General features: G+C 44.4%; 2 protein-coding genes across 2 annotated transcripts; one reads left to right on the forward strand and one right to left on the reverse strand.

Moving 5' to 3' along the window:
• Positions 1-24,809: 24,809 nt before the first annotated feature.
• Positions 24,810-39,073, forward strand: lamc2 (laminin, gamma 2; the record flags this gene model as incomplete). The annotated part of the gene is made up of 21 exons (XM_083990674.1): positions 24,810-25,070; positions 27,532-27,708; positions 28,229-28,346; positions 28,517-28,638; positions 28,868-28,999; positions 29,386-29,575; positions 30,142-30,254; positions 30,611-31,003; positions 31,592-31,825; positions 32,008-32,144; positions 32,313-32,469; positions 32,634-32,839; positions 32,956-33,038; positions 33,141-33,278; positions 33,647-33,791; positions 33,915-34,064; positions 34,558-34,672; positions 35,437-35,633; positions 36,486-36,644; positions 36,738-36,831; positions 38,820-39,073. Exons 1-21 carry the CDS (start codon positions 24,992-24,994, stop codon positions 39,071-39,073), a joined length of 3,393 nt encoding a protein of 1,130 aa, XP_083846800.1. The 5' UTR covers positions 24,810-24,991.
• A 2,930-nt stretch (positions 39,074-42,003) lies between these two features.
• Positions 42,004-60,205, reverse strand: nmnat2 (nicotinamide nucleotide adenylyltransferase 2; the record flags this gene model as incomplete). The annotated part of the gene is made up of 11 exons (XM_083991679.1): positions 42,004-42,171; positions 42,798-42,865; positions 42,967-43,068; positions 44,812-44,888; positions 45,067-45,111; positions 47,434-47,514; positions 49,272-49,398; positions 50,048-50,126; positions 51,651-51,718; positions 53,439-53,527; positions 60,121-60,205. 11 exons carry the CDS (start codon positions 60,203-60,205, stop codon positions 42,069-42,071), a joined length of 924 nt encoding a protein of 307 aa, XP_083847805.1. The 3' UTR covers positions 42,004-42,068.
• Between the last annotated feature and the right edge of the window lie 4,056 nt (positions 60,206-64,261).

Genomic DNA, 64,261 nt, shown 5'->3' on the forward strand with positions numbered 1-64,261 from the left:
GGTGCAAGACAGACTCATGTTTTCATTCATCAAGAATTAAAGTCAGAGGTTGGAAGACGATCACATACCGTCGTAGTTCCCACCATAAACGGCGATTCAGCTGCGTTATTCTCATGACTCGCCACGAAACCGAAAGTAAAGAAACGCTGGTCGGCTCGCCCAGCATTTCCGCCACCACTAATAATAACAAAATAACCATAGAGACAAAACCATAGATTTATCTAAAATAGGGGTGGGACGATATGGGTAACTCACGGTTCGATACTGTGGCGATATTTGGCCCACGATAATGATAATATCACGATACACGATATCTGCGATATTTGATATATTGCAAGAAATTTCATCAACGATATATCACGATATATGTGACAGAAAGAAAAAAAACATAAAAAGGAAAAAGTCTCATGCATTTATTCCAAAACTTCGTACAATGTACAAATGAAATAACACTGTACAGCTGGAGACATTAAAGTGCATGAACATTAATAACATGTCTTACGTAAACCAGGACTGTGCTTTATGATACTGAAAAGTCAGTAGCAACTTGTTTTATGTAATAAGAGTAACACTTTATTTTAAGGGGTCCTTGTTCCTGTGTATCTACCTAATTAATTACAGTGTAATTACCTATGTAACCGTATGTAATAACATGTACTTACATTGTAATTACATAGTGTATTTTGGTGTACTTACAGGTCCTTGTTACACTTGTAATAAGAAATGCTTGTTACAATACCTGGTCAAAGTGGCCTCTCTCTTTGGGGAAGGGGTACATATGCAAGAAAATGGGTGAAACCACAACCCATGTTGCCTGGGCAACCTTTTCCATCAATCTTCCTCCTGCCTCTTGAGTCTTGTAACATGTATGCTGTTACACAACTTAGTATATGTAACAGTTGTGTAAGTACACCTTTGTTACTCTTTGATACAGTGGAATGAGCACATTAAAATAAAGTGTACCTGCTACATACTTACATGTAACATTATGCAGAAACTTGGTACTCAAGTATTTTTTACATAAACCAATAACTAGAATAGCATTTTTTCAGAAAATGAGACAATGCTGGATAACTCAGTTCATATGGAACTGAAAACATCATCAGCAATCTGTATGCATAAACCACACACTCAAAAAAATGCATTTCAGTGTTCCTTTATCGTCCTTTATTTTTATTATCCCCAAAAAACCACAAGGCTTGATCTTTTCCTGTCCTTTAATGGAGTCCTCTATTTCTCCTCCGTAAAACTGAAATGATCACAGAAACACAATTTACTTACAGTACTTACAGTAGCATTGCATGAATAGGTACACTTCAATTAGCATCCAGATTAACAAAATGAAAAGAGTTAGCATAGACTGAAAGCTAGCAAGGTATATTTACCGAAAACATAACTAATTATGTCTTAATTACAAAAATACACAATCATGTAACACTATTGACATATTCTACTCACAGATAGACATTCCCCAAGGCAAAAGCATCCAACAATATTATTTAGCAGTCTGTTTAGCCGTCTGTGCTTACTTTTACACCCGAGCATGAGAAGTGAGCATGCAACAGAAAAAACACAACATAGCTGGACTTGACGAGCCGAGCGCTCACTTCGATGCGGTTTCTCTGAACCAAAGAGAAGACCACTCACTCGGACATGGTTTCTTTGAACCAAAGCACACACTTTTTTAACCCTCAAAGACAGTACAAAGACACTGGTTATCGCAGTTAATTTATAAGAGTTGAGGTATCCCGACCCAGGTACACTTTATTTTAATGTGCTTATTTCACTGTATCAAAGAGTAACAAGTGTGTAGTAACACAACTGTTACATATACTAAGTTGTGTAACAGCACACGTGGTACACTATCGAAGACACTGGTTATTGCAGTTAATGTTTAAGGACTGAGGTATCCCAGCAGGTACACTTTATTTTAATGTGCTTATTACACTGTATCAAAGAGTAACAACGGTGTACTAACACAACTGTTACATATACTAAGTTGTGAAACAGCATACATGTTCCAAGACTCAAGAGGCAGGAGGAAGATTGATGGAAAAGTTTTCCCAGGCAACATGGGTTGTGGTTTCACCCATTTTTCTTGCAGGTGTACCCCTTCCCCAAAGAGAGAGGCCACTTTGACCAGGTATTGTAACAAGCATTTCTTATTACAAGTGTAACAAGGACCTGTAAGTACACCAAAATACACTATGTATTTACAATGTAAGTACATGCTATTACATGCAGTTACATAGGTAATTACACTGTAATTAATTAGGTAACTACACAGGAACAAGGACCCCTTAAAATAAAGTGTTACCGCTGTTGCTTATGCTTTGCATTCATGGTATTTAAAAAATCAGCTGTCAGAGAGAGAGCAGCCTCTTTGGTGATAAGAAGAACAAGTTCTCTAGTGTAGGACATGAGGAGAAAAACCCCAACCGCCCCCCCCCACCCTGGTCCTCCCTCACCAGGCTGAATGAACTCGCTAGTGGAAGCGGCAGCTCTACGTCGCGCACAACCGCAACAACGGCAACAACAGCAACTACAACTTCCTCCTACAAATGCACGATGGTCGGTGTGACGTGCAGACGCAGTGGGACGACTCATGTCTCAGACCGGATCATGTAAATCAAGCTGCAGAAATGTCCGGGGGACGGGAGCGCCGCGGTAACCGTAGTAACTCACACACACACAGAGAGACACATACGCCTGTCTGTGTGGTTGCTGTATATTTTACCTTCGCAAAACAGTTCTTGCAGATTATATTCTTTATCCAGTGTTCTCCTGTCATCTGTTTCGTAAAAGCCATAGTGGGTCACCATGGATGTATTATCCACACTTTAGAGTGAAACCATGGTGGAAACTTGCGGGTGGGTCTTCTTCTTCTGCCGCTATTCACGCCTACTTTACCCGCATTTACGGGATTAGCGCCCCCACAAAAAGGACAGGAGAGATTAAGTACTGATGGTGAAAAAAAAAAGTACTGACGGTGACAGCGGGGTAAATCCATAATGTGTGTTGTAACAAAATATCGATATTTGCCGTCAGTGTATCGATTATTTATTGCGACAGAGAGCACAACAATATATTGCAATATCGATTTTTTTTCCCACCCCTAATCTAAAATGGGCCCATTAACAAGTGTGGGTAGCGGAGATTCATCCACATTAACGTGAGACTTTTTTATAACCAAATAGCAGTGGCGAACCGTGGACCCAGACCCTGGGCCTTCAATAGGACCATGTAGCAATAAAAAATTAAACATAGCAATATAAATAATAGCCAGAGCCTTGTCACATGGATGGTCGGCATATTACATGTTTCTTTGCCCTAACTGGCTTCACAACACACAAGGTGATTCTGGAAAAACAGTCATTCAAAGCTGGCTATCATGAATCACTTATTTAAAAAAAAAAAGAAACTAGCAAATCACGCATTCACTTATTTGTTTAGCTGGAATGAAAGTAAAATGTCAATCATGAGCTGTTCAACAACTAAAGATGTATTTTTGATAATGTTTTTTGTGTTTGTTTGAGCTTAGACACAGTTGAATTTCACTGTAGATTTAATATTTCTGCCAAAAGTGGCTATAAAACAAACACCTCCTGAGGTGAAATGGGAAAAAGGCACAAGTTCTTTGTAAATGCTCAGCCATTTTTCACTGGCTTTAATGGCTATCAAACTACCGTATGCAAATTGTAGGTTTACAGTACAAATTCAGTTCTGTGCTGCTGCGATGCTGGGTCTGTGGGTCTGTGGGTCTGTGGGGCTTCAACAGCAGAACTGACCCAGTTTAAAGTCAGGCGTTTAATAAGCACCATTTAAACTTTTAATAAATAAATAAATGTGCGCTCCGGCCACAGACTGTAGGCTCCGCTCTTTCCTTCGGTCAGTCGGAGTTCTCAACGGGCTGGACCGAGCAACATGACCGGGTGTGACTGTGTTCAGGCCAAGTGCCGGGTGCTCGTACCGCGGCGAGTCGGAGCTTCACCACCCGCTCAGTCAGTCAGTCTCAGTCAGGGCAGGAGTCCGTTTCACAAAGCAGGTTTAGTGAAAATTTAGTCTGTTAACCCTGAAATGAGGCAAACTCTGGGATTCCTATCTCGGAGTAGGCTAGATCAACTCAGAGTTCAGGATTAGACTCAATTTGTTGAACCTGCTTTGTGAAACGGATGAAGCAGTTAAACTGGAAACTGCTCAAACGGGCGATCGTGGGCTATGAGGTAGGAACAAAAAATAGGAATAAAAATAGACCCACCTTGAGAATTTACGGTAACTATTCTCTTGATCAGCGTGGTGAAAGCCAATCTCGTTGTTGTTGTTGTTGTCACCGTGGCAAAGTGTCGTGTGTGTACGGGGGGAACGGGGGTGACACATCCAGCAGGAGGACAAACTATCCTGCGTTTAAATAACATGTCGAAAATATCTGCTTGACAACTCATGGAGCTGGAAGCAGCCCTAAATAAGTAACTACACTTTAACAACAAGCCCAAAAACCCGCAACCCACGACTACCAATATTTATAAGCGACTTCACAGAAAAACAAGCCCAAAGTCACGTATAATAAGCGGACTTGGCAACCCGCTCCCTCAGTATTTTGGCGGCAATGTTGTTCTGCTGGGTATTCGCGAATACCCGGAAGATGTCGTAGTATGGTCCCGCCCACAACTCAGTGGAATATGATTGGCTAAGACACCTGTCAATCTCAAATTCATGCCCACATTGACTTGCATTACACGGGCCTTCAGTCACAGCCACTGAAGGCCCTGCAGGGGGAGTCGATGATTTACTGCCCAGATACCGTTAGAAGAAAAATTGTGATTGGTCCATTTCCCGTTCCATTATATTAACCCATTGTTTCCCAAGAAATATTAGTCCAACTTTATAACAATGATCTAATATTACTTGTGTGTTGCTCACTGTATAAAATTAATAAATAAAATAAAATTAAAATTAAAAATAAAATAAATATATAGTAGCACAAAAATTATTTCTATATTTTTTTCTTAGACCTTCACTGAATACCTTGAAGGCCCAGAGGGTTAGGGTATAGGGTTATAGTTGTATGTACGAGGAAGTGCTGAGGAAAAAAGCTGTCAACATAGCAAACGATCCCTCTCATCCACTCAATAGGGAGTTTGAACTTCTTCCCTCTGGTAGACGTTACAAAGCACCAAGGGAAAATCGTAGTATTTTTAAAAATTCCTTCATCCCTAATGCCATTGGGGCACTGAACACCATGCCCCATTGATGTGTTGTAATGTAACTGCCACTGCTGTCCTGCTTTTTGCCCTGAAGATGTCTGTGTGTAAGTGTTGTTGTTGTTGTCCTGCTTGTTGTTGTTGTTGTTGTTGTTGTTGTTCTGCTTGTTGTTATTATGAGACAAAAAAAAAAATTCAATAAATGGAACGGACGGACGGACGGACGGCCGGGCGGGTGGGCGGGCAGACCGACTGACCGACCGACCGATCGACCGACCGACTGACTGACTAAACTAACTAAACTAACTAACTAACTAACTAACTAACTAACTAACTAACTAACTAACTAACTAACTAACTAACACAAGAGGCACAGTAGGAAGACAACAAGAGAGTTGCTATTACAATGTACATTTAAATCACAACCTCTGACACAAAGGAGCAAAGGAGCAGCCTTCATCTCACTGAGCTGGTTGGGAAACATGATCTTATCTGTGGCTTCACTAAATGACTAAGACAAACACCAGGATGGCAGCAGTTGTCAAGGCAGATTTCAAACTGATGTCAAGACAGAAAAATGAAAATACACATATGATATTAAAGGAGTTCAGTCTGATACTAGCACTACTGAGGTATTTAACTCCAGAATAACCTGGTTGACCGATGCTCTCATACCGTTGATTGAGTGAATGTCCACACTGTTCCTTTAGTTGCAACACAGTGGGTTTATTGCTGTGTGTGTAAAATGTCCATAAACAAAGAAAACAGCAGCATGATGAGCGTCCCCACGCCACAGCGGTCAAAAACCGTTTGCCCTTCCTAGTCAAACACCTGACAATGAGAGTGAACAATGCTTCCTACTGTATATCACCTGACCCCCCAGGTGACAGCACAGCACCCCCCCACACACACACTCACACACACACTGAGTGGCATGAGTGAATTACACCATTACCTCAGAACACAACACAACACATGTAGCTCCTATATAAGGCATCTTGACAACATGGAGATGTTGGTCATTTGTCTTTAACAATGATTTGCTCCATAAGCGAAAAAAAAATCCCATTCTTGAATTGTTGAACTTCAGCTATTTGCAAAAGTTCATCAACCATGGCCCACAAAATGTATGGGAGTAAATCTCCTCAAGGTTTTACAATCCCCCCCCCCCCATTGACTCTTGTTTGCAGCTGAGAAAATCTGGCCTGGACTGGACCATGTGCAAAGTTTTAATGCATGGGAAGTAGGATCTCCTCAGAAGAGGAAGGATCAGCAACTAGGGGTCTAAACCTTGATGTGCTGATGGAGCGAACCCTTCGACCTGCTGGAGATGTCACCAAAGTAAATTGAGCTTCATTAGTGGTTGTTCCTCTCCCATGAGCAGCAAACAGAGCAGACTCAGCTGATCTGGAGGCTCAGTAAGTTGGTTGAGATGATCCTACTCTCCTATTCACTCTATATCAGGACGGTCAGTAACCCTTGTAAACTATCCTTATCCATCTACTTCTTTACTTTTTCACTCTAGGAACTCATTTTAAATGTAAAGGAGATGGTCTGTGACCAGGAAGGTGAAGGACCATCAGCTGGTGATCAGTGTTGACAGTGAAATCATTTCACCACACTCATCCATCCACCAGCACCTTCATGTGTCATCATCCTCTCTGTTTACCTGTGGAGTTGTGTTTTCCTTCAGCCCAGAGTCCTGAGGAGAAAACCAGAAAGGAGACATCAGTGAGGTCTGTGAAGACAGTGACGTCACTAAGAAGCAGAAACAGTTGCACCATCACTTTTTCTTTGTATATTTTAGTGACTGTCACCTGCCCTCCCTGGAACATAGCTTCCGATACTTATACTTCTGTAGGTCATGTTATTGTCCGTGTTGGGAAGTTGATTTACAGGAGGAACAGCAGCAATGTTTACAACAGCAACGTCACAATAAACTCAACATCTGGAAACTAATTCAAATAGTCAGTGAAATCAAGCTGAGTGAGTGATTCCTCCTGTTGCTGCTGCTGTTCACTACATGCAGGTGATAGGGTTAGACAGAGGAGGGGGGGCTTAACTCTTATTAACCCTTGAGGCCTCCTCGTGAAAAGTTACCCTTGTATCCCTCGGGACCCAAGCGGGTCCCTCTCATAAAAGTGCCATAAAAATGTCATATATTAATTTTTTTTTGCTTTCTTCACATGAAATCTGTTCAGCTACTTCAGACCTATTCATAAACATAAAGTTTTTTTTTTATTATTTTTTGTTATTTTTTATGTTTTTATGCCCTTTTTGTCAGACGAACCCCTGAGGAAAAAAACAAAATATGCAATATTTCCCAAAAATGAGATCCAAAGTGGATCACTCCATATGAAGTTATTAGGCCGCGTTCAGACTGCCAGCCAAAATCCGATTTTTAGCCCATCCAGATTGGAACTGGATGGCTCTTTTTAAGTCTGAACAGTCCCAAATCACATGAAATCCGATTTTTGCAAAACGGATGGAAACCACCTCCAGGAGGTAGTTTCAGATCGCATTTCGACAGATGCGTCTCAGTCTGAACAGCTCCAAACACTCAGATCGGTTTTGACTGTCCGTGACGTCACTCTCCGCGGCGCTGTCACTGTGTTACAGGTCCCGTATGGTCCCGTGAGCTCCAGTTAAACATTAATTTCCTCCTTGTTACTTTTCTTTTATGCAAACTACCGTGTTGTCGGCGACAGGAGTGACGGCAACGGCGCGCTCCCAGCTCTGGGGTGCTGGAGTTTCCCGTCTCTGTGGCTACACACACACACACGCGCGCGCGCGCGCGCACACACCAGTCTCTCTGGTACACGTACACGTACACACACAGCAGGCGGGCTGAGGTTGAAACTAGCCGCCGCGTCCGGGAGGCATCGCCTGTCACATACGGCGTAGCCTCCGCTCCGACGTCGTTGACGTTGCTACAGCAACCTGTCAGATGGGTCAATAATGTGGCCCAGTCTGAACAGAGCCAAATGCGATTTGGACACTTGCTAAAAACAGTGTGGACAGTCAGCCCTAAAAATATGAGGATATGAGAAGGAATCAGATTTGAATCAGATTTGCCTGCAGTCTGAACGCGGCCTTAGAGGCTTGAATATGTCAACAATTGATAACAACATTGATTTGAATGCATTTTTTTTTTGGAGTTGTTACATAGGTATCCCTCGGGACCCAAACGGGTCCCTCTCATAAAAGTGCCATAAAAATGTCATATATGAATTTTTTTTTTGCTTTCTTCACATGAAATCTGTTCAGCTACTCCAGACCTATTCATAAACATAAAGTTTTTATTATTTTTTGTCATTTTTTATGTTTTTATGCCCTTTTTGTCAGGCGACCCCCTGATTTTTTAATGAGGAAAAAAAACAAAATATGCAATATTTCCCAAAAATGAGATCCAAAGTGGATCACTCCATATGAAGTTATTAGAGACTTGAATATGTCAACAATTGATAACAACATTGATTTGAATGCATTATTATTTTTGGAGCTATAACAAAAACATATACTTTTATACTAACGGCCCTTGTCATATAAATGCCATAAAAAGGTAATATACATTCTTTTTTTTTTTTTTACTGCATCAAATCTTTTCACAAACGTCAGACCTAACTGTAGATATGAAGTTTTATATTATTTTTTCTATATTTTGTATGTTTTTGTAGAGATTTGTATGGAGATACCACACAAATGGGAGATATGGACTCTGTTTATAAACACCAACATAAACAAAGCCTGTATGGCCTTTGATGAGGATGCAAATTCAGTTTCAGTTTCATGATGCACCCACGATGCACCCGCTTTATTCACACACACAACAAAAATCATAGTTGGCTTGATAGTCACAAGGTGTGTGAACTGGTCTCCTGGGGAAGCTAACTAAAGCTTGTGGTAGGAGCCATTTACATACATTAGACATACAGTAGACACACATTGTAAACACATTTACATGCACATGACACTTACATACATTTAACATACTACATACAACACAACATACACTTAACATACAGTTTGTGATCCCGGGATGTACATTATATATATGAGTTTAGCAATTGTTCCTTTAGATGACGTTTAAACAAGGAGATAGATCGTGATGTTTTGAGGCTGTCACTCAGTTCATTCCATATCTGCGGTCCCCGACACACCACACTCATGCTGGTTCCTACTAGTTCACGTTTTTTCCCTACAATGAGATGTTTATATCTGGTATTGTGGGTGTGTTGGGGGACGAAGACTGGCATGAGTTGTTCTAGTCTGAGGTTCAAACCTGAGATCACCTGATATATTGCACAAGCGTTATGGAAGTAATTGAATTCATTGAGTCGAAGGATGCCATACTGGGCAAACAGATGACGAGTAGGTGAATTTGCTTTTGTCCAGGAGATGGCACGGATTATCTTTTTTTGTAAAATTTCAAGTTTCTTTAGATGGCTGGGATAGGTGTTGCACCAGATAATATTACAATAGTTTAGATGTGGTTCGAATAGGGTTTTGTACAGGGTGAGGAGGGCAGAGCGTGGAAGCAGGTGTCTCAGTTTGAAGAACAGGCCTACGTATTTGGATAGTTTTTGAACAAGGTGATCTATGTGGTTCTTAAAATTTAAACGGTCATCTATGAGGACCCCAAGGAACTTGGTTGAGTGGACTCTTTTTATCTCTTCACCATCTATTTTGATTTGAATGGCTGAATTTTCCATTTTTTTTAGTTTTTTGTTTGAATTAAATAACATATAATTTGTTTTCCCAATATTAAGGGAGAGTTTGTTTATTTTAAACCAATTATCCACACTCAAGAGCTCATTGTTAAGGAGGTCCTGGAGTTCATTTATATTGTTGTGTGATGTAAACAGGTTAGTATCGTCGGCAAAAATAATTTTCTGGAGAACTTTGGAGGAATTGACCAGATCATTTATGTAGACAATGAAGAGAACAGGCCCGAGAATAGAGCCCTGAGGGACCCCATGTTTGATGTATTTGTGTAATGATTTACTATTGTTTATGTTCACATATTGCTGTCTCTGAGAGAGGTAACTTGTAAACCATTTAAGAGCTAGACCTCTGATCCCATAATGGGTCAATTTATCCAACAATATACTTAGATTAATGGTGTCGAAGGCCTTAGATAGGTCCAAGAATACACCGATACTATAGTTGCCGTGTTCTAATGCGTCATTTGCTTTTTCAAGGAGATCAAGGAGAGCCATACAAGTAGTATTTTTCTTCCTGAAACCGTATTGGGATGACGTAAGTATATTTAGTTTATCGAGATAGCCGCTCAATCTGTTGTAAACAACTCTCTCCATTATTTTGGAGAGTGTAGGTAAAATAGATATAGGGCGATAATTAATCATATCATTTTTATCTCCAGATTTATATATGGGGATGATTTTTGCAATTTTTGTCTTTTCAGGAACAATGCCTGTGGACAAGGAGAGATTGATACAACAGACGAGTGGCCCTACAATTACATTAGCAATGGATTTTAAGATTCTGCTGTTTATTTCATCCTCACCTGCTGGTGGAGTTTTTCATGGAATTTATAATGTTGAGGACTTCATTTTTATCTGTCGGTTTCAGGAAGAAAGAACTTGGATAGTTTCCTGTCAGGTATTGCTGATATGAAATTCCTTGTGGTTGGGTGATCTTCCTTGAGAGATTTTCCCCTATAGACACAAAGTAATTATTGAATTCATTTGCAAGCACAGTATTATTGTCATTAATGGAATCGGGAAGCACAGTATGTTTCAGGGCTCTATTTAGGACATTGTTTAGTATCTGCCAAGATTTTTTTGTATCACCCTGGGCAGCTTGTAGGATTTTACAATAATAATTAGCTTTACTTTTCCTCAATATTTGTGTGAGTTTATTTCTGTAGATGGCATACTTATTTTTATTTTCCATGGTTGTTTTTTTTTAAGTATATTTTGTATAGTTTATTTTTGTGCTTAATAGAATTGAGGATCCCTTTAGTTACCCAGGGTTTATTGTCCATCTTCCTGTGTGTGACAGTCTTAACAGGGATGGTATTGTGCATGGAATCCCTTATTGCATGGATCAGGCTGTCATACGCAGTATTTGGGTCGCTGCAGAGGTAAACAATGTCCCAATTTTTGGCCTGAAGGCTATTATTTAGTTGCTGTAGTGTTTTCTCGTTTACTACTCTAGTTTTCACTGGGTGACATGAGGGAGGACACTTGAGTGCAAGGCTGGAGAACAGTACAATCGGGAGGTGATCGGAGATGTCAGAAAAGAGCACACCTGAGTCAAGTTTGGTGTTTCGAATGTTTGTGATGATGTTGTCAATGATTGTCCTGGAGGAGTGAGTTACTCGTGTAGGTAAGTTGATGGTGGGGTAGAAAGCAGATGAATGTAAGGTATTAATGAAATCATTTTTAATTGAGTCTTCCCTGGAAATATCAATATTGTAATCTCCTAGGAGAATACAGTCATTGTTTGTTCTATTAATGAGCATCAAGAGCTCATCCAGATTTGAGTTAAAGACAGATAGGTTAGTATCAGGGGGGCGGTAAATCACTCCTACTATAAGATTCCTGCTTTTATTTATATTAACCTCAACGAAGAGGGAGTCAGTGCAGTTATCATTAATGACAAGATCATCACGAACTTTAACATGCATGCTAGAATGAACATACAAACATACACCTCCGCCTATTCTATCTGATCTGTTCTTATGGTGCAATACATAGCCCTCAAGATTTAAAGCATCAATGTATGACTTATCATTTAGCCAGGTCTCACTACAGCCAATTATGCTGAAGCGACAGCCTGTATTTGAGATTAGTGATGCTAATTCATCATGATGTTTATTCAAGCTTCTTATATTTAAATGTAAAGTTGAAAATGTATTATTATCAGTTAGGCATTTTAGTTGCTCAGGTGTATAGTACATACAGGTTATGTTCTCACTGATTTCGATACATTGATGCACATTATCTCCTTCGAGATGTAAATCATCAAAACTCATGCAGTAGTAGGGTTAAACTGTAGGTTATTGGGATCACACACATACACAAACAGACAGACACATGTGAACATACATTCCTTAATAAAGTCAGACAGGTCCACACAGACACACACACACACACACACACACACACACCAACGCCAACAAAGATGCCCGTGCACACAGTGTGCACATATTGGTAATTTAGTACCATTGTAGCAGATCTCGATCCCACCGCCTATTGTGTTTTGTAAATAAGTAAATAAACAAACAAACGACTAAAGTGGTAATCACAGGATATTCCCCTTTCCATGTTTAATAAATTCCATAATACAAGTTTAATAAAACAAAGTAGGGAGGGAGGGAATCCCTTGGTCAAGGTGCGAGGTAAAGTAAAGTTCAGTCCAAGTCAGTTAAAGTTCAGTTTGCACACTTGAGGAACAAAAGAAAAAAGAAAAAAAAACGGACACTATCCAAAGCACTTCAGATCAGCTGGCAGCAGCTAGTTAATGTCAATGCTAGCAGGTTAGCCATGCTAATTTTGTTATCTCAGTTGTGAGAGGTGGCATAACATTACATTGTCAATCTTTAGCGACTGTTTTTATGTATTTCTCCGCCTCATCGACTGAGGTTAGGTGTAGCCTACCTCCCTCCTTGGTCTTGATGGTGAGTCTCGCCGGGAAGAGCAGGGCTGGCTTCAGGCCAAGTTTATATAGCGCCGACATCACGTTGCTATAAACTTTGCGTTCATCCAGTATTTCTTTCGGGTAATCCTCGTAGATGACAATGGGATGGTGTTGGTACCGGAGCTTCCCTCTTTTGATCCGTGCGACCCTGATTATCTTCTCCTTCGTCTGGAAGTTATGTAGTCGGATCAGGACCGGTCTGGGCTGCTCACCTGGCGGAGGTTTGGCTCTCTGGACTCGGTGGCATCTGTCACACTCCGGGGGGGCATCCAGGATCTCACCGAAGAGCTCTTTCAGCATCTTGGGGAAGAAGAGTGGGTCGGAATTCTCCACCGATTCTGGCAAGCCCACGATTTTAATGTTGTTACGTCTGCTGTAAGCCTCCATGGATATGGATTTTGCAACCAGCTTGGTGTTCGTCTCAGTTAGCTTAGCACACGTCTCTGTTAGCTTTGCACAGGTAGCTTCCAGTGACTGTATACGGGTATCCTGCACGTTTGCATTCTCCTCGAGATCTTTAATCATTATCGAGTGGTCGTCTGCCGTAGCTTGAAGGCGATCAAGTTTGTTTTCGATCTTTTTCATGGATGCCCGAAACTCAGCGGTGATTGCTAGCCTGTTTTCCTCCAGAAGGCTTGCTATTGATGCTATCGTTAAGGTACCACTGGGTTCGCCAGGTAACTGTAACTCTTCAAGTTTGTTTTTCGCTGTCTTTGGAGGCATATTAGAGTTCAGTCACCCGGCAGGGTGTCAGTACAACCACTTGGTAACTTACACTGTTTGGATGTGCTCTGGTAGCATTTGTTTGTTGTTGAAGAGTAAGTTAGCGGGAGCGAGACAACAGCGTGCGCTTCCTACATGCTCACGTCACGATTAAAGACTCTCTCATTTCACACACACAGACACACACAGACAAAATATTTTTCTTACCCACATTCACACCACTCTTCTGCATTGGTCCAAACACACCCAGACCAGTTTTAGGGTTTTCATAGTTTTTTACTGCCCTATATGTTGCATAGAAAGAGAAATATGCCTAAACAGCGGTTTCAGTGAAGGCCTAGTTCTCTGGTGGTTTAGGGAGACCTCTAGTGGTGGAAGGGGGCCTAAAACCTATTTTCCCTTTAATTTGAAGGGAGAGGTTTAGATTAATTCGGTATTTATGGGAAAATATTTTAACATGCCAGGATTACAGTGTATCAAAAAATATAAACAAAGCCCATTTAGCTATTTTATTATGATTCAAACTTTGCACACACACCGACACACACATCGACAAGATATTTTCTCATCCACTTTCACACCAGTCTTTACCATCAGTCTCCACACACCAAAACCATTTTTATGGTTTTCAGCTTTTTTATTGCAGTGTAATCTGCAAGGTAAGAAACCAGGAATCAAGGTCTCAATGGAGGCCTGGTTCTATGGGGGTTTAGGGGGGTCACCTGACCCACAACCTATTTTTCCTTTATTTTGAGGCCAAAAGTTTAGATTTATTAGGTTTTCATGGAAAAAGCATTATAATATGTCAGGATTACAGTGTATCGAAAATGAGTGGTTTTAATGGGAGTCAATGGGACCCGTTTGGGCACGAGGGATACCTACGTAACTAAAATGTGTATCTCCTATTCTATAGACTTTACAAAGGTGGGGATCTGGAATATTAAAAATCATCATAAAATAAACATTCTTGGGAAATTTCATTAAATTTGCTTGAAAACTGACTGAGATACTGAGGATAAAAAAAATACGAATTTCATTGCTTGGGTCCCTAGAGGCCTCAGGGGTTAACAAGCTGCTAAACAAACACAAATGGGAGCTTTTCTGAAATGCGACACGTATTTAAGCTTGTTGAATGAGTGGAAGGCGACTTGTCAGCCCCACAAGGAAGTTATGTTGATGGATTTAATAATAATAATGATAATAATTTTATTTATAGAGCACTTTCTATCAAAGTGCTGTACAGTTACATTTAAAAACATTTTAAAACATACACAGCAATAAAACAAACAATTCAAACAAGAATGAAAGAAAAGGAAAAACACCTTTGGGACACTCAGACAACCGCTCGCCTGGGAGTGCAAAGGCCGTACAGGTACATAGGTGTTAACAAGTAGTCAGGGGGCAAACCCTAAGATTGCTAACTATGCTCACGCTTCTGGGTAAAGTTTGCCAACCTTATTTTTTTGTTAGAAGGAACCCCTAGGAGGAATAATAGGGGTGTTGTCATCTTGGATTTTTTTTGCTGGTGACCACTAGAGGCACTATAACATTCAAATACTCAATTCATGCATATCGTCACAATAATGGTCAAAATGTACAGTTTATATGCATAATTTTCAATATTCAAGATTTTATATTTAGGGAAATGGATAAAAAACCAATTGAAAAAGCAAATTTAATTGTATTGCTATATTTTGGCAAATATTGGTTAAAAATATGACTTTTTTGTAGGCGTTTTTGACATACACATAAGCATCTTTTTTTTGTTTTGCAATTATAATATTCAGGATTCTAACTTGTAATGGGATGTTATGCTAATTTAAGATGAGGGTCTTCCAAAATTTAGCAGCAGCCCCCCCTTCTGGAGCTAGAGCTCTGCACCATGCTTTTACTATCAGTTTGGTAACACTTTATTTTAAGGGGTCCTTGTTCCTGTGTATCTACCTAATTAATTACAGTGTAATTACCTATGTAACCGTATGTAATAACATGTACTTACATTGTAAATACATAGTGTATTTTGGTGTACTTACAGGTCCTTGTTACACTTGTAATAAGAAATGCTTGTTACAATACCTGGTCAAAGTGGCCTCTCTCTTTGGGGAAGGGGTACATATGCAAGAAAATGGGTGAAACCACAACCCATGTTGCCTGGGCAACCTTTTCCATCAATCTTCCTCCTGCCTCTTGAGTCTTGGAACATGTATGCTGTTACACAACTTAGTATATGTAACAGTTGTGTTAATACACCGTTGTTACTCTTTGATACAGTGTAATAAGCACATTAAAATAAAGTGTACCTGCTGGGATACCGCAGTTCTTACACATTAACTGCAATAACCAGTGTCTTTGATAGTGTACCACATGTGCTGTTACACAACGTAGTCTATGTAACAGTTGTGTTAGTACACACTTGTTACTCTTTGATACAGTGAAATAAGCACATTAAAATAAAGTGTACCTGGGTCGGGATATATAATTTCGCGATCAGAGAAAAAACCGCTCTGGCCGTTTGGAATTATTTTAACCAGTCACAATTGTTGTGGTCGGCGCCGTAGCAACGGTGCGTTTGCAAAACAGTGCCGGTTGGAAACTGGATTTGGGTCCGTGGCGTAACGACGGTCGGCAACCGCTGACGGATATTTCTTCTTCTGTTCAGTTCTAGACACGGATGTATAATAGATCCATGGTTCGGTTCCTGTTGTTGTTTGTTGATGTTTCCCGTTGCCGGGCTGACTGGGAAAGCTGCTCGTTCCGACCAATCAGAGGCTAATCGCAGCAATGCACTTCCGTCAGGCCAGACAAGTCCAGAGCAGACACTGCCCTTACCCAGACCCTCCCTGACCCTGCACTGAGTTTGTGTCTGTATTAGTCTAGACGGATTTCAGAAAAAAGGCCTTCTATAAGAAGTTAGGAGCATTTATGGGAACAAGTCGGGAACCGGCCTACTTTACATATTTCAAGGGTGCTGAGTCAAAAAAAAAACAAGCGAAATTTTGAGTTTTTGACCTTCTAATTTGCATATCAAAATGGCCACCAAATTGCCTATCTTGCACAGTCATTGGACCATTTCCCCCTAGTTTTTTTTGTAAGTAGGCAATCAAGATGAGGAAATTAAGTTTCAAGATAGATAGCCAACGGTCAGAGCAAGGATATAGTGGAGGCTCACTGCCTTTTTTATGCATATACGTACATGCAAATGTACAACTTCTAAGGTGGAATTAAGCATAAAGGTCTGACAAATACACTGGAGCAAGACCATTTAAAATGTTGTAGGTCAACAACAGCACCTTGAAGTCGGCTCTGACCCGAACAGGGAGCCAATGAAGAGAGGCCAACACAGGGCTGATATGTTCATATCGGGACAGTCCAGTCAGCGTACGGACTGCTGCAGTTTGGACCAACTGCAGACCACAAAGGCTCTTTTTGGGCAGCCCTGATAAAAGCACATTACAATAGTCTAACCTGAAAGTCACAAAGGCATGAATCATTTATTTTTAATAATGTGAGAGTCTCTGCATCTTTCAATGAGAGGATAGACCTGATCTCAGCGATTTTTCTGAGGTGAAAAAAGGCCACTGTTGTTGTCACCTCCTTTACATGAGACTCAAATGAAAGCGTCTGATTAAAGAGAACACCAAGATTTTTTACCTCATCATTTATAACACACAGAGATTTAAAGTTGGACTGTCTCAAATTCCAATACTTTATTCGGCCACTAGATGGGGCCGGTGGTGCAGCGTATCAGATATAAACATCCTCGTCCTCTTTACACAGCGAGCCGTTCAGGAGGCGGAGCTAAGCGCTGGGCCGGCTTGTCTCAGAACAAAAAGGATTCTGCATTTGCTCCACAGACACCACACCGTTGGCTATATGTTGTGTACAGACAGTTAATGCTCCCCTGGACTTATTTATTGCATATTTCAGTTTTTTTTATTGCTATTACTGCTGTATTTGTGATAGTGCTACTTTAAGTCGCTCCACTGTCACGTCTCAGCTAGTATGTGCAGTGAGTTCTCTCTCTCTCTCTCTCTCTCTCTCTCTCTCTCTCAATTTCAATAAGCTTTATGACTGTATATACAATATTGCCAAAACGTTACAACACTAGAACAAGAATACATGAATAAATTAATAATAATAATCATAAACAGAAGAAAACAGAACAAGTATCAGTTAGTTGACAGTGTAAATATCAGTTTGCAGGTAAAACCCAATCAGGAGCAGCTGCTCAGCTCTCTCTCTCAGCCCCTCCCTCAGTGAAAGACAGAGCGGAGCAGCAGCGGCTTTAGGCTCAACACACACACACACAACACACTGATACGGTAGATAACCGTGGCATTTTTACACCACTGCTTTTTACATCCCCATGCACAACAGGAATTCATTTATTTATTAAAAACACATAAAAAGGACACTTTTCAATATGAGACTTTGGGCCCTATGTGTTTTATGATTACTGTACCTGCCATACATTTCTTACATAGCTTATAGCTTCTTTAAGTGGCTGACAACAAATGGCTGACAACAAAGACTGTCAGCCATTCGCAAAATATATACGTTGCACCTCACCTCCTGTTGTTACTCTATCAAAGCACCATTCAACCCGTCCTTCTGTACTGTTCCACATGTTTCTTCACTTTGCTTTCCGTCACCAACCGGGACAAACTCACACGCATCACAAACACAGCTGCTAAAACCATTGGTCTCCCCACACCCAACCTCACAGAACTAAACAGAAAGCCCATCACCCGCTTAGCAAACACCGTAGTACAAGACACCACTCACCCACTGCCCCAACACATCACCCCACTACCCTCAGGACGAAGGTACACAACCCTCATGTTCCCTCAGGACAAAGGTACACAACCCTCAAGTTCAGGAGGACTCGCCTGGGACAAGTCTGGTCCCTGCAGCTGTAGCGGCCCTGAACAGCAGGCCGCGCTGTCTGTCTGTCCACTGTTTCACTGTCGTCACGTATGTTGTCACTGTTGTTGTGTATATAATTACTGTTGTTGTCTGTCTTGTGATGTACAATGTGGTCCTCATTGTAACGTACAGTCAGTGAAGACGAATTTCCCCATGGGGACCAATAAATCAAAAGAAAAAACAGCCCGCACAACCTCGTTATGCTCCAATACCAATACCAATCAATCAATCAATCAATCAATCAATCAATCAATCAATCAATCAATCAATCAATCACATGTAACGTGTTAGAACACTATAAATGTTGTGTTTGCAGAATATGATCAGTTTGTACGTCTTAACATGAAGATATAATGTTGTGATGGTAAGTGAAATGAAGAGGTGAAGACTCCCTCAGTGTTTTCCTCTGTGGTTCTGAATCTGTCTCATGTCCCTCAGTCCTACCTGAGCTCCGCAGCAGCAGCAGCAGCAGCAGCAGCAGCAGGTGATCCATGTCCATGTAGACGTCTGTCTTCATCTCTGTCTCCTCTCTGACTGCTGGACTCGTCCTCTGCTGCTCTGTTAACCTCAGCTTTTATCTCCTCATCATCTCATGTCACTACATCTTATTTAACATGGCATGACTTGTTATTTCCTGAAAGACGGTTTCACAGAAACACATCGGCTGCTTTATCAAGACATCAACTCAGCTCAATGCACGCATATAGTTCACCTGCTGCATATTGAGTCACAGATCAGACCCTTTAATGAGGATTTAAACTCAGAGAAATCCAAATGTAAATGGAAGTAAAACCCCAGAGAGACTTCTGCTGGTTTGTTGGGAGTGAAACATGGGGCTGCTGCTGTTGGAGTTTCTTTGTGGAAGAGTATTAGCACCACTGTGAAAAAAAGTGAGTTCTGACTCTAAACCAAGAACTCTGAGTTTAAAATCAGACCGAGCTCATCTTACCCATGCCCCCCCCCCCCCCACCACCTCCAGAGCTGCGGCGAGCTCTGGACGGCCACGTCACTGCCGGTACCGGGAACTGTGACGTGATGTTACCGGTACCGTCACCACTGTCACCACTGTCACTGCTGCAAAAAGGGGGGCCACAGGGTGAGTTCCAACTACCGGGGGATCACACTCCTCAGCCTCCCGGGGAAAGTCTATTCCAGGGTGCTGGAGAGGAGAATTCAGCCGATAGTCGAACCTCGGATTCAGGAGGAACAATGCGGTTTTCATCCTGGCCGTGGAACACTGGACCAGCTCTACACCCTCCGCAGGGTGCTGAGGGCTCATGGGAGTTTGGCCCAGGATCGCCTTGGGGTCCCCCCGGAAGAGCTGCAGGAAGTGTCCGGGGAGAGGGAAGTCTGGGGATCCCTGCTCCCACTGCTTCCCCGCGACCCAGACCCGGATGAAGCAGAAGAGAATGGATGGATGATGGTATTTGCACTCCCACTCTGTTAATTAAAGAGTTAGTGTGAGCGTAGTAGGGATGAAAAGGCACAGTGACAGTCTTCTCTTTCTCTCTCTCTCCCTTAAGTAGCTGATGCACTTCACCAGGATAGTTTTTAAATGCTCAGAAGACATCCAAACTAACATCAACTTGCTGTGGCCGGCCATGTTTTCTGAGGTTGTGCAATGAAACGCATTTAACTCAGAAGTCGGGATGTCCAACTTGGATCTTTCCGAGTTCTTAGTGCAATGGAACGCAGCATAAAGGTCCATGTTGGTGACCAGTTGGTGAATCACCAGTCCAGTTTTAGCCCTATTTTAACTCCACATTAATAATAGTGACACTGAAACAACAGTAATATAAAACACATACATGCCCCCCCCCCCACTCCTCTCAGAGGTTGAGCTGCTGCCTGTTGCTGAGCAACCGACATCAGATCCCTGTGGTTTCTGTCACCGCGACGACCTGATAACATCTGCTGTGTTTCTTTTCTTTTATCAGTTGGACTTGATGTCGCAACGTTGCAGCTCCTCAAACGATACGATCAGTGTCACACACACACACACAGCCCCATGTCACTCACTTGAATCCCTCTAATGGATGAAGGAATTTTTAAAAAATATTAGGATTTGTCCTTGGTGCTTTGTAACGTCAACCAGAGGGAAGAAGTTCAAACTCCCTATTGAGTGGATGAGACGGATCGTTTGCTATTTTGACAGCTTTTTTCCTCAGCACTTCCTCATACTCACATGGGACAGACAACAGTTTATCCATCATGAATATAAAAAACATATGGAAAATAAGTTAAGTCATTTTGAATTTAGTGAACTAAAAACAGAAACAGTTGAGAAATGAATCAAACTAACATGTAATGACAAACAACCAGGAATTGATAATATAGATGATAAATTGGGTAGAATAGCGGGTAACTATATAGCAAACCCTATTTGTCACATAATGAATATCAGTCTGAAACAATCTATCTTTCCACAGGCCTGGAAAGAGGCAAAAGTAATTCCTTTGCCTAAAAATAAGAAAACATCATTTAGTGGCCCTTACAGTCGTCCCATAAGCCTATTACCAGCAATAGGTAAGATATTTGAGAGGGCAATATTTGACCAAATACAAGAATACTTCTCTGTAAATAATTTGATGACAGATTTCCAGCATGCTTATAGAAAGGGACACTCTACGTGCACTGCATTAGCTCAGATGACAGATGACTGGTACAAAGATTTGGACAATAAAATGATATGTGGTGCGGTCCTGTTAGATTTTACAGCAGCATTTGATGTAATTGACTACAAGCTGAAAAGTTGGAGACCTATGGATTTACAAAATCTGCAGTTGCTTGGATGGAAAGTTATTTGAAGCATAGATCACAGAAAGTCTTCTTTAACGGAGATGATTCTGATAGCATGTCCTTAGAAGGTGGAATTTCTCAAGGAAGCTGCCTGGGTCCGCTTATGTACTCCATCTATACAAATGATTTACCTCTAGTACTGAAAGATGCAAAATTAACAATGTTTGCTGATGACACTACAGTGTATGCATCAGCAATAACAGCTGATGATCTAAATGTCATCTTGAATAGAGAGCTGGATACAGTTGAGAAATGGATTTGTCAAAACAAATTGATACTTAATACAGCTAAAACAAAATGCATTATATTTGGATCAAACCACTCTCTCAGGAGACAGCCAGAACTAAACCTTACTATGAATAAAACAGCAAGTTGAGGAAACTAAGCTCCTGGGCATCTTCCTTGATAACAAGCTCTCTTGGTCAAAACACATTGACACTGTTGTACATAAAACGGGTAAGTCACTGGCAGTGGTGAGGCGATGTAGGAAATACCTCACAGCAAATACGGCAAAGATTGTTTTAAATAACATTGTACTCTCACATCTGGACTATTGTCAGATAGTATGGGCAAAAGCTACACAAAAAGATTTGAATAAGTTACAGCTGGTGCAGAACAAGGCAGCACGCCTTGCTCTGCAATGCCCATACAGTAACAGTATCAACAACATGCATTCCTGTCTACAACGGTTAGAAGTAGAGGACAGAGTCGATGCTGCATTACTCTTCTCAATATGGAAAACATTACAGTTTAAAACACCTATCTATCAATACAATCAGTTAAAACACAATCATGATTCATATACATATGCCACCAGACCTAAACCAACCCCACTCCAACTCCAACATGGCGGCCTGAACAGCGCCATGTTGGATTTACTGGCCGAGAACCCGCCCACTGGCCTCGAAGCAGCTGTCCACGGAGCTGCTCGGACCTGTCACTCAACGTTTCAACGCCCTGATTGGCCAGAGTTTTAACCTAATAACAGTCAAACGGTAGAATTAAACCCCCTCAGAGTTTTAACCTAATAACAGTCAAACGATAGAGTTAAACCCCTCAGAGTTTTAACCTAATAACAGTCAAACGGTAGAGTTAAACCCCTCAGAGTTTTAACCTAATAACAGTCAAACGGTAGAGTTAAACCCCTCAGAGTTTTAACCTAATAACAGTCAAACGGTAGAGTTAAACCCCTCAGAGTTTTAACCTAATAACGGTCAAACAGTAGAGTTAAACCCCTCAGAGTTTTAACCTAATAACAGTCAAACGGTAGAGTTAAACCCCCTCAGAGTTTTAACCTAATAACAGTCAAACGGTAGAGTTAAACTCCTCAGAGTTTTAACCTAATAACGGTCAAACGGTAGAGTTAAACTCCTCAGAGTTTTAACCTAATAACGGTCAAACGGTAGAGTTAAACCCCTCAGAGTGTGTGCGGGGGTAGAAACTATCGGTTGAGACCAAAAAACATTCTGACACCAGACTTTGATCATGTTTATTGAGGATGTAAAGTGGGTGATTTTAACATGGGGGTCTATGGAGAATGCTGCTTTCTGACACCAGCCCCCAGAGGAAGAAGAGGGGATTGCAGCTTCACTTCTCAGACCCACAACTGTCCCCCTGTTCAGACCCACAACAGCCCCCCCTGTTTAGATCCAGATTAAACCTTCTGAACAACTGGACTCTGGAAGTCTGTGCAGCTCTGAGGAGGAAGCAGTGGAATCTGAGTGTGTGTGTGTGTGTGTTGAGGTGTGTGTTCAGGGTGTGGTGTGTCGACAAGGTAACAGGAACAGACCGGGCGTGGCTCTGTGTGTGTGTGTGTGTGTGTGTGTGTGTGTGTTGCAGCCTGCAGCAGTGTTTTTGTACAGATTGGAGGTGGGGAAAGTGTGTGAGTGTGTAACCAGGTAGAGTCAGGGTGTGTGTGATGGATCATCATGTGTGTGTGTATGTGAGTAACTGTGTGTGTAAGTGTGTGTGTGTCTGAGGTTCAAGGTGCGTCACAGCTGCAGCCTCAGGTTACAGATTATACACACACACACACACACACACACACACACACCCTACCTGCAGGCTGTGAACTATCTATCTATCTATCTTTCTATCTTTCTATCTATCTATCTATCTATCTATCTATCTATCTATCTATCTATCTATCTATCTATCTATCTATCTATCTTTGTTATTCTATTGTTCTCTTTGTCTTTTATTTTAGATAGATAGATAGATGGATAGATAGATAGATAGATAGATAGATAGATAGATAGATAGATAGATAGATAGATAGATAGATAGATAGATAGATAGATAGATAGATAGATAGATGTGAGGGTCTAAGGACAGAGGATGTTGTTATTATGGGATGTAAAGCCCTTTGAGACAAACTGGTGGTAAGAACGGGCTATACTACTGTAATAAAACTGCCTTGTCTTGCTCCATAGTTACATAAAACAGAAGGTCGTGGCGCAGTGGTTAAGACGTCCGTCCCATGTAGAGGCTACAGTCCTCAACGCAGACGGCCCCAGTTCGAATCCCGCGTCGGGCAGACCTTTCCTGCATGTCATTCCCCCTCTCTCTCCTGTCTATCTCACTGTGCTATCAAATACAGGAAACACCCAAAAACACCCCAAAAAAATACTAAAAAACAGAAGGTTGTGATATGAAACACAATAAAGCCACGAGGCTGATCAGTTCAGTTCAGTTTTACTTTATTAGTACCCGTAGGTGGATTCGTTGTGCAGTAGGAGAGACATTCATGACAGGACAACGCAGAAGACACACATCATGAAACAGACATGAGTAGACTACAGACACACATCATGAAACAGACATGAGTAGACTACAGGATTAACAGCAGATAGGATCAGATATGACAGAGTGGTGGTGCAGGGGACCATTAAGAGGTTTAAAAAACATTTTCAAACCTCTTTATGGTCCCTGTATTTATTTCCATTGTCCCTAATGAAACGTCATAAATCCTGAAGGTCACAGGAGAAGTAAAGTAGATACATGAATGTAATGTACTCTGATTGGTGTCTGAGCCATTGTTTCAGTTCCTTTTTAACCCTTTCTACCTTTCCTAACAGACTGAGGAGTTCTAACCCTAACGACTCCACAAGATGGTTTCAGATACACACTGATCACTGTTATACAGTAGGTAATGGATGGCTGTGTGTGTCAGTCACTACATAAAACACACACACACACACACACACACACACACACTGGTGATAACAGCTGTGTGTGTTTTATGTTCACTCTGATATTTTCCATGAGGAAGAAACTGAGCTGCGTTCACAATCGTCTAACTGTGGTGGAAGAGTCCAGAACAACGCCCTGCACTGTCCCACACACACACACACACACACACACACACACACACACACACACACACACACACACACACACACACACACACACACACACACACACACACACACACACACAGCCGTCATATCCTCTGACTGACTGGCTGAGTGTGAGTGAGTGTGTGTGAATCACCTGTGAGTGTGTGAGCGAGTCTGGACTTGCAGCAGACGAGGAGTTAAAAGCGTCGCCGCGCGCGCAGCTGCAGCACTCGAACCTGCGACTCCTGACGATCGGACACGGAGCTTTACGGTTTACTGATCGATTTGATTTCTACGGTTTACTGATCGATTTTCTATTGGTTGATTGATTATCTGAGGATGAGGAGCAGCTGGATCTCACTGTTCACACTCCTGGCTGCTGCCTGTTGCCAGGCGACACACCACTACCGCTACTACTGTAAGTCTGACTGACTCAATACTAAACTATATCAAATATTATTATTATTATTATTATTATATAACAATGTCATTTCATTAAAACACAGTTAAATACTTTGTTAAATAGATGAAGACGCAGTTAAAACACAGTAAAACAAACTGCACTGTTTGAATTAAGACTTGTTAGTTGAGACTTGTTAGTTAAGACTTAAGATCTTAGTTAGATGTCGTATTTATTTATTTATTTATTGTTTGAGCTCCTCTCCATCTGTTGTTGTTGTTGTTGTTGTTGTTGTTGTTGTTGTTGTTTCAGACTGAACCTTCGCGTGTTTTCAGCTCTGAGTCGGGGGTTTTGGGTTTTTTTTTTTTTTTTTTGGTTTTATCTGAAATGATTTGGGTTGATTATTTTGTATCTGTTGTACCTCGAGTTACAACCTCCTGGAAATGATTTGGTGACAAACAAATCCAGAATAATGAAAACAAACAGTTGCTGTTGTAATAAATGAGGAGTTGTGTTAGACTGGAGGAGAATCAGCAGCAGGTTCATCTGCTCTAACATCTTCTTATAAAACTAAACCGACTAAACTGAACCACTAACACTTCGCTGTCTGAACTGTCTAAACTTAACTAGTTCAAACTTCTTCACTTCTGCTTAAATAACAATGTTTTCTTTGCATGTTTTCATGGTTAAATAAAAGTTGATGACAAAGATGATGAAGTAAACTAAACTAAGTTATCTGGGCTTAACTAAACTAAACTAAATTACTGATTGGACAGTGAAGAGAGACAGAAAAACAAGGACAGAGACTGGGCGATAAACAGTGTCTCAGTTTGGGAATTGAACCAGCGATCACTGCTTCAGACTATGACGACATGGGACATGTTCAATCTAAACTATCTGAACTAAACTAATTAAACCAACTCTCTCTTATGAAACTTTCTACTGTTTCTTTACTTATGAGAATTAAATGATCTTAGACTGTTTTATTACCCTCACCTGTGGATGAGGTCATGTTGTGGTAATTACAAAGTCGTGAAAAAAAAAGCCCAGCACCTTAACTCACGGTTGCCGTGGCGACGCCCAGGTGAATGTTATCAGTGAGTCACAGTGAATCCACCATGACTGAGCCGTCTGCACCGGCTCTGAGTCAGCTGTGGCGTGTTTCACCTTGACTTATCTTTGACTTAATGAACTCACTTAAGACCAAAGTTCACTGTGGTGTGAACAGCAAATCAACAGTCTGAACTTCACCGCTGTAAAAGTCTCTTTCACTGCTGGACTGAGTCTGTCGGCTGAGGGGGAATCGAACCTCCAGACTCGGCGGTAGGTCGAGACGTTAAGGTGCTCAGTGGGAGTGGCCCCGGGCCCCGAGGGCGTTGTGTCAGCTGGGTGTGTGTGTGTTTGCTGCTCAGCTGACCCAGGATCAGTCGGTGTGTTTCCATTTCCCCTTAGAAATGCACAAAACCTAAATATCGCAATTAAAAACTGGTAAATGGAAACTTTTACTACATTTCGTACGTATCAATAGAAAAGTGCATTGCAAAAGTGTTATGGAAACACTTCTTTCAGCTGGAGAACATCACACAGCTGATTGGACGTATCCGTCTCCATAGTTTGTCTGTGAAATCACCATAGAAACGCAACATGCTTACATCCATCTTCCTCAAAGTTTAAAAGAATTATGGGATATAGATGAGATTAGACTTCACCAGAGTTATGGCTCATTCACTAAACACCTTTCAATGGAAACACCTGGCTGCAAATAGCAATTGTACTTTTTAGAAATTTCAGAAATGTTTCTTTTATTCAGTGAGAAGCTGTGATCTGTGATGGAAACGCAGCTGGTTATGTAACGTTGCCACTCAGCTGCAGGAACAAGCAGCAGCCTGTTGCTGGTTGGTCAGCGAACGTCCCTCAGCTCGCTGCAGTCGACGCCTCAGCTCCTCAACGGGGCGTTGGCTGGTTTGGTTTGGGTGGGGCCGATGTCTGCAGGGCTTCAGGCTGGGAGGGGCCGCCCGCTCTCACTGGGATTTCTGAACAAACCACAGAAAGAATGAGACACCTCCACCTCTGTAAACATCTGTAACGCGCCGTCTGAACATGTTAAATCTCAGTGGAAAGAAACTGTGGCTGCGTTTTTGTCTCTCAGGTTCATAGAACAGATCTAAGGTGGATGTTTGATGTCAAAGGAAACACACCTTTGCCTTTACTGCATCATCAGCTATAGATCTGCAAAGAGTTCATGTTCAAAATCGTTTAAAATGACAATTATGGAGACAAACCATGACTTAGCAGAGAGGTACTTAATGATTGTGATAGATTTAATCACTAAAACAACATGTAGAACCTTAGGGCTCAGAAATAACGAACAGACACCAAACATCAACAACCAGAGGAGCACATTTTGAAAGATCATAGAAATCGAATCTATAATCAATCAGATGAAATGATTTCCACTTTCCGTCTTCTCCTCCTGCAGCTACAGTTCGCTGCGACTGCAACGGACGGTCTCGGTACTGCCTTCGAGACGCCTTCGGCCTGCACTGCGTGGACTGCCAGGGAAACAGCGAAGGACGGCGCTGCGAGCGCTGCAAGGCCGGCTTCTACCAGGAGGGGGCGGGGCAGAGCTGCACGCCGTGCCGCTGCAACGCCACAGGTGAGAAACCACAGCACGGATGTCCATGATGTTGGCAGCAGGAGAAACTGTTGCTGCAGTTTAAAGGGATAGTATCATTTTTTTTAAGTGGGGTTGTATGATCTCCAAATAGCCCCTAAGTACTTTAATTGCAGTAGAAGACTCCCTGCACTCCTCCCGTTAGCAACGCCAGCCCATAATAGCCCTGCCCAGAGATTTACAACATACAGTGTTGTGAACAGACCCAAAGAAACGGCCTATTTTCACGGCCTAAAAGAGGTTTTACCTGAAAGAAAATACACAGTTCCATTGTTCACTATAATATAATTTTTTCCAGCCTTTCAAAGTGCAGGAAAAACACAGTTTTTATTTGGACCTAACCAACCATAAAAACTGTGTTTTTCCTGCACTTTGAAGGGCTGGAAAAAATTATATTATAGCGAACAATGGAACTGTGTATTTTTTTTCAGATTTTGTGGATCATACAACCTCACTTTAAAAAAATGCTACTATCCCTTTAACCCAACTGCTTCTCCTCCAGGTTCTGTCGGCGCTACATGTGACAGCAGCGGCCGATGCAGCTGCAAAGACGGAGTCACGGGGAAGAAATGCAACCGCTGCCCTGACGGACCGATCGGACCCAACGGATGTTCACAAAGGTACGAGCTCAGACAATCGAACGCTTCAGCTGACACTGTAACTGCTTTTGGTGCTTGGATTTTTTAAAATAGCACTAAACATTCCTTCTGTTTGCTTTTCAAATGACGCAGTTTCAACTTCCTTCAGTTCTTCCATTGTAACCATTGCTCCAACACATTATATTTTCCAGCCGTCAGACCAGAGAGGATTCTGGGAGTCACACCGCACCTTGTTTCTGTTACGGCCACAGCAGCCAGTGTTCTGCACAGTCTGGTTATTCTGTCCACGACATCGCCTCCACCTTCACGACCGGTAACTACTGACCTCTTCAACATTATGTAAAGCCCAGAGACTGTTCCAGCAGGCACGATCTGATATCACCAAGTAAACAACAGCCCAGGACTAACCTTAACCCTAAACCTAACCGGTTGGTTACAACAGCGCTCCTGGGGTGATATCAGATCATGCGTTCCAGCAGTTAGGAGAGGAGTTGTGACAGAGTGTGTGTTGTGACAGAGTGTGTGTTGTGTTGTGTTTTCAGGTGCTGATGGTTGGACGGTGGCGACCGCTCAGGGCGTCAAACCCAGTGACGTTCACTTCAGATGGTCACCAACACACAGAGACCTGGAGGTGATCTCCAAACACAGCCTGCCGGTTTACCTGTACGCTCCAGGTGAGAACAGCCCCCCCCCCCCCCCCCACCAGAAGAAGCTTCCTCCTTCAGCTGTTGTTAACATTTCCATGTTTCTCACATTCTGTGTCATAAACTGTAAACTGTTTTCTTGTCTGTAACAACATCTCCGTCCTGGGTGAGGGATCCCTCCTCTGTTGCTCACCCTGAGCTTTCTCCTGGTTTTCCCTGTTAAAAGGGTTTTCCATGGAGTTTTTCCTCAGTGGATGTGAGGGTCTAAGGACAGAGGATGTTGTTACGATGGGATGTAAAAGCCCTTTGAGACAAACTGGTGGTAAAAACGGGCTATACAGATAAAACTGCCTTGCCTCTTCCCTTGGTTCCTCCTCTCTTCCTCTGACCTGGTGTCTCATCTGCTCTCCTTACAGGCCCGTACTTGGGGAACCAGTTGATGAGTTACGGTCAGAACTTCTCCTTCTCCTTGCGCCTGGACCGGGGTGTCAGACACCCGTCCACCAGCGACGTGGTCCTAGAGGGGGCCGGCCTCAGAGTCTCAGGGTCTCTGGGTGAGCTGCGGTCCATCGTCCCCTGTGGGCAGAAGATCAAGTACAGCTTCAGGTCAGAGAGATGATCCATCATCATCAACACCCCCTTCATTTCTGTGTCTACGTTTGTGTCGCAAAACTGATAAACTGTGATAGGCTCCACGGAGCTGAAATTAGCTGCCTCCTGGAGATCCACAGTTTGACCTCGTCCTTGTTGCTACTTAAAGATTTTTATTTCTAGGAATGTGTGAACATTCCTGTCAGAGTGGAGAAACCTTGCTGCGGTAACCAGAGCAAGTAGAAACAGGTCTGCAGCCACTGAGGCTCATGGGATTGACCCCCAGCCGTGTCACAGAGGAAGCTGCAGACTGTTTCCCAGCAGACATCCAAAAACAAAGTCTGGGCTAAAAGATGAGCTCAATTTAACACACCTGTGTGATGATAGTGGTTGATGGAGAACCAGCAGATCTGGAAAACATGTGTATCTGTTTGATGAGAGCACCTCCATCTCCACATCTGTTATCTGTTCTGGTTTTAGCTCAGGAACAGTCATTCAAATGTCTTGATGGAGCTTGTTCAGTGCAGGCTGGTGAGTGTCTCAGTGTTGTAACGTGTGAAACTCTTCTGTCTGATGAACAGACTGGACGAGCAGCCCGGCAGCAGGTGGAGGCCTCGGCTTTCATCCTTCCAGTTCCAGAAGCTTCTTCAGAATCTCACCGCTATCAAGATCCGAGCAACGTTCGGCGAAAAAGGTGAGTTTTTTCCTCCACCAGCTGGAAACAGGAGGAGCAGATCTGATGTTGGTAATCCTAGTGTTTAGCAGTCAGTAGCACATGTAAACTGTCTTGTCTGTAACAACATCTATTGCACGTCCGTCCTGGGTGAGGGATCCCTCCTCTGTTGCTCACCCTGAGCTTTTTCCTGGTTTTCCCTGTTAAAAGGGTTTTCCATGGAGTTTTTCCTCAGTTGATGTGAGGGTCTAAGGACAGAGGATGTTGTTATGATGGGATGTAAAGCCCTTTGAGACAAACTGGTGGTAAAAACGGGCTATACTAATAAAATTGCCTTGCCTTGCCTTGCCATGACACATGATGTTGTGTCTTCTCAGGACGTGGTTACCTTGACGACGTGCAGCTGGTGTCAGCGCAGCGTGGGGATGGCGTCCCCGCCCGCTGGGTTCAGACCTGCAGTTGCCCAACCGGATACGAGGGCGAGTTCTGCCAACGCTGCACGGATGGTTACAAGCGTAGGACGGCTGCAGACGGAGCCTTCAGCCCCTGTGAAGCCTGCAGCTGCAGAGGAGGCAGCTGTGACCCTCAGACCGGTGACTGTTACTCTGCTGACGAGACGCCCGGAGAGCAGCGCTGCCCGGACGGCTCCTACAGAGACCCCCGGCAGCCCGAGTCCTGCATGAAGTGCCCCTGTCCAGAGGGAGTGTCCTGCTCGCTGACTGCCGGTTCTCTGGGGCCGCGGTGCAACCACTGCCCAACTGGAACCACCGGTAAGTTCCTTAGAGATCAATGTAACAAAAACACAGGAACTTGTTTTTCATGAAAAGGACCCTGTGCAGCCCCTTATAATTAGGGGACAAATTGTAGAGGTAGTAGACAAGTTCAAATATCTAGGTACATATATTAAGTTGTATGTACGAGGAAGTGCTGAGGAAAAAAGCTGTCAACATAGCAAACGATCCGTCTCATCCACTCAATAGGGAGTTTGAACTTCTTCCCTCTGGTAGACGTTACAAAGTGCCAAGGGCAAATCCTAATATTTTTAAAAATTCCTTTATTCCTAACACCATTGGTGCACTGAACACCATGTTGATGTGTTGTAATGTAACTGCCACTGCTGTCCTGCTTCTTGCCCTGAAGATGTCTGTGTGTTAGTGTTGTTGTTGTTGTTGTTGTTGTCCTGCTTGTTGTTTTTATGAAACCAAAAACAAATTTCCACACCGTGGACAATAAATGAAACTAACTAACTAACTAAGTCCCAGAGCAAACTCAACTGATATGACGGCATGATAATAATACTTGTCATCGTAGAAAAGTAGAGTTGGGAACAGAAATAAGTTGATTTCATTGGCCCTCAGGTCCTCGCTGTGACGTCTGCCAGGAAGGGTTTTTTGGAGACACTGCAGGAGTCTCTGGCCCACGTCGCTCCTGCAAACCCTGCGAGTGTAACGGCCACGTGGACGTCAGCGTGGCGGGAAGCTGCGACCGCAACACCGGCGAATGTCTGAAATGTCACAACAACACGAAAGGCTGGAACTGTGAGACCTGTCTGAGAGGTTTCTACCACAGCAGAGCCACCGACGCCTGCAAACGTAAGAATCTCACTGTCATACTCCTACGGTATGGCAGCTGCATGTGGACAAAAAGGTTCAATGTCAGTAGATGAGAGAGTTTCGTCATAAGTACCCTTTAAAAACTGAATGTAAGAAATAGTGCAGAAATCAAGAATACTGGATCTCTTACTGTTGTTTCCTCTCGTTGTTTCGTGGACCAGCGTGCGACTGCGACATCCTCGGTTCTGAGTCCAGACAGTGTGATGACTCCGGTCACTGTCGGTGCCAACCGGGATTCGAAGGTCTGAAGTGCCAACGATCCAACTGCCCCGCCTGCTTCAGCCCCATCAAGGCAAAGGTACAGCTGCTTGTCCATGGTTCTGTAATAACAGAACCAATCAAAGCTCATATTTTAATCTGCAGGTATTGATAGTTTGACCACATGGGCGCAGCAGAGCGCCACAGTTCGCTAAACACAGCATCTAACATGTTGCACCTTGTCAAAACCTATTTCTTGTCACGTCAGATGGAGGCGTACGCTGCCAGACTGAAGGATCTGGAGACCAAGTTCTCAGACATGGACGGGGGTTTGACTCCAGCCAACAGCGCTGAGATGGAGGCGACTCTGAGAGCCACCGAGCGGCTGGTCAGCGCTCTGCAGGACGACACCGAGGAGCTGGAAGGTAAGATGATGCTTCAATCCCTTTATCCTTTACTTGGGGTGGAGAATATGAGTTTGAGTTGGGACACTGAGTTCAGCACCAGTGGACATTAGTGGAACTGGATCTTTTGTGACTGATGAGAGGATGTTATGTACTGATGACGTCACTTCCCCTTTGTCTAATAGATTTGGAGAAGAGTCTGCAGCGTCGTCTGTCGTCCATCAGCAGTAGTCAGCTGAAAGAGGGACAGGACATCCAGAACCTCGCTGACACGGCCGACGACATCAAACACAAACAGAAAACCTACGAAACAGAGGTGAAGCAGGTCCAGACTCTGATGGATGAGATGAAACGCAAACTGGAGGAGGCCAAGGAGAACCTCAGAGCAGCTGTAAGTCGCTGGAGGGAAGCTTTAAAAAATGAGTGAGCAGAGTATTCTGTGGTGGTAATGTTAACAGCACCAAGGAGAGTCAGAAAATGATGGTATTTCCTCTCCCCCTCCCTCAGGACCTTCCTCTTGGAGATGCTCCTTCGCTGGGTCCAAACTTCCTGTCCTCCCTGGTGCAGACAGCCACCAGCCTGGCAGATAAGTAAGTCCATTATACTGAGCTCATGATGTCACTGACACACACTGGACCTTCTGTGTCTTCACCGTTGCCAGCTGTGATAACTCCTCTCTGTCCATCTCCCAGGCACCAGACGAAGGCCGACACTGTGGAAATAACCGCCAACAACGCTCTGAGTGACTCTGAGAAGAGTTTGGCTCTGGTCCGCAATCTCATGAACAGAGAGAACAAGGTCAAAGGGCTGATTGGAGATCTGAAGACCATGTGAGTAGAATAATGTGTAACCTGTCTTGTCTGTAACAACATCTCTGTCACGTCTGTCCGTCCTGGGTGAGGGATCCCTCCTCTGTTGCTCACCCTGAGCTTTCTCCTGCTTTTCCCTGTTAAAAGGGTTTTCCATGGAGTTCTAAGGGTCTAAGGACAGAGGATGTTGTTATGATGGGATGTAAAGCCCTTTGAGACAAACTGTTTGTAAAAACGTGCTATACTAATAAAATTGCCTTGCCTTGCCTAGAATCTGTTTGTAGGATTGTCCACACATTGTTAGATACAAGACTCGGGTTAGGACAGACATCAGCACACCCGGGGACACTGTCCTAGTACGTGTTGTTGAACTGTCCATGTGCATTCAGGTACGACCAGACCTCTGCCAAGGTGAAGGGCATGGAGAACCAGGCGATCCGTTTGAGCAGCGAGGCCAAAGACGAGAGCAAAATGGCAGAGGGCATGTTGAAAAGCATTGCCAACATGGAGCAAAACCTCCCAGCGTCCCTGAAGGTAACAGCTGCTGTTCGATGGAGAAACCTGTCGCTCAGTTTCAGAAAACACATCTTGGAAAATAAGCTTTTACTTCCTGAGCGTAAGATCATAATGTTTGTGTGTTTTTCCCATGATGCTCAGGGGGAGGTGGATGCCATGGTCTCCAGGTTGGACGGTATGAAGGGTTTGGTGGACAAGAACATTGGGGACTTTGAGGCCCTTCAGGGCAGCGTACAGCAAGACATGGCCGCCACCGGCGACCTTCTGGCTACGGGCCGGGCTGCCCAGCAGGTACACAACCTGCTACTAACATCTACACACAACCTACACCACAACATCTACAGTATCTGTGAGCCCAGCTGTAGAGGTATTACTGGGTGTCAAGGCACTTAGGCCACATGTGTGTGTTTCTTGGTGTCCAGTATTTACCCAGTCCCATTCTCAACATAACTGTTCCTTCCACATTTGGTTCTGGCAAAGAAACACAACAAGAGCCAGAATTGGCCCAGATAAGGAAGTGCATCAGGTGGCTCAGATCGAGGACCCAAACACACATTTGTCCATAAGTGTCATATTGTAAATGTGTATATGTGCATATATGTAAACCAGAGGAGAGTTCACCATGAGTTCACCATGAGCCCTTAGATGAAGGATAAACAGCAGTTTGACTGAGCTACGTAGCTTCTGTTGATGAGCTATCTGTTTGATTGATAGTTCACATGTCTTAGTTTTGTTGAGTCACATTGAGATTTTGGATCCAGCTGAGACGTTTCTGTGTTTGCAGGACGCCAACAAACTGCTGGACAGAGTCTACGTTGCCAAGGCCGACGCGGACGGCGCCCTGCAGCGCATCAGCAGCAACACCAAGGAGCTGGACGACGCACTGAGCACGCTGAGAGGTACACGACGCTCTGACTGACACATTGGGTGAATTCCCATTCCCCCCTTAGCCCCTAGCCCTTCGTTTTGTGCATTCACGTGAAGTTGTGGTGTCCCAATTCTGGTCCAGACGAGGGTTAGGGGGAAGTGGTCTGGCTATCTGGACCTTCAAACGGAGATTTTTCAGAGGCACACTACAAACTGAGGTGTATGACAAGTTTCCCAGAATGCATCTTGCGGCAACCCGGCAGCTGTTTTATTTCTCACTGTAGCGCTGTTATTACGTCATTTTGTTAAGTTTTAATATTTTTTTCATGCGAGAAAGTAGCTGTTTAGGTCCCCAATGTGAGGTCGGTTTATCCAAATGAGGCTGTTTAGACGTTTGCTCCGATGCTTTTCGGAGAACGTTATGTACATAAATCACCACATTTACATCAATAAATACATGTTTTACAATAAACCGGTCAGTCTGCATTACATTCTATTTTATTTTATTAAGTTAATGTGGTTTTGAATACAGGATTTGTGGCAAAAGCTTGTCACGTCTGCTTATGTGAAAGCCAGCAGAGACGACTGATGACGTATGTGATTGTTGAAGGGGTGTCCCAATTCATAGGGGTTGACTTTCAACCTCTACGAATTGTAGCTCCGTTTCAGGGGGCAAGGGTTAAGGGCTAGGGGTGAAAACTAGAATTGGAATTGGGCAATTGACTGATTTAACTTTGTTCATAACTCTGGACTAATCGTTCCTCCTCCTCCTCCTCCTCCTCCTCCTCCTCCTCAGGGTTCGACCAGCAGATCGACGGCGGCAGAGCTCTGGCGGACGCTGCCATCGGGCGTCTACCGGGCATCAACGCCACCATCCAACAGGCCGTCAGCAACAACAATGAGACACTGACCGTCCTGGGAGACGTGTCCCAACATTACGACAAAGCTCTGGGAGGCATCAACGTGCTGGAGGGCCTGGTCAGCAGTCTGGAGGTGTGTTAGCCTAGCTTAGCACTTTTACTTTACTTTATTGGTTTATTTGGGTGGGACAGTGCACATCAATGAACATATAAAAACATGTAAATGAGCCGGATTATAGCAGCAGTGCTAATTTCCATCCGGAGTCCCAAAACATAAAAACAGTACAGTGACAGAAAAACACAGTATTATAAACGACATAACAATGCAGACAACAAGGTCATAACAAAACAACTATAACATTTTTACCACACTTCCATGGGTAGTGGGACCTAAAGAGTTTCTGAGAGATAAAGTGCAAAAGTGCAAAAGTGCTGGGCCAAAGTGACCAGTGCTAGAGTGCAGGAGTGCATGGTACCAAGTTGTATTGCACGGTGCCCTAAAGTGCACATCAGTTTAAAGTGCCAGGTGTATTGCATCAGATGGTCATGGTATATTATCAACATATTATAACAACTAAATATTCTATCCATATTCACATTTTGTTGCCGATCTCATTCAAACACTGCAGGTATTACATGATTGCACCCTGACTGATTATTGCACACGAACCGGTCATAAACATTCTCACATAGTAACTAAACCCCATTATTTCAGACATACCGGCCATAAACATTCTCACATAGTAACTATACCTCCATTATTTCAGACATACCGGTCATAAACATTCTCACATAATATCTACATATGCTAGACCATTGAAGTCAATTGCCAAAGTCACGACACCCAGAACCCGTGGGCTCTGGACTCAGTCAGTCAGTTGGTGTGAATAGAAGAGGAAACAGCTGCTTACTCACCCCTCAGTCCTGTTCATGTGAACCGGTTTGACCTTTGCCCTGTGACTGACCGTGTGCTTCTGTTGTTCAGGGAACATTTGGATCGTTGCCGCCTCACAGCGGTCTGCTGAAGGAAGCCACCACGCTCCACAAGGAGGCCACGGATCTGAAGACAAAGGCGGACGAAGTAGCCGGAGACCTGGAGTTTGAACTGGACGATGCCAAGAGGCGCGAGGGCGACGCCAAGCAGGTAAAGTGTCCACAGAGAGACGCTCTGTCAGGGACAAGACTCACACGGTGTCGGACGTAAAGTATAAATGTTTGTGTGTGTGTGCAGGCGGCCGTCGGAGCAGCTGCAGCTTTCAACAACGCCAAACAGGCCAGAGACGCGGTGGGAAAGACCCTGAGAGACATCAACAACATGCTGGCCAACATGAGTGAGTGCAAGGCGTCATATCTGACACAACAACACTATATGTAACACAACACTGACGCACATTATCTGGACCCAGACAACCCACAACAGCTTCAGTGAGTGAGGGAAGTCTGAGTTTGGAGTTCTTCTACTGAAGGTTTCCTTAAAACATCCACTGAAGTCCTCAGGGCTCCAGACTCTAAATGGGAACATTTTGCCACTAAAATTTGAGACAGTGCAAGTAAATTTTTCACCTGTGCAACCAGGAAATTAACGTTGGCTAAGATAACAACGGATGCATACTTTCTCTCCCTGCTAAAACTAGTTTACCAGAGCTATATATCCTGGTTTAGAGGATCATGAGGATCTTCATCAAAGTTTTCATCAGTAACAATGTGAAATGTGAATATTTGCTTTGCAAGTTGAGTTACAGTGTGCAACCCAAATGTATTTTTCTTGCGCTCCTAAAAGCTCCTAATTTTGGGGTAAAAAAAAGTTGGTCTGGACCCCTGGTACTTAAAGGGACAGTATGTGAGATTTACCCCCATCTAGCGGTGCGGTTGCATGTCGGCACGTATTCTTGCTGTTGCGTTTACGTAAACTCGGGCAGAAGTCAGAAAAACAACACACGCTGCATGTATCAGGATAAACAAGCCTCTATGTAAACAAACGGTCCGCCAGCACGAGGCAAAACAATACAGGCGTGACAATATGTTGTCATGGTGATGTCGTATTGTTTACCTGACCCACGTTTTACCGGCTTTCTCTCGTCGAGTAAAATAACATCCAGTCGGTTTGCCGACGGCGTCACTCACGGCGTCATTCAGGTGTCTGACTGCACCTGAAGGCAACACCAGTGCCTCCGTCCTTCCTCACACTAGCTACACGGTGGTGACAGTTTTAACAGGCGCTGTCTGGAAAACTTTCTCCCCGAGCCGAGAAGCTCCGGCGGCCCGAGTTTGAGGTTACTTACAGCCACGGTGACACTGAACGTAAAACATGGCGATTCAACATGGCAGAGAAGGTTCGGTGAACCCCCCCCTGTATGTTTGTAACGACTTGTAACATCTCATTCTAAGGTACGAGAAAGCGCTCGTTTGTATGCGGGCGCGATTCCACTTCAGTGAAATACGTATTTAAGAAAGCGATATTTGATTTTTGTCAATAAAAAGCCAATAAAGTCCCATACTGTCCCTTTAAGGTTTGTTCCTCATTTAGTCTGAAGGAATCCCTTAGAGTCAGTCCAACTGGGACCAAAGTGAGGGAGGAACACAACGAGTTTAAACTTTACAGTGCTACATAAAGAGCGTTGACGCTCTGAGCGGCCATAGCCATTCGGCTGCAGACTGCAGCACTGTGTTCTGAGCCTCTTCTCCTCCTAGACCCTAACCTATTTCGCACATTCTGTGACATAAACTGTAAACTGTTGTCTTGTCTGTAACAACATCTCTGTCCCGTCTGTCCGTCCTGGGTGATGATCCCTTCTCTGTTGCTCACCCTGAGCTTTCTCCTGGTTTTCCCTGTTAAAAGGCAAGGCAAGGCAAGGCAAGGCAATTTTATTTGTATAGCCCGTTTTTACAAACAGTTTGTCTCAAAGGGCTTTACATGGCATCGTAACAACATCCTCTGTCCTTAGACCCTCACATCGACTGAGGAAAAACTCCATGGAAACCCTTTTAACAGGGAAAAACAGGAGAAACCTCAGGGTGAGCAACAGAGGAGGGATCCCTCACCCAGGACGGACAGACGTGCAATAGATGTTGTTACAGACAAGAAAACAGTTTACAGTTTGTCACAGAATGTGCGGAATATGGAAATGTTAGCAGGGGTTTCCATGGAGTTTTTCCTCAGTGGATGTGAGGGTCTAAGGACAGAGGATGTTGTTATGATGGGATGTAAAGCCCTTTGAGACAAACTGGTGGTAAAAACGGGCTATACAAATAAAATTGCCTTGCCTTGCCTACCCTGCTCTACCCTAACCCTCCTCCTCCTCCTCCTCTTCCTCCTCAGACCAGCCCGGTGTTGTGGATGAAGAGCGGCTGAAGCAGCTGGAGGACTCGCTGGCCGGCGCCCACAGGGAGGTGGAGGGTCGGCTGCGGCCGCGGCTCAGCGACATGGAGCGGCACGAGGCCGCCATGCGCCGCCGGGTGACCGCCATCAACCTGGACATCGACTCCGTCCTCGGTGACATCGCCAACCTGGAGGACATCCTGAGGTCCGTCCCCGTCGGCTGCTTCAACACGGCGCCCATCGAGGAGGCCTGAGCTCCGTCCGGTTCAACTCTGACTAACGGTGCCTTCATGTGCTATGGTAATTATGGTAAATACCAAAAGACGAGGTGAAAAGTGCACATGAACACCCTCTCATGTGGTATTTTCCACTGGGCAACACGTAGAATGTTTTGATGCCCGAGCTGCCGGGATGAGAATAACCTTTGACCTTTGACCTTTTCAACATGGCGGCAAGCAACGCAAGATTCGTTAATAGTAAGCAAGGCAAGCCTTTAGAAAACAGTTAGCAGCTATTCACTTTATGTATGCGTGCATGTACAGTAAAAAAAAAAAAAGCCAAATAGCCAGTGCTAAATCACCATGAATATTAATATTTATCGTTTGAGTTTTGATAATTCATCTTCGTGCTGTAAGAGATGAATAGGCAATCCAAGATTGTTTTACCCCATAGATATATACACATAGATGCCACACGTGTCATATATCTATGGTTTTACCCAAGTAACAAGTCTGAATCTGTGTGTCCACCATCTTTATTTTCTCTGTACAACAACAAAAGCACATGAACACAACGCACTGGTAAATACCAGGTCACAAGTGGAAAATACCATCTGTCCCATTGCACATGAAGGCAGCATAACGACGAGGATGTTGTTGCAGTGAACAGCTCAGTGCCGCCCCCTGCTGCTCCTTTAGTATGAACATGAACTTAATCCATCTGACGATCCTGAGTGTGAGTGTGTGTGTGTGTGTGTGTGTGTGTGACTGTAAGAGAACTCTATTTATAACTGTACAGTTTCAGTTTTTTACCTTTTCATTAATCCAGTGTTTTTATTTGTTGTTAATGTGTCAGAAATATTTATATGTATCTTTACTCTTTCACATAAAAATCACTTTGTCTCATAAAAGAAAAAGAGTTTGTCTTTATTTCTACACGAGCACACGTTTGGATGTACGGAAGCTTCAACTAAGTCGTTGTTTCAACAAACCATACCTGAATTGATAAAAGTTGTAGTTTTGCACCAGTTTTCCTGGGTTTTACTTCAGTTACTTCACATCGATATATATTTTTTACTTCAGGAGAACAGAATGTAAAATAAAACACTGTGTTGTCTCAGGTTTATTATCACAAAACATGAAACACTTCCACACAAAGTCGTCCACACTGTATTTACCTGAACGTAAGGGCCTGTCCGGAGTTGACCAATCAGTTGGCAGCTCCTGAACAACCAATCAGATGGCAGCTCCTGAACAACCAATCAGATGGCAGCTCCTGTACAACCAATGAGATGGCAGCTCCTGTAGACACTGTACTAACCCTAACTCTGCTGAAAGATGCAGCTGCTTCAGTTCCAGAGGTTGAATAATAACCGTGAACCAGTCGACACTCTCGTCTTTATAAAACTATCAACTTATAATGTCGACATGTACGGACGTCTAATGCATTCACTAAAGAAAGAGAAACTGCTCTGACTGAAGAGTTGTCTTAAAGTATTAAGTATTGTTGATCATATTTAATAATATATAATGATTATTATAATAATAATTATCTCTCACACATTAAAAATGACACATGGTTTTAAGAGTGCAACACAGTTTACAATCAAAACAAGTCGAAGCAACAGAAAGCAGATTAATACAGAAAACAGGATTCATCTTCAGCTACGAGCTACAACTGACACACACACACACACACACACACACACACACACACACACACACACACACACTCTCTCTTTCACACACACACACACACATGCTCTCTCTTTCACACACACACACTCTCTCTTTCACACACACACACTCGCTGCAGACAGATGAGGCGTTGATGCACATTTACAGTGTGAATAGAAAATGGCGACGTGGGCGCTGACGATCCCACTGGATGTGGATGTTTATATTTATATTTATATTTATCATCAGAATAAATCCACCGTTTGTTTGTTTGTTTTTTGGTTGACGTTGTTTTGTTTTTGTTTTTTTTTCTTGTTTTTTCTTGCAAACACGATCACAACAGATCATTAATTTATTTTCTACCAAGTTGAGTAACATTCATGCCAGAACCGAACTGTCGAAGCATGCAGCGTAACCAGGAGCAACAAGAGGAAACACACACACACACACACACCCTTTCCCTCCCCTCCACCATCATCATCATCATCATCATCATCATCATCATCATCATCATCATCATCTTCATCATCGCTCCATCTGTCCACACAACAATGCAAGCCCAGAGGTTTCAAAATAAAAGACACGTTTTCAAAATAAAACAATCCCAGTCAGAGTTTTCAACGTAAAAAATAACCCCTGCAAGTTTTCAAAATAAAACATACGACACAAGTTTTTCAAAATAAAACATAACCTCAGGGTTTTCAAAATAAAACATCCCCAATGTTTGCAAAGTAAAACAACCCCCCCCCCCCCCCGTGCAAGACGTCAAACTGAAACACGTCGAGCATCGAGCGCTTTCTGACAGTCGCAGAGTGGGCGGAGCCTAAACCTCACCTTCGTTTTCTACCTGCGTGAAGAACCAATCAGGTGCAGTCTGAGCAGCTCCTGCATGAAGCCCATTGGACGGATCGAGCACGACCCCCCCAACCCCCCCATCCCATCCCAACCCCCCCAGTACATTTACAAAGACAGAAACAGAGAAACAGTGAAACAGTGACAACTCTGCAGCCCTTATCCCCCCCCCTTAGCCCCTGCCCCCCCCCCCTACACCCCCTCCCTCACCTCCAGACCCCCCCTCCCTCAGCCCCCCCTCTTGCCCCCCCCCCCCCTCCCTGATGGTAGAGTCACATGACACAGACAGAAGGGTTAGGGTTAACCCTATGAAGGGACATGAAGCTCCTGTTGACAAGCGACAGTTCAAAGAGTAAATGACACAGACGAGGAGAAGCTGTTGTAGTTGTTGTTGTTTTCTTTTAGGGGGGGGGGGGGGGGGGTAAATATTTATATCAACGATGGTTGTTGTTGTTGTTGTAGGTAGCTGGGCTGGTTTCATGCGGCTCGGCCCTGCAGCTCTCTACCCCGAGGCGTTGATGTACAGCTGACTCTGCAGGATGTAGTCGATGACCGGCTGACTCAGGTAGTCGACAACGTGGCCGTCGCCGTGCTGCAGCGCCAGTCTGAGGGGGGGGGGGGGGTTGGGGGGGGGGGGGGGGAGTCATCAGTGAGTCATCAGTGAGTCATCAATGAGTCATCTACTGTAACTAGAGCAGTGGTAAAGAGAGTAGTGACAGCATTGGTCCAATGGCAGCGCCTCCTGGTGGAGGAATATGTGGTGGAGTTTTGCAAAAGAACTGACATCTCTGCATTGTTGGTGAATGAGCAGTGTGGTGTTTTCAATAATTTAAGGACATTTATAGATCACCTACGTTAATAGCATCATTGAGGATCCTTTACAGATAAACATTAACACATAGGCCAGTAAAAAAAAAACACAAACAGTTTTCTACATGAATGTTTCAATCTACATTTTGTAATAAACAAATTCTAAGTATAATCTGATATGACCAAGACACCTAAAAACAAAAACACGGCCGTTTTCATCAATTTACCAGCCAGTGGGCAACACACATACATTGGAGTGAATGGGTTTTCTGGGCACTTTTGCAATACCCATATCCTGCCACTAGGGGGCATGAGGCTTACCACGGGGGTCAATGGTGGTGTCCTTACTCTCTTTTACAGAGCTCTAACTGTAACAACGAGCTGTGGTAACGATGAGTAACAACGATGTTTTCATCCTCACCTGCTCTTAGTGGAGCTGACGATGGCCAGAGGATGATTCATCGCATCGTTGACCACGGTGATGTTGTCCTGCAACACACACACACAGACACACACACACACACACACAGACAGGTGAGTGTGTGAAGGGGGCGTGGTCTCGACCCCCCCTCAGTGACTCTGGTTCTGACCTTGTACTTGCGGAGGATGGACGAGTGGTTCATGATCCGCTCCGTGTCGGCGCCGTCACGAGGAACGACCACGATCCCAAAGTCCCCGACGATCACCTCCATCTGGAACGGACGGACAGAGCTGATCAATAGTTTACAGACTGATCGATAGTTTACAGAGCTGATCAATAGTTTACAGACTGATCGATAGTTTACAGAGCTGATCAATAGTTTACAGACTGATCGATAGTTTACAGAGCTGATCGATAGTTTACAGACTGATCGATAGTTTACAGACTGATCGATAGTTTACAGACTGATCGATAGTTTACAGACTGATCGATAGTTTACTGATCAATAGTTTACAACTGTTTTATCGATCAGTTATTAGACATCGATCAGAACAGATGTCGCCTCATCTGGACCAGACTCTACACGCTGGTTATTGACGATCACAGCAGGAGGCTCAACAAATTATTGATTATTAACTTGAGTCTAAGTTCATCCTTAAAGGGATAGTTCAACATTTAGTCAAATTGGCCCATCACCATAATCCCTATAGTCATAGCAGTAGGTTCGTTACCTTTAATTGTCTGTGCAAGCTGTTTTTAGAACGGTGGAGCAGAGCCGTGAGCTGCTCAGAGCTACGCTACGGAGGCTCATTATGGGATGTCTTGGTTTCCCTCATCAAACACAATCCAACAACTCCACAACGCTCTGGTGGACAAGTTGTGAGCTGCACATGTCTATGTTTTATCTAGCTGCATAAACCACCAACACACTGACAGACTGGATATATATTCATGTAACATATATCTGTAATACATAAACATACATATTTGTATGGGCTAAACATATATGTCAATATATGAAGTTGTTCCAGTTACTAATAGATTTCATATATAATATTCACATATATGTTTTTACTTTATATGTACATATATTTCATACATGTACATGCAGTAGTTTTCTACACTGAGGTTTAACTTCACTAACTGACGTTTCCTCTGCTCACGTTGTGTTTTAGAGTTATTTTTACTGTTTATCTCCTTTGCTTTCCTTCAACAACATCGGAATGACCTGTCGATCATTGCGACTAGAGCTCTGTAAAAGAGAGTAAGGACAGCATCGGTCCAATGGAAGCGCCTCCTGATGGAGGAATATGGGTTTTGCAAAAGAACTGACATCTCTGCATTGTTGGTGAATGAGCAGTGTGGTGTTTTCAATAATTTAAGGACATTTATAGATCACCCACGTTAATAGCATCATTGAGGATCCTTTACAGATAAACATTAACACATAGGCCAGTAAAAAAAAAACAGTTTTCTACATGAATGTTTCAATCTACATTTTGTAATAAACAAATTATAAGTGTAATTTGATATGACCAAGACACCTAAAAACAAAAACACGGCCATTTTCATCAAGTGGGCAACACACATACATTGGAGTGAATGGGTTTTCTGGGCGCTTTTGCAATACCCATATCCTGCCACTAGGGGGCATGAAGCTTTAACCACGGGAGTCAATGGAGGTGTCCTTACTCTCTTTTACAGTGCTCTAATGGGCTCTATGCACAGCTCCGACACTTCCTGAATTTAAGGCAGGTCCTCCATTTCCTGTCTTACATTATTGGACAAACTGATTAATCCAGGTGTGTCTGAGTAGTCACAATGGTCACACACACCTGGATTAATCAGTTTGTCCAATAATGTAAGACAGGAAATGAAGGACCTGCCTTAAATTCAGGAAGTGGTGGAGCTGTGCATAGAGCCCATTGCGACGAGGTAAGCGCCGAGGGGGTGGGGCTACAGGACATAGGGGGCGGGGCTACAGGACGGAGGGGGCGGGGCTACAGGTGCTTACATCACTGTCCTTCCACAGGCCAGGGATGCAGAAGGACTCCAGGAGATCACTGCCACACAGGAGCAAGATGCGCAACTCTACAGACGACAAACAAACAGGCAGGAGGAGAGAGACACGCACTCAGTAAACCACCGCACGTTTACTGGATACAGACACACAAACACACACACACACACACACAAACCAACCAGCCATCCAACCAATCAGAAGGAGTTCAGAAACAACAGGAAGGAAACCAGACGTTGAGTCACTCACCGATCTCCTCGTACCTCATGGCGGTGCCCAGGTTGGCGTTCTCATCTGAGGGTCAAACACAGCAACACAACACACCAATCAGTTCACCAACTCTCACATGTTTCACCGTCTTAACGCCCACAACATGTTTTATCAGGAGACTCCCCTCCTTGAACCGCCACCTCACCGTGGTGGAGGAGTTTGAGCACCTGAATGACCCTAGGAGCCTTAATGCCCCTGGTAGCGTCTCCCAGGGCAACCAGGTCCTAGGTGACGGGTCAGACTAAGAGCGGTTCCAAAGCCCCTCATGAGAAAAGTAATACCGAGGAAGTTCACGTTGCCCGGATCGGCCCTGGAGCCAGGCCGGGGCTCGGGGCTCGCAGGCGAGCGTCTGGTGGCCGGTTTCTGCCCGAAGGAGCGACGTGGGCCCCCAACCCTAACCCAGCCGGCCTTCCAGTCGGCTCACCACCCGCAGGAAGGACCATGAGGGGTCGATGCCGTGTGCTCTGGGTGGCAGCCGTGGGCGGGGGCCCCGGCGACCCGATCCCCGGACAACGACTCTGGCTTTAGGGACATGGGATGTCACCTCGCTGGGGGGGAAAGAGCCTGAGCTCCTGAGCTGTCAACTGATCACCACCTGGTGGTGAGTTGGATCCGCTGGCAGGGGAGGAAGCTGGTCAGACCTGGAAGACCCAAGCGTATCGTGAGGGTCTGCTGGGAACGTCTGGCAGAATCCCCTGTCAGGGAGGTCTTCAACTCCCACCTCCGGGAGAGCTTTGACCGGATTCCGAGGGAGGCCGGAGACATTGAGTCCGAATGGACCATGTTCTCCACTTCCATCGTTGATGCGGCCGTCCGGAGCTGTGGCCGTAAGGTCTCCGGTGCCTGTCGCGGCGGCAATCCCCGAACCTGGTGGTGGACACGGGAAGTAAGGGATGCCGTCAAGCTGAAGAAGGAGTCCTACCGAGCCTGGCTAGCTCGGGGGACTCCCGAGGCAGCTGACGGGTACCGGCAGGCCAAGCGGACGGCAGCCCGGGCGGTCACGGAAGCAAAAACTCGGGTCTGGGAAAAGTTCGGGGAGGCCATGGAGGAGGACTACCGGTCGGCCTCGAGGAAATTCTGGCAAACCATCCGACGCCTCAGGAGGGGGAAGCAGTGCTCCGCCAACACTGTTTACAGTGGAGGAGGGGAGCTGTTGACCTCGACTGATGACATCGTCGGGCGGTGGAAGGAATACTTCGAGGATCTCCTCAATCCCACTGACACGTCTTCCATAGAGGAAGCTGTTACAGGCTCAGCCTGTTGCTGTGATTCTGTCATGTGGGAGGGGCTAGGGTTTCACGCGATACGTGAGCAGGGCATTCTGGGAAGGGGGGTGTTGTTGTTTTTCCGGGGGTTCAGCAGTGCAGCCGTGTGTGTGACCTAGTTGCCAGTGTTGTATGTTTTTTTTATAATACTGGAAATAAATGCACAATTCTTCCAACGTGTTCCCGATCATTTTTGAAGTTACCACAACGAGCTAAACAGAGCTATCGTCAGGGGAGGTCCACCTACTACGGTCCGAGGGTCTGCCAGCTCGAGTTTGGTAACAAAGCAGAGGCTGAGGACTCAGAGGTTGATTCATTCATCACCCAAGCTGAAGTCACTGAGGTAGTCCAGAAGCTCCTCAGTGGCAAGGCACCGGGGGTGGATGAGATCCGCCCTGAGTACCTCAAGTCTCTGGATGTTGCGGGGCTGTCGTAGCTGACACACCTCTGCAGCATCGCGTGGCGGTCGGGGACAGAGTCTCTGGACTGGCAGACCGGGGTGGTGGTCCCTCTCTTCAAAAAGGGGGACCGGAGGGTGTGTTCCAACCCTAACCCTGCTGGTGATTGTTGAGTTGAGTTGAGCTGAGTTGAGATTACTTTATTTATCCCATAGGGCAATTCTGTTTCTACAGCTGACCACCGCAACAAAATCACATACACAAGCATAATTGAGGAGGAAAGTGCAAGGACAGTGCAAATTTGAGATCAAGTAAGATAAAAGTACAAAAATGGCTGTCTGCTGTGAGGTCAGAGTGCAGGCTGGTGATTGGCTGCTGTGAGGTCAGAATGCAGGCTGGTGATTGGCTGCTGTGAGGTCAGAATGCAGGCTGGTGATTGGCTGCTGTGAGGTCAGAGTGCAGGCTGGTGATTGGCTGCTGTGAGGTCAGAATGCAGGCTGGTGATTGGCTGCTGTGAGGTCAGAATGCAGGCTGGTGATTGGCTGCTGTGAGGTCAGAATGCAGGCTGGTGATTGGCTGCTGTGAGGTCAGAATGCAGGCTGGTGATTGGCTGCTGTGAGGTCAGAGTGCAGGCTGGTGATTGGCTGTGAAGAGAAGAACCAGTCGGAACCAGATTGACTCACCGACGAAGGTGAAGCGGTCGACGTGAGGACGGACGCAGCAGATCTTCCCCAGACTCTCACTGACCTTCCCCCACAGTTTGACTAGAGAGAGGAGGAGGAAGAGCAGCGTCATCATCATCCTCATCGTCATGTCACTAGGTGTGGATGTGTGTGGGGCCTCATTCATCATTGTGGATTCACCTTTTTTTACACCCTTTTCCCCTCGTTTTGTGTGTACGCACTTTTCTCCGCCAAATTTGGGATCTATCAAGCCAAAACCTGACGGGGAAAAGTGCGGACATTTACACCCATTTTGACCCTGGCGTACCGTGATTTACGCCTGTTTTGATGAAAAGGAGGAATTGGCGACACCGTTGCTGAGTCAGAGAACTGCAGTGTGAGAGGGAGAGAGGAGCACGGAGTACATTTAGCTTAAATATTAGCTTAAATACTGTTTAATCTGATGTCTGTTCCCGGGGCATATGGGATATTGTTCTTATGCGGGTTAAATAGTCTGTTCTTATTTTGTTTGTCTGCGTCTGTATTGCCTTGATATTGTCTGTCTGTGCTCTGTCATGTAGTTGTCCACTGTATGACTCGTCATCACAAGGTTTTAAAGTCTTCTGTGTTTATGTCTTTTAGAAACCTGCCTTGGGACTGCGGCTGAAATTTAGCAGTTGTGTGAAGTCCGGCACATTTACACTGATGCTTAATGCGTCCGTGTTGATGAATGTGCACTGTCCCAATTCAATAAATAAAGAAATGAAATGAAATGAAATTTAGAAGAGCACAGTAGGATCTTTTGAAGTAAGTAGGCTAGTGGCAGTGGTGGACCGTTGATGCTGGCAATCCAACCCGCTCTATAATAACACGAGGCTTTATGTTAATTGATAAACAGAGCGGATTGAGGATTTTGCTTTTTTGCTTTTACACACTCTAGTGTGACGTCTGACAAGGATCAAACCCGCCCAGTTTAAAAACACACCGGCAGCAGCGCACACTGATCTGCAGCTACTGAGACTGTTATTATTCTGTCACCTGAGTTAACGAGGTGCACGTGTGTTTGGAGCTGACGAGAGAATAAAGAGTGAGACAACGCGGCTCTGAGGAGGAACTGTGAAGGACTCAGCTGTAATGGAAAATGACCCAAACCGAGTCCAGTAGAGCTGTAACTGTGTAGTGGGAAGGCGTGCAAAGTAATAGTAACTATCGTCCTGCTTCCTACATTGTTTTAACATCTAGGTAAAAAGAAAGAAAAGATTTTCTGGGATAAAGGGGCAGATTACATAAGATTCTTCTTCTTTCTGCTCCCTTTTGTTGAGATTTGGGAGGTTTTTGTTTTTATTGTAGCTTATTAAAATGCAAGATCATTTTTCTGACTGAGTTATTGCCCGATGCCATGTATCTCGCTTTCTTTCCCGTTGTCTTTGTTGTCACTTTGTTGCTGCTCCACAGAGCCACATGGCTAATTAAATATGCACGTGCTGACCATATATAGTTGTATATAGGCGTTCCGGGGGCGGGGGAGGTGTGTTCACGTGTGCACCATTCTTGGGTCCGGTGTGATTTATCAAAGAGAAATTGCGTAGTTGTGCGTACGCACAGTTTGACTGATCTGAAAAAGGTGTAAATATTTTGGGTTTGCGCCATTTTCATCTTTTCGCCGTACGCAAAAACTTAGTAGCAGTTTTACACCCTCTTTGATAAATGAAGCTCCAGCTGTTTGTGTTGTTGTTGACTCACCGGCCGTGTTGTTGTGGTTCATGTTGTTGTGTGTTGTTGTGTGTTGTTGTTGACTCACCGGCCGTGGGCTTGTGGTTCATGTTGTTGTGTGTTGTTGTGTGTTGTTGTTGACTCACCGGCCGTGGGCTTGTGGTTCATGTTGTTGTGGTTCTGGTAGATGGGAGGAGTCTGGTTCTGTGGCTGACCAATCACAGGAGTCGTAGACGGCGTGTTGACGTTGGACAGGATGCAGCCGGTGACTCTCTGAGGAGGAAGAGCAGCAGCATCATAATCATCATCATCATCTTCATCATCATCATCAGGGCTGACCCAAACGATTATTTTCCTCCCGATTAATCTATCGACTATTTTTTCGATTAGTCGATTAGTCTAACGATTAATCTTTTGACTAATCTAACGATTATTTTTTGGTTGACGATTAGTCATTTACAAAAAAAAAACACTTCTGAACACTTCTCTTATTTAAATTCTTCAGATACTCTCTCTGGTGTGCATTCCTCTAAATAATCTTTGTTTTGTTTTTTTGGAGGGGAAAAACTGTTTCACATCAGTTTGCTTTAACCTGTAAAACAGACAGATAAAGCAGAGTGCACACTGAAATATTAGCACAATGATTTTGAATAGGCACATTTATTTAGTATAGTCATGGAGCAGACCAGTGTTTCCTGCAGGACATCACCCTCACATACGATCTGCTGCTGTGGTCCGGGTGCACAGAGAGCAGCAGCGGAGTGGATTTTAAAAATCTATCGTTCTATCGTTCTATCTATCTATCTATCTATCTATCTATCTATCTATCTATCTATCTGACTCTGGGTCAGCGTGAACGTCAGCGCGGCGTCCGGTGAGGAAGAGGAAGAGGAAGAGGAAGAGGAAGAGCGCGGCGTCTCACCTTCATCAGGTCGCGGTGATGCTCCAGGACGCTGCAGGTCGTCTGCCAGGTGTCCTGGTAACACTCCCACGGGTCCACTCTACACACACACACACACACACACACACACACACACACACACACACACACACACACACACACACACACTGTAACTCACTCATCTATCAGAAAACTACCACTTCCTGTTGCCCTTTCATAATAAAAGCCTAGTGGGAAGAATATTAGTTGTTGAAATATTCATGAAAAGGGAGGAAAATAAACATGTTGAACAGTGAATCGTTGTTGTTGACAGGAAGTCCAACACCAGTCAGCTGTCACGTGTTGCTAGAAGCTGATTGGTGCAGAGAAGGATGTGACATCATCCCTTAAGCTGGTCTGTCCTCTCTTCCTATGAACCAGTCTGCCATCCAGTCCTCCCATTAAGCTGGTCTGCCCTCCCTTCCTATGAACCAGTCTGCCATCCAGTCCTCCCATTAAGCTGGTCTGTCCTCTCTTCCTATGAACCAGTCTGCCATCCAGTCCTCCCATTAAGCTGGTCTGTCCTCTCTTCCCATGAACCAGTCTGCCATCCAGTCCTCCCATTAAGCTGGTCTGTCCTCTCTTCCTATGAACCAGTCTGCCATCCAGTCCTCCCATTAAGCTGGTCTGTCCTCTCTTCCCATGAACCAGTCTGCCATCCAGTCCTCCCATTAAGCTGGTCTGTCCTCTCTTCCTATGAACCAGTCTGCCATCCAGTCCTCCCATTAAGCTGGTCTGTCCTCTCTTCCCATGAACCAGTCTGCCATCCAGTCCTCCCATTAAGCTGGTCTGCCCTCTCTTCCTATGAACCAGTCTGCCATCCAGTCCTCCCATTAAGCTGGTCTGCCCTCTCTTCCTATGAACCAGTCTGCCATCCAGTCCTCCCATTAAGCTGGTCTGTCCTCTCTTCCTATGAACCAGTCTGCCATCCAGTCCTCCCATTAAGCTGGTCTGCCCTCTCTTCCTATGAACCAGTCTGCCATCCAGTCCTCCCATTAAGCTGGTCTGTCCTCTCTTCCTATGAACCAGTCTGCCATCCAGTCCTCCCATTAAGCTGGTCTGCCCTCCCTTCCTATGAACCAGTCTGCCATCCAGTCCTCCCATTAAGCTGGTCTGCTCTCCCTTCCTATGAACCAGTCTGCCATCCAGTCCTCCCATTAAGCTGGTCTGCCCTCTCTTCCTATGAACCAGTCTGCCATCCAGTCCTCCCATTAAGCTGGTCTGTCCTCTCTTCCTATGAACCAGTCCTCCCATTAAGCTGGTCTGTCCTCTCTTCCTATGAACCAGTCTGCCATCCAGTCCTCCCATTAAGCTGGTCTGTCCTCTCTTCCTATGAACCAGTCTGCCATCCAGTCCTCCCATTAAGCTGGTCTGCCCTCTCTTCCTATGAACCAGTCTGCCATCCAGTCCTCCCATTAAGCTGGTCTGTCCTAAAGGGTTTTCCATGGAGTTTTTCCTCAGTGGATGTGAGGGTCCAAGGACAGAGGATGTTGTTATGATGGGATGTAAAGCCCTTTGAGAGAAACTGGTGGTAGAAACAGGCTATACAAATAAAATTGCCTTGCCTTGTCTTGTCTTTACTCACCTGATCCAATCAGAGGACTGGACGGCCATCTGGCACATGGTGAGGCGATGTCTGCTGGACACCAAGCCCTGCACACACACACACACACACACACACACACACACACACACACACACACACACACACACACACACACACACACACACACACACACAGTCAGTCCACATGTTAATGGTGGATGACCATCACATTCCTTAATGCTGCTTGAGGCTGAAGTTTGTGCAATCATTTTTATAGCGCTACTATTATGTATTATGTAGCATCTATCTATCTATCTATCTATCTATCTATCTATCTATCTATCTATCTATCTATCTATCTATCTATCTATCGTTCTATCTATCTATCTATCTATCTATCTATCTATCTATCTATCTATCTATCTATCTATCTATCTATCTATCTATCTATCTATCTATCTATCTATCGTTCTATAACACTGTTTCAGTCTGAACAAGTCTGAACCTTGTTTCAGGTGAGAGTTAGACTCCACTACAGCTGGAGTTGTGTTGTGTTATGGCAGTTACTGTAGTAACCAGCAGCAGCAGCAGTTACTGTAGTAACCAGCAGCAGCAGCAGTTACTGTAGTAACCAGCAGCAGCAGCAGTTACTGTAGTAACCAGCGGTTACCGTAGTAACCAGCAGCAGCAGTGTGTCTTCATGCAGCATCACTGACTTCACTGTGATTAAACAACACAACAGAGACCCAGTTTACAATCCACCGCTCCACGGCGCCTCTAGTGGACGTGTGTGTGTGTGTGTGTGTGTGTGTGTGTGTGTGTGTGTGTGTGTGTGTGTGTGTGTGTGTGTGTGTGTGTGTGTGTGTGAGGACAGGAGGAGTCAGGTGTGTCTCAGGTAGTGATGATGTCATTAACGAGGTCATGACTGATGTGTGTGTGTGAGCCTCAGCATCAGGGAGCAGCAGAGGCCTGATGCTGCTGCTGCTGCTGCTGCTGCTTCATCTATAATTCATGTTTCTGTAGAAGCAGCCGCCGCAAAACTAGGACAAGACCTTCATTAATTCCTGTAGAAGCAGAGAGGAAAACACACAGCAGCATTAACACCAGCAGCAGAGAGGCAGAGAGGCTGCAGCTGCATGTTCAGACAGATACACACTCTCTAAACAAGAAGCAGAGAGGAAAACACACAGCAGCAGAGAGGCAGAGAGGCTGCAGCTCTGTGTTCAGACAGATACACACTCTCTAAACACCAGCAGCAGAGAGGCAGAGAGGCTGCAGCTCCGTGTTCAGAGGGTGTATCTGTCTGAACATGGAGCTGCTGCAGCATTACAGTAACACCAGCAGCAGCAGCAGAGAGGCTGCAGCTCTGTGTTCAGACAGCTACACACACTCTAAACAGCAGCAGCTGCATGTTCAGAGTGTGTATCTGTCTGAACACGGAGCTGCATTATAATACCTGACCTTATAAGTCATAATAAAATGCTTTATAGTGTGTTGTGATTATTGTTATAAAACATTATGATCATTTATGAGTGTTTATAACTATAGTTAGCTGCTGCTGCTGCTGTTGATGCTGCTGCAGCTCCATGTTCAGACAGATACACACTCTGAACATGGAGCTGCTGCCTCTCTACCTCTCTGCTGCTGCTGCTGCTGCTGCTGCTGCTGCTGCTGTTCAGAGTGTGTATCTGTCTGTTCAGGCTCAGCAGGATTCACTCTGCTCACACAAACACTCTGACATCTGGGGAAATCCCTGGTGATGAGCTTCATCAGCTTCATCAGCTTCCTGTCTCAGTGTCTCAGTGTTTCTGTGATGTCTTCTACTCACCGGTTTCCCGTAGGAGTCGTGCACCGGTGAGATGATGCCTCCGATCACGATGAATCGCCCCGTTTTGTGCAGATATTCTCTGGCTTTCTCTGCAAACACACACATAGACAGACACACACAGGTTACAGGCAACCGGTACCAGTATGCAACAGCAGCTGTTTTCTGTAGTTTTTTGTGTCTTTGTTTGGAAATTAAAGTTATTTTATTCATAAAGAATGTGTTAATAAGTCAAATGTTTCATATTTATTGTCCTGGTTGGTGTAGATAGATAGATAGTGTTCATGATGAGGAGTCGTCCTCTGTTTAAACGTCAGAGGGAACAGGAGGAGGAACTCTTCACAGACAGAAGAGTTCTCGTTACAACCCAAACCCTCCGACGCCGTTAACTCCCTGAACCGGGCTAGAAGAGGAAGAACCCGTCCGTTAACTCCCTGAACCTGCTAGAAGAGGAAGAAACCGTCCGTTAACTCCCTGAACCTGCTAGAAGAGGAAGAACCCGTCCGTTAACTCCCTGAACCTGCTAGAAGAGGAAGAAACCGTCCGTTAACTCCCTGAACCTGCTAGAAGAGGAAGAACCCGTCCGTTAACTCCCTGAACCGGGCTAGAAGAGGAAGAAACCGTCCGTTAACTCCCTGAACCTGCTAGAAGAGGAAGAAACCGTCCGTTAACTCCCTGAACGCGGCTAGAAGAGGAAGAAACCGTCCGTTAACTCCCTGAACGCGGCTAGAAGAGGAAGAAACCGTCCGTTAACTCCCTGAACCGGGCTAGAAGAGGAAGAAACCGTCCGTTAACTCCCTGAACCTGCTAGAAGAGGAAGAAACCGTCCGTTAACTCCCTGAACGCGGCTAGAAGAGGAAGAAACCGTCCGTTAACTCCCTGAACCTGCTAGAAGAGGAAGAAACCGTCCCTTAACTCCCTGAACCGGGCTAGAAGAGGAAGAACCCGTCCGTTAACTCCCTGAACCGGGCTAGAAGAGGAAGAAACCGTCCGTTAACTCCCTGAACCTGCTAGAAGAGGAAGAAACCGTCCGTTAACTCCCTGAACCGGGCTAGAAGAGGAAGAACCCGTCCGTTAACTCCCTGAACCTGCTAGAAGAGGAAGAAACCGTCCGTTAACTCCCTGAACCGGGCTAGAAGAGGAAGAAACCGTCCGTTAACTCCCTGAACCTGCTAGAAGAGGAAGAAACCGTCCGTTAACTCCCTGAACCGGGCTAGAAGAGGAAGAAACCGTCCGTTAACTCCCTGAACGCGGCTAGAAGAGGAAGAAACCGTCCGTTAACTCCCTGAACCTGCTAGAAGAGGAAGAAACCGTCCGTTAACTCCCTGAACCGGGCTAGAAGAGGAAGAAACCGTCCGTTAACTCCCTGAACCTGCTAGAAGAGGAAGAAACCGTCCGTTAACTCCCTGAACCGGGCTAGAAGAGGAAGAAACCGTCCGTTAACTCCCTGAACGCGGCTAGAAGAGGAAGAAACCGTCCGTTAACTCCCTGAACGCGGCTAGAAGAGGAAGAAACCGTCCGTTAACTCCCTGAACGCGGCTAGAAGAGGAAGAAACCGTCCGTTAACTCCCTGAACCGGGCTAGAAGAGGAAGAAACCGTCCGTTAACTCCCTGAACCTGCTAGAAGAGGAAGAAACCGTCCGTTAACTCCCTGAACCCGGCTAGAAGAGGAAGAACCCGTCCGTTAACTCCCTGAACCTGCTAGAAGAGGAAGAAACCGTCCGTTAACTCCCTGAACCTGCTAGAAGAGGAAGAAACCGTCCGTTAACTCCCTGAACCTGCTAGAAGAGGAAGAACCCGTCCGTTAACTCCCTGAACCCGGCTAGAAGAGGAAGAAACCGTCCGTTAACTCCCTGAACCTGCTAGAAGAGGAAGAAACCGTCCGTTAACTCCCTGAACGCGGCTAGAAGAGGAAGAAACCGTCCGTTAACTCCCTGAACCTGCTAGAAGAGGAAGAAACCGTCCGTTAACTCCCTGAACGCGGCTAGAAGAGGAAGAAACCGTCCGTTAACTCCCTGAACGCGGCTAGAAGAGGAAGAAACCGTCCGTTAACTCCCTGAACCTGCTAGAAGAGGAAGAAACCGTCCGTTAACTCCCTGAACGCGGCTAGAAGAGGAAGAAACCGTCCGTTAACTCCCTGAACCTGCTAGAAGAGGAAGAAACCGTCCGTTAACTCCCTGAACCTGCTAGAAGAGGAAGAAACCGTCCGTTAACTCCCTGAACCTGCTAGAAGAGGAAGAAACCGTCCGTTAACTCCCTGAACCTGCTAGAAGAGGAAGAAACCGTCCGTTAACTCCCTGAACCTGCTAGAAGAGGAAGAAACCGTCCGTTAACTCCCTGAACCTGCTAGAAGAGGAAGAAACCGTTTGATTTCAGGTGAGTCAGTCCTCAGCATCACCGTGGGAACTGAGTCGGTACCAACTGAAGTCCCAGATTCAGATTCAGATTCAGATTCAGATTCAGATTCAGAACTCGTCGCTGCACAAACTCCTAAAGGTGCAGCACGGCGTCGACCGGTGTGTTTATGGCTTTAAACATCCTCCCCACTGTTCAACCATATTTGATATTAATATCTTTCAAACCTGTATCTTCATGTACAAATCAATAAGCAAAGCACCAAAGTCACGTTTCACCAAATCACTTTCAACTATGTTTACGCATAAATTCAAGTTTCCACTCGCGGCAGCAGGTGGACTAATCCCTGGGTTTGGTCTGCAGGCGACTCCCCATCAACTGGTCCTTTATTGGCTGCTTGGTCACCATGGCGACAGCGACAGTGACGGTGACGGCTCTAAGAGAGTTTTTGTTTTAAAGTTTCAGTCAGTGACACAGACCAGCCCACAGGCCGTTACTATGGCAACACCTAGTATAGTGGTGGTAGCGGTTCGATTGTAACCATGACAACAAAGACCATCTGATGATGAACAGCTCGACGGTGACGACGACTCACTGCTGCTTCACAAACAACTTCATCAATAAAGAGAGGTTAGTATCCCATAATGCAATGCTCCCCTGACGTCTCACCGTAACCAACGACGGTAGTGAAGTATCTTTGCCGTGTAGCGTAACTATGTTGTATAGTTTAATAAAATAAAACTTACTGCAGACTGATGTGTTGATAGTAAAACATGTATTTCTTGATGTAAATGTGGTGGTTTGTGTCCGTAGGCTCCAGAGCCCCGAGGCAGCGCTGCTCTTCTGTCCAATACACACAGGAAGCTTCACTTTACATTCACACTAACTAATGCTACTGATACAGCTGTTAGATTTCATCACTGAGACCAACATTTATCTCCTAAAAATACTTTAACCAGCCGGTGGTAAACCTCTAAAAACCTGCAGGTAAGTTAATTAGCGATGGTTTTCTCCCCCGGGATGAGGACGGAGGTTGGCCGGCCGAGCAGCTCTGCAGACCAGCTGCTGTCTCAAACTTCTAAACAGCCGTCGTTTGGATCAACTGGCCGTATATTTGGGATCTAAACAGTTACTTTCTCTCATGAAAACATATTAAAACTTAATAAAGTTACGTAATAACAGCGCTAGAGCGGAAAATAAAACAGCTGTTCACCTGTTTTACAGCTACCGCTACCGGCTGCTGTGAAATGCATTCTGGGAAACTCGTATACTGTTACTGTGGTGTGAACGGTGTCGGTCTGCTGAAGTAGCAGACTCCCACATTCAGTATGCAGTATACAGTACATACTAACGCAGTATGCAGTAGGCAGTACGGTAGTATGCGCTCTGAAAACAGCCGTAGTCGCACAGAGCTAGGGATGGGAATCGAAAACCCATTCTTGTTGAGAATCGGTTCCCAGTGTTTCAATTCCTTGGAATCGTTTGCCAATTTTGCAAACGATTCCCTTATCAATTCCAGTCCTTTGTTTTCTTTTCTTTCTGAGTCTCCAAACCAGACACGTAAGTTGCTCAAAACGATAAGCGATATCGCAGCCGCAGGGGCCTGCCGTGTAGAGAAAAAAAAAAAACTGACAGCGAGTATGTGGCCCTTCAAATTAAAAGCCCTTCAACCTTTCACATGGTTCAGTCATATTGATTTAGACTTAATTTTGACAAGCCACGCCTCCAAATGTTGAAATTTATTTAGGTCGACTAATGACTTTTTGGTCGGTAATGCTTGGTCGACTATTTGGGGGCAGCCCTGGTACAAACGTGAATAAAGTTTTTTTTTCCAAATGAGAATCGATAAGAGAATCGATAAAGAACCGAATCGTTAAGCAGAATCGAAAATGGAATTGGAATCGTTCCCATCCCTACTCAGAGCAGTGGCCGATTTAAAACATGGCGTCGAGTCTTGTGTTTATTTACAGTCTATGGTCGGTTCCCGTGACGACAGTCGTTGGCCAATCGGTGGACGGCAGTCGGCTGACGATGTTTTAGTATCGGTAGTACCCGGTTAGTACCCGGCTAGTACCCGGTTAGTACCCGGTACTAGGTACTAGCTGCTGGTGGTGGTAGAGTGGCGGCCATCTTGGCAGCATCTGACCCCGCCCCCTAACTCCTGACTCCGCCCCCTAACTCCTGACTCCGCCCCCTAACTCCTGACTCCGCCCCCTAACTGCTGGTTGATGACAGCGACGCTCTAAGGGGCGGAGCTTAGCCGTCCCGGTAACGAACACTCTGATTGGTCGGGATGAGTCAGCACGACGTCAGGTGATTGACAGCCAGCTCCTCCGCTCTGATTGGACGATGACAGACTGTTGCCATGGTGATGTGTCGTGTTCTCCTTTCCGTGTCAGATTTTAAAGGGTCACATCATCTATTTCCATATTGAAATCAATATAAAACCAATAAAAACGATTTGATGTTAATTTTTAAATGATATTTTAGTTTATTTTTCTAAACATCAGCTGTAGAAGGTTTCACTTTTATTCACAGACCTGTAGGCTACGTTGTTGAAGTTTCATTATGAGTTTGATCTTGTTAAATAAAGGTTATAATAACAATCAGATGGAACAATATGATGATATTTTATTTTATCCACTATTCTTTGTCCGTAATTATCAGCTTTGTATTTATTTAATTCATCCCCATCATTGAACCAACAGGTGCAGGTGCCGGTGGCCCCTGGCATAAACCCTCTATGTGGTTGTTTAGGGCCACAGCCGTTAGGTGGGGGGCCACATGATCAGAAAGGTACCGGGGTTCATCAAGTCGTTTAAACATCCTGAGTTCTGCACGTGCAGCTATGAGCTTTATATGTAATGTGAAGTCAATATTCAGCTTCTTTTATCTCACATTTGAGACATTTGGTGAAAATAGAACGGCAGAATGACAACATTTGTGCTCAAAAAGCTTCTTACAAAATGTCATTTTAGACTTGTTTTCTACACGTATCTATTACTGTATTCATATCCTATTTCAAGCACCAAAACAGTTCATTCTCATGACTGAAGGAGTGTTTTCACAAGGGATTGGACATGTTTCAAAAAGCAGACCTCAAATTTCCAGCATTTGTCCTAAATTATTTCTTTCTACAGTGTTGTAGGACAAACTGGCCTCAGTGTGCTTACAGCGGAGGTTCTAATATTTAGACATAAAACACTTGAGTATTGTTACATCTGCAAGTATCTTAAAAAGATACATTTAAGAAAATATGTAAAAGTGGAGAAAATGGCCTCAAACCTCAGAGGCATAAACACGTCTGTATTCAGTTTTAACCAGTGATTTGGTGTTTGGCCACAAACAGAAACCTGGTTTAGGGGGCCACCAGCATCCTAGGGCCGGCCCTGGGTGACATTGATTATAACTTATTGGTTTATGTTTTTAAAGGATCATTTCATAGTTTTTAAGCCTCTTCTAGTGAGTTAATTGAACTGGTGGATGATGTGAGAAGCCGTAAAGAGGAGAAGAAGGACGTGGATCAGCAGCTGATCACTGATCGATGACTCACACGTCACAGCGCCGAGCTCAGTAGTGATTACTGATTATTGATTATTGATGAGGTCAGAGAGTCGGTGAAGCTGCGCACATCTGGAGATGGAGAACATCTGTGTGACGGTGCGAGGCTCCAGCGGTGTGTTGTGTTGTGTTGTGTTGTGTGTTGTCGGTGTGTTGTGTTGTGTGTCTTGTTGTGTTGTGTGTGTGTCTCGGTGTGCAGCGGCTTCATTTCCGGCTGCGCCACACCGCGGCGCGAGGCTCGAGGCGCGAGGCCTCCGTCCGCCGTGTTTTCACCGCGTCACGGCGCCGACAGACACACAACACAACACAACACAACACAACACACCGACACTGTTTGTAAGATGTTGTTGACTTTTGAATTTATGTTTAAATGAACTGGTTTTAACTGTGGAGCAGGAAGAGAAGACTAGCGGCGTTTAGAGCAGCTGATGGACAGCCTAACAAATAACACACATAACACAAAACAGACACACAACACACCGCCACAGACACACAACAACACAACACCCCGACACAGACACACAACAACACAACACCCCGACACACACAGAGAAGCTGCGGCCTCGGTAGTGAAGCTGGTGACCGGGTAAAGAAGAAGCAGCTGGTTGTGTGTTTCATTTCCTTTCAGCACCGCCCCGCCGGACAGCGCCACACACACACCTCATCATCCATCCAGACAGACCATAATAATAATAATAACACCAGCGGAGTGTTGTTATTAATACACACTAACACACTAACACAGCAGCGGTGTGTGTGTCTGTCTCACCGAACATGTGGACGTGTCCCTTGGTGACGGGGTTGAAGCTGCCGCAGGACAGCAGGATGACGTGCGTCTTGCTGCTCTCCGTCATGGTGATGGTGGCTTATTATGGTCTGTTGCTGCTGCTGCTGCTGCTGCTGGTGGTTCCTCTGGTTCCTCCTCTACTGCAATATTATATTATATCTGAGTCCAGCTCTAGTCCTGGTCCTGGTCCTGGTCCTGGTCCTGGTCCTGGTCCTGGTCGGTGTGTTGTTAGTAGCAGCAGCTCCTCTGATCCTCTGATCCGCAGAGAGAGAAGAGGAGAAGAGGAGGAGGAGGAGGAGGAGGAGGAGGAGGAAGAAGAGGAGGAGGAAGCAGCAGCGTCAGCCTCTTAAAGAGACACAACCCCCCTAACCCTCAGATCACAGCTGCAACAACAACAACAATGAATGAATGAATGTATTTATTTAAAACAGGGACAATGCACAAAAAACATGAATCTAGTAAAACAAGAAGCCAGGTTGCTATAGCAACAACTGCTCATTTCCACCTGTCGTCCCTGGGCAGGTAAAGTGCTGAACAGATACAATATTAAGATTCATTGAAATAGGACATAATAAGTGACATACAGACCATAATATTTAAAAAGTTGACAGAATGCACTAATAAAAGCAGGGAAACAGGACACACACTCTCTCTCACTCTCATCACACATTCACACACACACACACACACACAACACACACACACACACACACACACACACACACACACACACACACACACACACACACACACACACACACACACACACACACACACACACACATGTAACTCAACAATGTGTCTAACTTGCTCACTCAGTAACCGGCGCTTTGACCAGCAGGAGAATGTGAGGATTTGTAGCTACATAGAATAATGTGTATGTGTAATATAGGTGTGTGTGTGTGTGTGTGTGTGTGTGTGTTATAACATATCCTTTAACTTCTCTCTCATATCAAACACTTCATTTATTATTGTATGTTGCACTTGTATTGTATTGTTATATTCACCTGTTTCCTATTACATCTGTTGCTGCTGTGTCAACTCTTATATTATATTATAGTATGTTGTATTATATTATATTACTTTGTATTACATTATATCATATTATATTACATTATATTATAGCCTATTATATTATATTATATTCAGGCTGCAGACTGCCCCTAAATGGGGTTCATGTTGCCTCTGAAGTTTGAGGCAGTAAATCTTTCATCTACTTTCCTGTTTGCAGCCAGTACATTGTGAAACATCGGTCATTACAGGCGTCAGCAGGTTAAAGTGTCTGAGGATCAGGAATGAAAAGGAAATGTGAATATTTGCTTTGCAGATTAATTTACAGTGTGTGCCCCTACATTTTCTGCTTGTGCTCCTAAAATTTAAAGTTAGGGGGGGTTATGTTACATAATATAATGTTATATTATGTTACATTATATTATATGATTGTAAGCCTATTGTACAGAATAGAAGCCTATCAGACTGAACACGTGTTAGTTTCATTAAACTCCTCTTTTCTCCACATCAGTTTGACTCATAGAGAAAGTAAAGTAATAGAGAAAGTAAAGTAAAAGAGAAAGTAAAGTAATAGAGAAAGTAAAGTAAAAGAGAAAGTAAAGTAAAGTAAAGTAATAGAGAAAGTAAAACGACTCATGGTAGAAACCCCCATGACTTCTACTCAGTGGAGAAGAGAAAGTGACGTCCTGTTTCCATCCTGTAGCCTCATAATAAAACATTAAAAACACAATGACAGATTTATTAATAATAGTTTAAATGCCTGTTTTATGTGAATATTTAGACAAAAACTCCATTTAGTTGAATAACTACAAAGTTTAAAGATACCAACTTCACTTGAATACATAAATGTAGTTGAGCACTAATTCTATAAAATGTTTATTTATCCCTGACGTCTTTAGTTTGGTTTAGTTAAAGTTTATTTCGGACATGTTAAAAGAAATAAAACATAATACAGAAACGGACAGACATAACATATAAAAACTTTGCAAAGACAACATATGAACAAAAAATAAAATAAAATAATTGAAAATAAAGGTAATTTGATTTTTTTTTATTCATAAAGTATCTATCAAGTTATCTAGTCATTATAGTCTGTACAGTAAGTTAATTTATGAGTTATTTAACTGGATTTATTCTAATATATTATTATATTTATATACATATAGATTTATTCTAACATTACTAATCTTTATCTCTCTATATAGTCATATACATATAAAAACATATACAAACACATTCACAAAGACAAACTGAAACGTCTCTTTTATTCCTTTATTTTAATGTTGAACACGTGTGATTTAAGTTGCAGCGGGTGAAACAATGTGGAGCTCATCTAATATTATTGGTTACCATGACAACCAGCTGATTGCTGTGATCATGTGAGCACCTATAGAACATTACGGTGCGTTCACACCAAACGCGATGGACGCGATGAACGCCACAACTTTCCATTAAAAGTCAGTGTAAATGATGCGATGACACGCGATGGCGCGTCGGGCGACGCGTTTCGGGCGATACGAGCGACGCGATGAAGCGATGACGCGTCCATCGCGGCCATCGCATCATCGCGTCCATCGCTTGAAGTTGAAAAATTTGAACTTTTCAAGCGACATCGCGTGACGCTGTGCCGCGACATCCAATCAGTGTTGATGTTCAACCACGTCACCGACACAGCTGCAGACACACATTTCTAAACATGGTGGAGAAGAAGAAGATTACTGTGGCTGTCGTCTCTCTCACCAGACCTCCTCCAGAGAACCTGTGGCTGTGTAAAAAAACAACAACAACAACCCGGGGCTGTGTGTGTTTTCCTCAGATCAATAATATACATCCATGGCCGTTTCCCGGAGCTTTATGACACGACGTCGTACTTTTACCGCGGTCGTAATAAAACAGATAACACCTGCAGAGGGTCAGAGGACCTACAGCTTCCTCCTTGTCAATATTTCATATGTATTTATATTTATTATTATTTCTCAGCCGTGGTTGAGGAGAGAAAGGAAACAGCGGGAGGTGGGTTGCATCATAGCACCATGAAGCCATGAAGCCATGAAGCGATGGTGAAAAATGTGACAAATATGTCAAGCGACGCGATGCTGGCGTTACGGGCGATGGCATCGCGTCCATCGCGTTTTGGTGTGAACGTACGGTTAGTCTTTAATCATCATCATCATCATCATCATCATAGGTAGATAGATAGATAAATAGATAGATAGAAAGAAAGAAAAAGACAGAGAAACGGGGTAGATAGAAAGAAAGAAAGAAAGAAAGAAAGAAAGAGAGGGGGATGGACAGATAGAAAGAGATAGATAGATAGTCAGAAAGAAAGAAAGAAAGAAAGAAAAAGACAGAGAAACGGGGTAGAAAGACAGACAGACAGACAGATAAAAACACAATAGATGGGTAACAGATGTAAAAAGGTTCATGGTGCATAAGAGAATGAATCAGACAGAGGAAGTGACTGAATGTGCACTACAGAACAACAATACATAGATAGATAATAAATTAAAGGAGTATTATCGCAAAATTCGGCCACTAGATGGAGCCAGGCGGAGCTTATCAGATATAAACAAGTGGGCAGCTGTCAGAGAGAGAGAGCAGCCTCCTTTAGTCCCCCCCCCCGCCCCCCCCCCCTCTCCCCCCCCCCCTCCTCCTCCCTCACCAGGCTGAATGAACGTGCAATCGCGGGAAAAAGAAAACTCGCTAGTGGAAGCGGCAGCTCTACGTCGCGCACAACCACAACAACGACAACAACAACAACTGAAACGTCCTCCTCCTTAATAACGCTGAGAGGACAGCTGAAGAAAGACACAGGGACGTGGAGACAAAGTGTTCTACCAGCGATTCAGTGACTGTAAGCAGCCTAACACTGCTACATTACTTACTGTTGCATATTTGTCCGGTTCGGGGGTCGGATTTGCGAGTTCCGAGTGCATTTTAACGCAGCAAGCGCCGGGCCGGCTTGGATCATAACAAAGACAAATTCTGCATTTGCCCCACGGACACTATACTGTTGGCGATTTTTTTTGGTAAATTTAGTTATGGCTCCCCCCGACCCATCTTTTACATATGTCAGCTTATTTTATGCTATTACTGCTGTATTTGCGATAAT

Source organism: Trachurus trachurus, assembly GCF_905171665.1.
Source record: "Trachurus trachurus genome assembly, chromosome: 17".
In the NCBI taxonomy this organism is placed as follows: Eukaryota; Metazoa; Chordata; class Actinopteri; order Carangiformes; family Carangidae; genus Trachurus; species Trachurus trachurus.